General features: G+C 38.4%; 3 protein-coding genes across 3 annotated transcripts in view; 2 read left to right on the top strand and 1 right to left on the bottom strand.

The window, feature by feature from the left end:
- The window catches only part of LOC111644157 (uncharacterized), a 35883-nt gene extending 21025 nt beyond the window's left edge, over positions 1 to 14858 (top strand). Inside the window, exons 12-17 of the mRNA XM_023392912.2 lie at positions 3610 to 3762; positions 6235 to 6364; positions 6494 to 6526; positions 6905 to 7002; positions 8086 to 8169; positions 13436 to 14858. Of these exons, the coding sequence (XP_023248680.1) occupies positions 3610 to 3762; positions 6235 to 6364; positions 6494 to 6526; positions 6905 to 7002; positions 8086 to 8169; positions 13436 to 13537 (600 nt within the window). The 3' untranslated portion in view covers positions 13538 to 14858. The remainder of the gene's footprint in view (positions 1 to 3609; positions 3763 to 6234; positions 6365 to 6493; positions 6527 to 6904; positions 7003 to 8085; positions 8170 to 13435) is intronic.
- Positions 14859 to 24326: 9468 nt separating this feature from the next.
- Positions 24327 to 29789, top strand: cbln4 (cerebellin 4 precursor). Its single transcript, XM_023392941.2, has 3 exons — positions 24327 to 25010; positions 26295 to 26411; positions 27406 to 29789. The coding sequence occupies exons 1-3, from the start codon at positions 24744 to 24746 to the stop codon at positions 27601 to 27603; spliced, it is 582 nt and encodes a 193-aa protein (XP_023248709.1). The 5' UTR covers positions 24327 to 24743; the 3' UTR covers positions 27604 to 29789.
- Positions 29790 to 53817: 24028 nt separating this feature from the next.
- On the bottom strand, positions 53818 to 56948 carry LOC111644242 (N-acetyltransferase family 8 member 3). The gene is made up of 2 exons (XM_023393040.2): positions 56852 to 56948; positions 53818 to 56270 (listed from the first exon to the last, which is right to left on the bottom strand). Exons 1-2 carry the CDS (start codon positions 56868 to 56870, stop codon positions 55525 to 55527), a joined length of 765 nt encoding a protein of 254 aa, XP_023248808.1. The 5' UTR covers positions 56871 to 56948; the 3' UTR covers positions 53818 to 55524.
- Between the last annotated feature and the right edge of the window lie 15141 nt (positions 56949 to 72089).

The raw sequence follows: 72089 nt of genomic DNA, 5'->3' as shown, positions 1-72089 counted from the left end.
AGACTAATTGGTAACACTGTTATAGAGGATTGTTGTTTATGGGCATTGGGGACTGCAGGGTGTGAAGATATTGCAGTCAGACAAGAATACCTCTCAGCTCCTCTGTTGGTTTTTTGTTGTTGTTTTTTTTATTTGATTCTCTCAAGCTTCTGTTTCTTTCAGCATCAGTGCTTCAGTCCTAATCTCTTGTCTGCTGACTGTCTGTGAACGAGGAGAAACAATGGATAAGAATGATGGCACTGTAATCCATTGACAGCGACAGTAATTTTTCTTTGTCTAAAACACGGAGACAAACATATTGTGTGTCGGCGAGATGACTCGACAAGAAAGATTAGCAATTTCATTAAGTTTCAATTTACTCTCGGTTGTTTCTTCCTGATGTTGTTTCTCTTTCTACAGCCTCAGATTTATTAAAGAAAAAAAAAAAAGGTTATTTTTCGATCAAACTTTAGTATTTGTGTGCAAATGCTCACACAAAATGCATGCTGCGCTCTATAATCCACACTGTGGAGAGCCACTGTCTCACAGTGCATGTTCTTTGAGAGGTTAGGGTCCTCTCTGTCGCAGAATACTTATAAATCCTTTGATTCTCTGACATGACAGGCTTCTTAAAGCTCGAACATTAAGGAGGATTTACTCGCCACCTGACAGGCAGGGCTTGAGGAGAGAAAAAGTAGAAGTCACCACCTGGGGAATGTTTTTCACCTGCAGTGGTGCTTGTTGGTGCTAAGATTCACTGCCAGGATGACAGATTTCACCGTGACCTGGCTCCTTTCTTTCAGCTCTTTGCTTCGCTCTGTCTGCGCCCATTTCAAAAATATAAATAAGAGAATCAAAGACACAGAACCGAAGCCAGTGATGCAGTAGACAGGAAGAGCACTGCACAGGGAGGTATCCCCTGAAGCTGTAATGTACTGAATAGCAAAAGCAAATGAAGTTTGATTCAGCACTTTTGTTAATCGCACCTCCATTTTCCATTAAAAGTCATAGTGAAACAGAAGTTAGATCATCGTTAGCCTCTGAAATGTCACATATTTCTTTGTGACACGCAATCTGTGGTCCGGCTGTAAGCGATTAAAAGATTTAAACTAACACACCCAGTTTGACTGTTATCAAGCAATTGAATAGGTGTCATCATTACACATCTGTAGCTGTGTCCTGGCTGCATTTCGAAGGCTCCTTCAAAGTTGGCCTTCTTTTCTCGGGCAACAGGCTCCAACGGCTGGATCCTTCATGGCCCGACCTATCCCAATATTCATTGTGCTGGTAATTAAAATAATATGAGAGCGAACAACGCTGACAGAGAGCCTGACGGTTACACTTTTAAATGTATTAGGCTTCAGCTCAGCTGAAAAGCTAACGGTACAACTGTTAAAAAACCAAGTACCTTGAATCCTCAAGTTTTTGTGAAAAAAAGTTCTGTTGTCAAGGTTTCTAGGCGAAGGGAGCTGCGCTTTGGGACGCAACAGAAAAGGTGGGCACAGCTCATGCAAACCGAAAATCCTCCGTAATCTGGACCGTCTCATTTTGGTTCGGCCGTGATGGTCTACGACGAATACGAAGGTCCACACCTTCGTAGACTGCGTCTTCCAAAGGATGTGGCTGCTGAACTGGGACACAGCTTATATTTATACCATGTTTGCAACTGTTGTGTTTGTTTATGTTGTTAACATTTTGTTAGCTAAGTAACTAACAGCTAACGTTACTACCCTGCTGTCAGCCTGTTGCCCACGGTCATTTTCAGGTTACCACTGCTCACAGGTACATTTGTCGCTTACTAGTTGCTTGGCAACCAAAGTCCTGTGTCACAGCAAGGTCGCAATAATCTGACAGCCTTTTAATGTCAAAAGGGTTATATTTTCTATTATCTGTTTAATTGGGGCTTGAAGTGAGAGACACAAAGAGAGTGCCCACGCTCAGATTATGTAGTTTCGCATGTGCCAAATAATTTTTTTCAAATTTACACAAATACACATTTTTACTGAACATAAACATATGTTTTGTAGACATAAACATAGGCATACATATAAAAAAAAAAAACATCTTTGATTAGACATTCACAACTTTTAGTTTTTTGAAAATAATGTTTTGAAAAAACGACAACCAAAGCACATGCTTGATAACAGGCCTTCTGCGCCTACTAGGATCCACCTGCACTGGCTCGGGTGATAACAGCCTTGTGAACCTACTAGTAGGTTTAGTATGCCCTTACTAACTAACTAATATTTGAGACAGATGTGTAATGGTAACGCCTATTCAATAGCCTGATAACAGTCAAACCGGGTGACACAGATGTGTCATGGATCTGTGGTTTGGCTTCCATCTTCATTAGCCCTGTTTGGGACTGTGTCATGGATGGTTGCCATAGAAACACTCAGGGAAGAGGTTTTGTGCTCCTCTTTATCAAAGGTGGGGAAATTCATACTTCATTCATTTACATTTATTATACTGGACGTGATTTCAAACAATATTTAAAAGGAAAGACTTCAAAGATGAGGACTAACTGGTTGGTTTGGCAAATGCACGTCTCACTAACCTCCCCACCTCAAGTAAAGAGCAGTGTAGAGCCGCCCATCAGGGACTGTCTGCACGCAATGGATGAGACAAATGCAGTTAGTCTCCCCCCACACCTCTCTGAACCCGTACTGCTAGATCAAGAGTTGGAGAAAGAGTGAGATATTAAAAAATTAGAGCACAACCATGCTCTTTTGGAAATGTAATATTGCTTCTGCCAAATGAAATGTCAAACACACACCTCCTGCTATGATATTACTTCACTAGCTTAGACCATGCATTGCCATGACCAAAGAGCTAGCAGTCAAGTTTTGACATGTTCATCCACATCACATCACATTTGATTGGATGCATTTATGTGAGATTTTGATAGAAAAACCCTGAAAAAAGGTTACATGGGCTGCACTGTTTCAATTATCTTTTATACAAACTACAATAGTTTGGCATGATGCTGCAGATGCTCTTGTGCAAAGCCAGTTGATATAATGTGGCTGGATATCTACTTTCTCTTCTGTGTAATTGAGACTGTTGCACTGGAAGTTATTCTTAAAACAGGAGCATATGGTGGGGGTGTTGTAGCTGGCTGGCACACACCTTATTTGGAATAGCTAACTCTTTGTCAAGGACTACGATTCCCATAGCATCAAATCTTTTCTCCAACACACCACTGGCAAAACGAAAAATCCCATTTTCGTTTCTTTTCAGTTTTTCCAGTATGATTTCTATCCATATTCAACAGGATCTGTTCAGAGCTGGTTGAGCAGGGAAATTGTGTGATATTCTAGAGGGATACTTGTACTTGACACAATTGCATACCAAATAATAATCTTGCCAAACAACAAGGCCCTGATTATTCATTTCATGAGGTCAAATGAGGTGTTGTGAGAGGGCTGTTTATCTTTATAATGTAAAATACTAAAGCCTGGAGTTATTTTCGTCCACGCTGTCAGCACAGAGAACCCCAAAACAAGCTTCAGCCTCATTCCACTTAAATTTCATGAAGTTGTTGCGCGGAGAAATGAATGCAGGAGCCAGTATGCGGTTGGATTACAAAACAAAATGACTTTGCTCTGTGCCCCTGTGTTTGTCTTGCAGCTGATTAACCAGAAGATCAGAATGTGCATGCAGCTGTACAACTGCAGGTCATTTGTTTCCGTGCTGGAGTACCTCCTTGCCATTGGCAATTACCTCAACGAGAATGCCGGAAAGGAAAAGGCCAAGGGATTCCGCCTCTCCTCCTTAACTAAAGTACGACTCCACCACTGTTGCCTGACCTTTGATTGAGTTACAGCACTAGGCTGATAAGACTACTCATTGATATACACAGCAGGGCTTCTGTGCATCTTCTTTCAATTTTCTGCCTGTTCCCGTCACTCAGGTTCACTCAGGTCTATGACACTTTGACACAATCATTCGGACAGATGTGTGATCGTGTCACTGCCCGTCTTCACACGAGAAAACTTTGGCCAAAGTGTGGCCATAACTTTTAGAATCATTTCGAAGTGATCCATCATTAACTGCACAGTCAGCCAGTGATTCTCATTGAGCCATAAAGTCTTGTTTTCTGGTTTATTTAAAGGTGTAGTTGGACAATTTGGGAAATATGGTTTGGTGAGTTAGATGAGAAGATCAATACCACTCTCGTGTTTGTCCAGTAAATATACAGCTACAGCCAGTGCTAACCTTTAAGAACTTTCCTTGATGTAATACCGTAACTTGTTATTGTTATACATCAGTTTTTGAACAACCATAATATCTAAAAGTAAAAATCTTATCAGATGGGGGTCCATGATCTAATTTGTCAGTTTAAGGGTCTTTGATGTGAAAAAAATTGAGAAGCACTGAACTAGTGAGCTTTAGAAGTAGCGCTAAGCAGATTTTGTTTACCAGCACCTCCAAACCTCACAAATTAAAAAGTTAAATCTCATTTGATTAATCTGTAAAAAAAAAAATAAAAATCAAGGTATAAAGGAGATTATTTCTTGGCCAGGATCAGTCATTTCCTGAAGTCTCTGCTAGTTATTGAGTAACCTCACAGTGACAGGAAGTCACTGCGTCTGGCCAAGAAACATTATCACCAAAAAACCACATCATCTTGTTTTCACTCCCTCAAATTTTGTATGTAAGATTAGGTTTGGGGAAGGATTGTGGTTTTTTAAAGTAAGTATTTCATTATGGTTAGAGGACCTTTGTCGTTATGGTTACAATATTAAACACACCGTTAAGGTTATGGAGCAGTTGTGGTCCAAAGAAACGAAAATGAGAGCTATCGGTTTCAAATGGGAAATAAACAGAGGTCTCCCAACCTCAAGGTCCTATATTGTGTTGACTCATCCATCGACCTGACACAGACTCCTTTTTAAAACATCACCTGACTTCCTCCTTTGCGGCAGTCATAATCAATGCGGCCACGACAGGTTGCCTGACAATCAAACGTAATATGGCTGGTAACCATCGGGAAGTAGAGCCGGTCTTCCACTAATCGGAAGGTCGGTGTTTAGATTCCCGGCTCCCCCTGTCCACATTTCGTGGGCAGGATACTGAACCCCAATTTGCCCCGATGTGTCATTGCTGTGTGAATTGCGCATGCATGGTATTAAAGCGCTGTAGGAATGTGAATGGGTGAATAGGTGAATGTGGCTTATATTGTAAAGCACTTTGAGTGGTTGTTAAGATTAGAAAAGCACTACATACAGTACGTGCGGTGTATTTAATAAGCTGCTTGCACAGACGACCTGTGTGCTTGTTTTTTAGAGGACAGTCTCGTCCATCGGACAGAGTGGTATCGATTGACTCATCTAAATCTCAGCAATAAAGCAAATAAGTATGTTTCCCCAAATTATTCCTTTTTTTTCACTGTAGTCACGGGCTTGTGAGAGTATTTTCTTTCCTTCCTCTGAATGTAGTTTGAACCACTCTTTTGTGTGCAAGACTATCTACTGAAAAGCTTTAAGGGCCAGTGCTCTTGGCACAGAGGAAAAACGTCCTGTGCCCCATTTAATGAAGCTGAGGCCTCGTGACTCTCAGAGGTATTTCCAGGTCTAATTGAGAGGAGAGAACTTTTGCTGCTTGAGACAAACTCGTCAAATTAAAGGCTCACTGCTTCCAAGAAAAATGCATCGAGGTTAGCGCAGATATATTTGTTAGGGGTTCTTGTGTTTTTTTTTACTTGAGCATCAATACTTGGTGCGTGTCTTGTATATGTAGCCCTCAGAGGCTTTGCCTGAGCCTTAAATTGGTAAACAACATAACCCAGAAAAAGACTATGAGTGCCTATCACAGGATTAGAGAGGTCCCTGTTGCATTTCAATTATGTGGCACCATCAAGTGCAACAAGGCCAGAATTTTAGAGTCGTCATTACCATTTTATACAAATATAATATAATATGAAAGCAGTCACAGTTACTGCTGCTACACTTACTGCTGTCCACTGCCACTATGAGTAATAATAAAAATAGATAAATAAGAAAAACCTTCATGGAATTACAAGCTCCTTTACTATTAGTACAGAGTAAGTGTAACCACTGAATTGTCACCCTATTCTTTCCCCGACCTTCAGTGAAGAAGCTGCATTTTTTGCAACAGCACAAACAGGCATAGATGTAGAGTGCACATATGCCTTCTTTCCTTTGTGTTGTAAGTCCTTGTGCTGTGTGGCAGGGGAGTACAGGTTTGTATAGGCTGCACCCTTTTTTTCCACTGTGTTTTCTCCATCACCAGCTCGCCCAGCTCCGTGGGACAGACAGGAAGTTCACCTTGCTCCATGCCCTTGTGGAGCAGATCATGTTGCATGAACCGTGCTTGGCCACTTTCACCGAAGAGCTGGCAGAATTTGAAACTGTCCCTGGAGGTACTTGCTAATCAAAATTTGATCAAATCCGAAAAAAAAATCGGTGTGTTTCTTTTCAATCGAGATTTGTTGAGTGAAACGTGTATTTTCTGTGTGTGTATCTGTTCTTTTTCTCTCTGTTTTGGATAGCTTCCATCAAGGGCCTGACCGCAGAAGTAGATGGTGAGTAGATCACATTTTACTACTGAGTCCAAAGACTGTTGCTCTTAAATTTGCTGAGACCGGTGTAATACTGACCCTCCTTTTTTTGTGCTAACTCAAGTTATTTGTGAGGAAGTGTGATAGCAACATTTACTAGATCTTTCTGTAATTGTAGTTTCAGTATACTTTTTTGATTGTCCAGGGACTATTCAGGCTCAATCCAATATATTGTCTATGTGTTGACTTACAAACAGTTGCCACAAGCACAAATCCACAAACTTCACGGGATCACATAGGAGACAGCATCTGATTTAAAGCAGCTATTCTCTTCAGCGCTCAAATATGATGGATGGTAACCAATGTGTGTGTGTGTGTGTGTGTGTGTGCGTGTTGCTTCAGTCCTGAAGAATGAACTGCAGAAAGTCATTCAGTACAGAAAAACTTCCAAGAAGAGAAATGCTGGAGCTCATCACCCAAACTTCTCCAAAGACCTGAAGGTGAAGTAGCAAACACTTTAAAGGTCTCTTGTAAACAAACATGGCATGTTTCACACTCAACAAGCTGCTTACAACCCTATTCTTGCAGCTGCTAAAGGTGAGGCTAATTTAAACTACTTTATACACTGCTGGGTAGTTTAATCTATAATAATACACCATAATTTAATGGTTGATGATGTTTTGTACCAATAATCGAAATCTGCAAAGTAACTAGTTACTACAGCTGTCTGAGTAAGAATGCTGTAAATACATAAAGAAAAGTTAAAATAACATAAGTTAGAATAACCGTAGCTATTACCCAGTAAATTCAAACGAGAGATAGAGTAATAATTTTGTTCTCTACATTCAGTTGTTACATCCATTACATGAATTTGTGTTTTAATCCTCATCAAAACATTGCTCTATAGTGCTATACTGCTAGTGGTCAAAAGCTCTAATTTAATGATATAAATGTGGTGTACTATTGGGTCAGTTAGTTAGTTTTTCATTATATAGTTCGACCTTTTTGGATATACTCTTATTCTGTGAAGATTGATAGCACCCCCACATTAGCTGTTTCCTGCTGCCTCTGTGTTTCTCCTAAACTACGATAAGCTGAGGTAATCGACCCCTGTCCCTAGCTTAGTGGTAGCGATCTTCTCATCCAACTCTTGGCGGAAAAAAGCGAAGAGGCATATTTCCCAAAATGACAAAATACTGCTTCACATTATTGTGCTTTACAAAACATGACAAAGACGTATACTGTATAAATCATGCAAATCAAAATCTACTTGTTTTGATCGTTGGCAGCCCATTATGACTTTGTCACCATTTAAAAATCTTAAAAATCTAAAATTGAACACATTTCCAGACAAGTGATCTTCTATTTTTCTGACCTGACACCTTCTCTGCCTTCCTTCATGGTAAATAAAATATAAAGCACACAGCTATGTCCAGTCCAAAAATACATTGTGTACAGTAGGTCCCCTGTATTCTAAACCTTTGACTACCACAATCAGTTTGAGCTGTGATTGATTGATTGGATGAATGAATATATGAATGAATCTCACCAGGAGTTCCCTTTGCTCTTCTCTTACACCCCAGACAGCGATTGAGAAGTACAACACGGATCTCGCAGCACTGACAAAGACTTGTGAGGAGATGAAGAAACTCTACTCTGTCATACTGGTAATTCTTGAGTTATTATTTCAATATCTCTTTTGCACAGCCCCAGAGATGGATGGTCCTCTGTTCCGGTAGTGTCTAGATGGCCCTCCTCAATTATTTGTGATCTGATCTTCCCACCCTTCACTGGGAGAGTACATATATTTCAAAGGAAGAAGTCCCCAAGGTTACATCTTTTGCACCAGGTGTCCTTGAGGTATTACGTGGGGATTTAATGCATCCGTTAGAGGATGTATACCCATGTCCTACACATCATTTCACAGCAAGCACCGCTGATTTGCAGCTTTGAAATATGTTATGCTCAGTCCCTTGGATAATTTCCTCAGGATTAGTGAACAATCTCCACTGTTTCCTGTAGACAGAGAGTGTGAGAGACGAGTTCATCTTTACTCTTAATGTGCGATGTCACTTCCATGAATGGTCTACGAATGATTTAAGGCGAGAGACTGTAAGAACATCTGTGGTGGCTTTCTGATATGGTTTTAATAAAAGCAATGTATTAGAGCACAAGGACACATACGGCAAGTTTTTTTTTTTTCTTTTTTGGAGAAGTTACTCATTTTTTTTCCCATTTAGTGATATCTCATTGAAAGTAAATCTGTATCATGTTACAATGCATTAATTCATACTTGAATACTTATTTGATTTAAGTGCTCTCTAATGTTGGCTGGATTCTCTGAGACTAAACTTACTAACAGCCTTTACTGAGTTTTGTTGAGAACTAAGCATTAGTCTCAACATCAGATCTCTCAGACTGAAAACTCCTTTTGTTCCACATATCATCAGATTTAGTGGAGGCACTGGTCCCTGTTCTTTTATCACACTGTCTATGAAGGAGAACATTTTCTTTGCTCACTATCCTGGTTAGATTAGGTTTATAGAGCTGAGGCCTATTTTCTGACATCTTAACAGCTGCTATGTTTTTTTTATAGAGTCCCCACCAAAGACAATCAATACGAAAAGTGGTGCCTATTTTCTCACCTTTCCCATATCTCTATGGACAATCCATCATCATAGAGAGTCCACTTATCCTTCTTGCTGTGTTTGTGCACTGAGATATGATGGCATGAGATCTGAGCTTTAGGGCTGGTAAGGAATTGTGTTATAGCATGCCCACAATTAGATTTGTGTGCTCTGCAAAATTTTCCCCACAACTCGCACACAAGTAAGCAAAGGGATGAGGTTACTGAACACAGTCAATGTGCTATAAAGCACAAGTACAAAATAATAGGGATCGCCTTCTGGTACTCAGTTGCAGCCCAGTTGTCACAACCATCAATGTCATTGGTGTAGATTAAATAAGAGACACAAATAAGGGGTAATGTAGGGGATGTTAAGTCTATTGTCGAGGCTTTCACAAGCTAAAGGAATAGTTTGACATTATGGGAAATGCACTTATTTAAAGCTGTAACCAGAAGATGGTTAGCTTAGTTTAGAATGAGGAATGGAACTCCAATAAGACGTGTATTGGTTCTCACTGAACTCCCTTTAGAGTCCTCACATTTGTCTTTTAAAATAGCTTGCAGATGTGTACTTGGACAGCTGTGGACACCACGGAAAATGGTGTCCATGTATTCCGCGCATGTGCATTACGAATCTTATCAAAATGGCGACATCCATGCAAGAAGAACTACAACACATTCAATTGTCTTTGTATTCTTTTACAGATGAATTGTAGAGGTGAGGTTAGCGGCAGACACAGTCTCTTCAAACTCAGTGTCCAGAGCTTTGCACCCTCTGATGATGAAAACTCTAGCGGACCCTCGCTGACATGTGGATGATCAAAGTGTATTTGCCCACAAATATTACCTGTCGTGTTGACTAGTATTATTTCAAGCTGTTACGAGTCAGGAATGTTGTAGTAGATGCAGGTTAGCATTCAATTTGGGCAGGAAATCTGGGTCCCATGAGGGCGAGGCCTTGGAGTGGTATATCCTCATGGTGGATCTGTGTTCAGTCAGCCTAATGTATGAACGCATCTGTAAATAAAAAGGACTTGTTATTTAAATTTTCGAGGAAACGTGTCTAACATGCTGATGAGTGAACTTCCGTCCCTGGCTGTAGCATCTTATTTACTGCAGGAATAATATCCAATCTATCTCTTGGTAAGAAAGCAAACAATCATATATTTTCCAAAATGTCAAACTATACCTTTTAAGTAAAATATCTCCACAAGTTAAATTCCATATTATTCATTATTCTTAGCAGAAACCACTCCTCCAAGTATTATTAAAAGCAGACTTGGCTGTGGCCTTTTAAAGTTTAACAATTTGACCTTTAACTGTAGTGTCCCCTGCCCCTTCAGGCTAGGAGTTATATTTTTAATCACCAGGCAGTGGTGCCAAAGTTGGACCTATAGAATCATGATATATTTGATATATAGTTCAGCTGATTTCCTTTTTTTTTTTAATTTTTTATTCTAATTAATAATAAACTTACTTTTTGAATTGTAGCATCCCTACTGGGCCATTCTGGGTCTACATTAAATATCAGAGTGCCATCAAGCATCAGTCCTCAAAGTCTAGTCAAAATCTGACCACTGGCACATGAAGATGGAAATTCCCTTGCCCCCCTTTGATATCACTTTGTGGGGACCCTGTTCTAATATTGTGTGTGTGTGTGTGTGTGTGTGTGTGTGTGTGTGTGTGTCTGAAACCTTGTGAATATACAATAAACCCCCTTAAGCAACACTGGAGAAAGTGATTGAGACTGACTGGGCTGTTGTGTTTTGCGGGAGAGCAGCAGGTTGGGGAAAAGGCGTCATATTTAGTCACATCTTGTCACAGGGGAGAATTCATAATGATGTCCTTGACTAGCCAGCATGCAAATTTATGAAACATAGATGAGGCTCATGGAATTTTTGAGGGGTCGATTTTGGAGAGGTCTTTTTTGTAGTTGTTACTCTGGAGGCGTGATTTTAAAAACCACTCAAAGCATTAAATGAAAGGAGACATTTTATTTTACTACATTATAGTGTGTTATAAACCATTTATTAAATGTTCAATCTGTATAGTGCTTATAAATACTAATGGGGGGGGATTAAAGTGTAGCTTTAACTTTTATTTTTGCATATATGTTTGACTGTAGTTGTGAAAATATAATTGATTTAATTTAAATGTATTTTTAACACATTCTGCTAGTGACATTGGTGGATTCAGTATAGCAATTATGCATGTCTGATGCTTGGAGATAAAGGAGCGCCGAATAATCACAAACCTTTTTTTTTTTTTCTTTTTACTTTGTAGCTTAGCGTCTACCGCCACGGTACAATACACATGCAACCAGTGCAACCAGCAGTCAATCTAATTATCCTTCTTATCCTCACTCGTTAAAATGGAAACACATTGAGATGTACAACAGGCACATCCTTTATGTCTCCTACAGCCTTACTTGAAGTGTGATGGTAGATTTGATATTTTGGGAATATAATGCAATATGTGATATCTGATGTGAGAGCGTAATATACTGTAGAGAGGACAAAGTGTTAATAATCAACATCTGCCTCTTGCTGTCAAAACAGACGTTTTACACCTGTGTAAACCTTTCAGAAATGTCAGGAGTCACAGGAATAGAAACATACTCACTGTCAGCCATGGGCGTAGGTTTGGTTTGAACACTGGGGAAAGGGGCACATTAAGCGAGGGGTCTGGGCGTCCTCCCCCAGGAAATTTGGAGCATCTGACACTTCTGCATTCTGCTGAATTTTTATGCACCAATTTGTGCCTTTTCCTGCATCACTTTATGGTGGAAATGCCTCATAAAATGGAATATAATGCAATAAAGCTTTCAAATTCAAATGTCCAAACAAATCACATGTTGCCATCTCTTGTTTGCATAAACCATGGGAACTGAACATCTACAGCAAACAGTTATACGGCTAGATTTGGCAGCAAGAGGCTCTGCTGTTTGAGGGAGCTCTCACAAAGTCAGAGTAATGGAGAAGATTAACAATGGGAAGTGTCAGGTTATAATAGTAGCAATGTACACCTGCATGTATATTATTGTTTCTGACTAGTCTGCTGATAGCCAATGATTGTGAAGCATGAATGAATCAGCTAATGCAAGATCAGCGTCAGTGCTCTGCCTGATTAAACTCTGTGCTTCATCAGATCAGTCCCAAAGACTAAAACTACCACGTGCGCAAATTCCAGACTTGACTGCAAAAAGTCCAAAACCGTTGCCGATACCAAGCTACTGCGGCAAACTGGCTGATTTGCCAGAATCTCTTTCTAATGGGCTTTGATCCTTTGAAACCTTGACCGCTGGTGTTGATCCTGGCCTCAAGAAAAACTCAATCTGTCCAAAACTAACTGCTATGACGATGAATACTTAATCTTAAAGGAACAGTTTGACATCTTGCGAAACATACTCATTTAGTGAGTTGCTGAGAGTTAGACGAGAGGGTCCGTGCAGTTAATATGAAGCTACAATCAGCAGTTGGTTAGCTTAGCTTAGCTTAGCTTAGCACAAACACCAGAAACGGGGAAACAGCCAGCCTGGCCTGTTCAAAGGTTAATAAAAACTGCTAACGTGCAACTCTAAACCTCCCTAATGAGCATGTTATGTCTTGTTTGTTTAATCTGTATAGTTTTAGCAAACAGACCTGAGAGTTGTACGGTTTTTTCTCTTTAAACTCTTGGCAAGAAAGTGAATAAGTGCATTTCCCAAAATGTCAAACTATTCCTTTAAGGCTGTAAAATATCATCACCTTGGCGATTGCACCATACTGTAAACTTTATAGTACATGCTTACTTATCAGCAATCATATCCACATATTAAGAAAATGTAGTATGTGATGGCATTTTTAAATTTGTAAAACATAATAAGGAGTAAAGAAACTGAGGAGCGAGCGGCAGCAGCAGCTTGAGCTTGAGCTTCAGGCTGCACAGTTGACGGCATACAACAAGCCAATTAGTTCACTTAGCCATCGCGACCCTTTCTGATAAAGTCTGACTTGAGAATTGCTAACATTTTTATGCTGGCGACCCTTAACCACGAGGTGTAAGTGTTAATTCAGCAGTACACGTATACCTCATGGTATGAGTGGACTCGATGAATGGATTGCATGCTGAGGCAGTACATGAGGTAATTATATCTAAAGACCATTGTTAAGAAGAATATGCACGGCCCAGGCGCTGGTTCACTGATGAAAGTGACTTCAGTTGTTAATTGTAAAAATAATTTTTATAAGTTCAAAGGTGTTGGGAGGTGTAATTGATATCAGACTAAAGTTTTTAACTTCCAATCATTCTTTTTTCCTCTCGTCCAGGTTAAATTTGGAGAACCAGCGAATCAAGACTCTCAGGATCTCTTTGGGTTGATCTGTCAATTCGTCCTCGACTTCAAGAGGGCACATGCTGAAACTATATGAGTTACACAGTATGAAGTAAATATTAGTGACCACTGGGACTACAGTGAAGCTTACTGAGCAAACAAAGTTATAGTCACTACTCCAAAATAAGAATATTACTTGATATTAGAAATAATTAATGATGAGCTGGGTTGGATTGGATTTAGAGTATATTTTCTATATTTTTCCCCTGTTTTGTTGCACAGATATTTCATCTTACAATGTGCCCTGGATGTGATTAATTGTATAGACATAAGAAGTGCACAGTGATGCTCATGCACCTGAACAACAGATGCTGAAATCAATTTTGTGAATATAAAACTGATCAATGCTGAGTTATTTCATGTCAGAGATGGGCTTGATTTGAGTTGACTTCATATTTACTTTGAGACAAATCAGTTATGACAGATGTGAAACTCCTATACATAGGAGTTATGACAGGAGTTAACATAGACAACACTTGAGATATTCTGAATATGTAATCTTGCTGTGGTCAGGGACATTTGCTCTCCCAGCGCTGCAGAAGGAGCTCCAAGGCCACCTCTGATTCAGGACCACATCTGCACTGTGGAAAAGTTGCACATTTTCTCATGCAAAAGCCAGAAGAAACCACCAATTTTAATTAAAACTTTGGTGATTTTTTTTTGAGCAGGAAGCACTCAAAACTATTTCATTAAATTAAATAAATGATTTCCCTCACAGAGCTTTATCTTATTTTTATTTTTTTTTTATTCCAATTTGTCAGAGTTGTAGCTGGATGGATCATTAAGGCTTATTTATTTATATATTTCTAGACATTACGTCTTTGTTGCCGCTTTTGAAATTAAAAACAGATAAGTAGCTTAACCTTGAGCATGTACACAAAATCAACGCTAAAAGTCACTTCAAATCTTACAGATCTCCATGTTCTCTTAGTTTGGAATTAATTTCATTTTTGAAGAGAATCACAGACACATAAATGCAATCATTGCCCCTTTGTTATAGGTGACAATCAGTATTGCAGCCATTCTGTTTCTCAAGCATTTTGTTGCAGGAGGGTTAAACCTCTGTTTGTATGGACTCGACACTGCCTTTTACTTTCGATTCTCCAAGTCATCAACTAGTTTGTATAAAAACAAGGTATCATATCTGATTTTTTCCCTGCACATGTACAAGTTTGTTTAAATGACAGGATATTTTTATTCCATTTGATATGCATTGTAAAAGCTAAATTACTTTTCCCTTTTTAAAGCTTCCATATTATGTAATATGAGATTCATGTATTTTCTATGCCTCCACACGGGCGACCGCCATGAATGACGTTTGGAAATCTATCGATACACCTTAAATGTCATTACTATAACTTTCATCATTTCATTTGTTTTTATTACCTCTCTTGCATGACGGACATCCCATTCTTGTGAACGGCATATCTCAGTAACGCATTGAATCAGTAATTCTAGTCTTATTATAAAGCATAGTCTAAGTTCTATATTAATACTGTGAAAGTATCAAAGCCTCAGTCCACAGAGAAATGCACACAGCCTGTATTCAGAAACTTAGCCTTAAAACGAGCTACCAAGACTTCTGTAACTTTGTGATGTCATAACAAAGCAGTCACCACTCTCAGCCATTCCCCACGCCCCGCCCACCGGCACACACCATTCCAACCTTGCAGGATTTGGTTTCTCTCAGTGTTTACCTGAAATCAGCTTTATTTTTATTTGATCACTGAGAAAACAGTCGGCCAATCAGAAGAGAGGTTCAAAGTCTCTCTTCTGATTGGTTGACTGACCTACTGTTGCTAGAGCTCCAGAGAGAAGCCTGAGAGAGGAGATGTAAAACTACATTGAGATGACTATTGATTCTTAAAACCACAAATATATTTTCTTATGGATATCAACACTCACAATAAAACACTGGTGGAAAAGTGGAAAATATGGGACCTTTAATACACAATCAGGATGTGTAAACAACATCAGTGGATTGAATTCCTCATCTTTGAGCAAGCCACTTGTGACTATTGTGTTCCAGTGGAGAAAGTTCATTAGCCAGCAGCTGGAAATGGAGGCTGCTGGTGTGAAGGTGTTTGCGTTCATTATTACAATTCCGACTGTGAGAGAAAAATTTGGCCGCGGAAAAACATTCACACATAACCGCCTCTAATGGTTTGTGAATGTGTGTAACTGATCTAAAATATGTCTCACATCTGCTTGGAACCATCTGTTCATCTCATCTCCAGCTTTTGTTCATGCCTTCATGCTTTCATTGCACGCCGACCTCTCCAACCAGCCTTTTGCTTCTTCTTCTCTTTTATTTTCTAAATCGTCATTTTCAATCAGCTTACGATACAGTTGTGTCAGCAGCCAGAGGCCTCTCTCACAGCAGGCAGTCATAGAAGCACAGATGTTACTAAGACCAACAATTGTGGCTCTGTTCTATCTGTCCCACTAAGCCACAACAGTGAGCCAGCATGTACAATACCTGGACCCTGCATCCGAAGCAGCTAAATTATTTTTATCAATGCAGCTTAATTGCATTAATGTTGTACTTCTCCTACTGTGAGTCCACTGAATTGTAAACCAACTTTATATAGTTTCTTAAGAACAAACAGACACATACTGAATGCAAAACTGTTTGTGCTGCCATGTTTGAATTCATTTCTATTTTGGGGAATGTTTGTCCTGAGTATTCTGCTTCTTAATTGGCATCTGACGGAATAAAACATATTCACACTGAACAAAAGTAAACTTGTTCATGGTCACATTTCAACAGCTTTAGCCAACCTGACTATTACTTTAAAGCTGCTCTAATCAATATTTTATATATTGATAATGAATCAAATGATTATATGTAATGTGAAATGTGTCACTTATAGTAATGAACCCAGTGAGAACTATCACCTCAGCTCTATGGAGCGTTTAGTGTGTTCGGCTTCCTCGGGCAAAACTTTACTGTTTTACTGCACTACACTGGGAACACACTACCTGCGGCTCGCTCCATGGAGTTTGGCTTGAATAATGGGCATCAGCAGGCTACTCGAATGTTGGATTTCTATTCATTATAAATTCATTTCTGATTTATTTTTGACAGAAAATGCCAATAAAATATCACTGAAACATTCAGATTTAACTGAGACATTGAAACTGAATTTTTTTATGTAATGTTGCTCATATGATGTCAGTAATACTAACCAACAGGTATTTTCCCTGTCTATTTTTGCTTGGAACCACACGCATCACACATGAAAAGTAGGTGAGACGCCGAACCTCTAGATCGAGACGCCCGTCTCACGCAGGCAGTATCAACTATAACGTTAACATGGGCACTGCATTAAAAACCAAGATGTTCCACAGCCGCCACCTTCCTGTTCTTACTGCTCTCATTAATATAGTTTCCACTTCCAGGTTGCTATTTTCAAAAATAAAAAGCTCTGATAAATCCAACAGTACCAAATAAAGTTAGCAACTGGCTGGTGAACATAGTGGAGAGTTTAGCAGCTAAGAGTTAATATCTCAATGTTATATTTACAGCATGTCCCCCAAAAATCACCAAAAAAAAAAATCATTTATTTGATTAAGGAATCAGCAGTAAAAGTGTGTTTTGCTCAATGGATGATGAAAGACTCTTTGATGTGCACAAACCTGAGCAAACGTCTGCTTCAGTTCACCGAGGTTGTGTACAAGGACTGCGACAGAGACTGTAAATTTCACCATATTTTGGTGGAAATACATATAATGAGCGCACAGATAGCCAGCAGAGGAGATTATGATGGAGAGCGGTTTGGGGGATGTTTTTATAAATTTCTCTCTGCTTTAAAAAGTTTTGTTCTGCTGTAACTGCTGTGAATCCTGGCTGATCACAGCCTGCAATCTTCACAAGGAAGCAATCTGCCAACATTTTGCTGCTACCATTTAGGTCTTCAAGGCTTAAGACTCAAATGTAAATTGAATAGAGTCTGGGTGATATTGATTGGGACACTTCTAAATTGTTGAGCCAATCTCTGAAAATCTGCACTGCTGAAATGTTAAAATTTCCCTGTCAAGGATGCCAGGTGCCTCAGTCAGTGATTGACAGTTTGTGTCTCTGATTTCATTTTTACCTATTGCTTATTTTATGACTTTGAAAAGCGGTTCATGCATTACTTCAGATTTAAGTTTAATTAGTTGTAAAAGTCTATACAATGACAGCATTAAAATGAGCCCGCGCCTTTTTGAAGATTACCAAAGCCGCTCATTATGTGCGACAGAGCTGTCCGACATGGTCAGTGTGTTATATGAAGAGTGCATTTTCTCCTTTTGACTACTAATTAAATTCTTTAGAGACTTGTTCTTTTTATCAAGACCCAGTGGTGGGTCTTCATGTTTTGTACTTTACAGATGATAAAATGATCCAACTCTCCAAGTCAGAATGCATTTTAAGAGGGACTAATTACTGGAGGCATCGGGTAAAATATTAATGTGATTTATTTCCTATCAGATAAGAAGAAAAAATATTTTTCAGAGACATCGTTTCACCTGGAGGGTAGGTTTAGTAGCAACATAGATCGCTGTACACACACACACACACACACACACACACACACACAGACACACGATCTGATGAAAGGATTTCTCCTTTGACTGCATTTCTAATCATTGAATTTCTGAACTTCAGCTCAGCCTGACACTGTGACACATGATTGTGCTTGAGATGATGTCATGTGTGTTCCTTGGTTTTCAGCACAGGGACCCCGAGCAGCATTGCCGGTACTACCACCGAGGATAATGGGGTCACGTTTGAGGTATTTTTATAACAGCAGGTGCATTTTACGCAAAGAAGATGCTGACAAAAAGACAACGAATGCTGCAACATTTTCTAAAATTTGAAATTTTGCACAGCATTTAAACTCTAAAATGAGATTTCAATAAAAATCACAAGTTACAGTGAATGTGAATGAAAAAGGCATACGCCTCTTTACCTTAAGGTCCTGGTTATGCTGCTGCCGTTGCCCTTGAACGTTTTAGTGGGTGTCCGGCAAAATAAGCAAGCATTTATATTCTCACAAACAATTTAGGAATCATCTCTGTCAGACAGTGAATGACAGTAATCACAGGGTTTACTCCTGCCAAAATAATTTTGTATTGCACGGATAGATCTGTGATTCAGACAGTGACAGACATTTCCAATATGGATCCTTTTAAAAAAAAAAAAGAAGCAGACTAGACTTTGTCTGTTTGAAAATGTTCAAGAACTTTTTCCATGTAAGACACAGAACAGATTTAATTTGTACAGTGGTAGAAGAAGTATAAATTTTAGTAAAAGTAGCAAAACCAAAAGATAACAAAATACTCAGTTTACTTGTGGGAATAGTTCAGCATTTTGGGGAGTCGGTCAAGAATTGTGCTGCATTCATGTGTTGTCAGAATAATCCAAAAAATAACTTCCCAGCTCCTGCTCCTTTAAATTGGATGCAGAAATATTGCGGACGAAAGAAAATGTTTGGTTGACGATAAGAAACCGTTGATTAATGGTGCAAATTCATTTACTGCATAACAATTTTTTGCTAACATTTAATTTGTAATATGGTATTAGGTTGTACATGTTAGTTGCTGTCCATGAAGGTTGACCTACATTAGTTAGTAGACAAAATTATTTATTAGCAGTAACCTTAACAATATTCTAGTCGTTTCGGTGAATGCACTGGTGTATAAATAGCTCCATAAAAGAGAAATGGTTTGCAGACAGTTTTGAGACAACACTAAATATATGTATTTTGAATAAACTGTGAACTTATTGTTCCAAATAATCTAACAGACTTGCCAGCTGAAACTTAGAGAGCATTACAAGACTGCTCGAAGAGCTTTTTTCTTTCTTCTAATAAAATATTTAATGTAAATTATTTTTTTTAATAAAACTCTTGATTTAATGACATGATGAACAATCCTGATAACAAAATGCCAGGAAGGAGAGCAAAACACAACACAGAGAAAATAGGAAGAAGCTCAGAGAACCGCTGAGTGAGTAGCACTATCATGTTCCCGGCTAGTTAGCTTGTTTAAGGTCCGTGCTACGAGGCTAGCCTCTACCTCTGTGTACTACACGTGTTACGGGGTTTCCTACAAGTGCAGTACACAGAGACAGAGGCTAGGAGTTGGAACCAGGGATGATTCATTAACAAACTGATGTTATTTGTTGAGAAGGGGCAGCAGAGTCTTTGTGGCCAGAGGACAGCAGAGGCTGGGGGAGGTTGAGGCTGGGACAGGAGCAGGGGAGCTGAGCAGGGCAAGGCAGGGGAATTGGGAGAGGGAAGCCAGGCAGAGAGAGTCCAGAGAGCTGAGCTGATCCAGTGCGGTTTCCAGGCAGAGCAGGAGGAAAGAAGTCTGACTGAGGAATGCTGCAGGCAGTCAGAAACAAAAAAGCGCAAAAGCTAAAAAAACAAAAAGGGTAGGCCGACACTAACTAAATATGATATGGCAGTGCGGTGGAGTTGAAGCCCAGTATTTAAAGTAGAGAAGATTGGAGATGATTAGTAGCTTGCCATGTGACACCTGTGCACCTGATCCCACTTCTGTAATCAGAGCACAACACAGACGGAGAGAGGGAGAGAAGCTCCTAGCAAGGAGAGGGGGCAGAGGGTGTGACAGTCTGGCCGCCAGATAAAGCAGTTCATTGCTACTGCTACAAATATGTCGCTGCTTTCCCCCAATTCCAGTCTTTATGCTAAGATACTGCCTGCTGGATCTACAGTAGCTTTATATGTTTACTTTACATGAGCGCTGTATTGATCTTCTCATGTAACTCTCAGCAAGAAAGTGAATACGCATATTTCCCAGAATGTATAACTATTCCTTTAAATAATGTACTGGTAAGTATTGGCAACAAAAAATTAGTGACCCACATCCGGCCCCATAACAATACGGAGGCTAAATAATACGTTCTCAGAACACATTTAGTTTTTGTGATAATGATTGAACATTCAGGACTGAACTGAGTAACTAAGTAGGGAACTCTCTTTCTTTTAAATTCTTCCTTTCGCTAACAAGCTTATCCATTTTGATTCTCAATTTCCATCCCGAAATTTTAGCACACAATCAGATTAAGATAGGAAATAAGTATAAGAAGTGGTCCGGCCGGCAACAACAACTTCCTATCATTGGCTTACCACAGTGATAGGCAATACAAGAAAAAGAGTTTTTCAACTTTTTTAGTGTTTTTAAAGATCATATCATTTTAAAAATGTTAAAACATTATATATATATATATATATATATATATATATATATATATATATATATACATATATTGAAATGAAAAGTGACAATTAACTATAGCTGTCAGATGATATTTCATTCTGAAATCTGGTGCAATAGAAGCAGAAAGTAGCATGAAATGGAAATACTGTTTGCACTGAAGTACATTGTTGACATAATATATACTTGAGCAAATGTTCTCGTCCACCACTGACTTTGTATTGAAGCTTGACCATACACAGCACATTCACCCTCTCTTTGTTGACACTTTTTATCTGTGACAACAAGAAAAGGTTTTCAAGTGACACATTGAAAATTGAGGAAAACCACACAATTGCTTTCTTCACAAGATGACACACAGGGTTTGTATTTCCAGGATCTTTTTTTCTTTTATCTCTTTAAATTAATCTGTAAGTGTTAAATTTCCACGGAGGTGTGTTTTTGGCACATGGCATGCCATCACCTCTCAGCTCTGAAAACTCTTATTGCCATGGAAACATATTGACATGCACGACATTAGGCACCAAACTGTTTGTTAGAGCTGGGCGATGACACAAATCTCACAAAATGGCTGCTATTCAGGTTGGTGTGATGATATCCTCAGATTGTCTTCTGTTTACAGATGGATTGATCCCCAACAACAACAACAACATGGTGTCTGACAAGCGAAGTCAGAATTTTACTGCTGTGTTCGAGAATTGGCAGATAGATAGATAGATAGATAGATAGATAGATATCTTTCTTTTGTATTTTAAAATCCTGTTGAACTGTGCAAAATGTAATCAGCTCAGGTTTTTTTTTCCTGACACACACATATTGGCAGTCACTCTGACTACAAAAAATGGCACTGACATAACTAATATCCAGTTTTTTTTTTTCCATGCACACAACACCACCTGAAATCTGTTGTTGACAAGCTGTACTCAATAGCCTGCTCTCAGTATGTCCTTTTTTTTTTAAACATTCATATGTGAAGCACTTCGGAGCACATTGTGTATTGGCACAGGTCAGTTTGTGTGTGGTTGAGGTCCATTTGGTCACTGGCTGTTTCACATTGTTTTTTAGCACTTAACACGATGTAATCTAATGATTTGTTGTTGTTCGGCCACAAAGATCAAAAAGCTGCAGTCATGAGCACAGATTTAATGAGAAAAGAAAATGAAACCCGAACAACAAATGTGCTGGATTCAGGATTCAGGCTTATTTTAGTTTAACGGCACAGACCACACTTTACAAAGTCTATCTATGTATCCATCTATCCATCTGCCCATTCAGCACTTATAAGCACCATGCATATTTTTGCATTGTATATTCGCTGTAACACTTTCGAGTGTATACCACTTCATTGTACAGTTTTCCTTAAAGGTCCCATTTTGTAGAGGGTGATATTTCCATGTAGATTCTATATTAATACTGTGAAAGTATCAAAGCCTCAGTCCACAGAGAAATGCACACAGCCTGTATTCAGAAACTGAGCCTTAAAACCAGCCGTCAGGACTTCCTGTAACTTTGTGATGTCACAACAAAGCAGCCACCTCCGTCAGCCATTCCCCAGGCCCCGCCCGCCTGGACCCACCATCCAACCTTGCAGAATTTGGTTTCTCTGAAATCTGCTATATTTTTATGCTATCACTCAGAAAACAGTCAGCCAATCAGAAGAAAGGATCAGAGCCTCTCTTCTGATCATCGGCTCACCGACCTGTTGTTGCTAGAGCTCCACAGACAAGCCTGCGAGAGGAGATGTAAAACTACACTGAGATGGTTTTTTGGTTCTTAAAACCACAAATATATCTCCTTATCGATATCAACACTTCAAATAAAACACTGGAGAAGTGTAAAATATGGGACCTTTAAAATTGCTTGACATTTAACTTGTTTTTCTCACTATTCTTTTAGCAAAGCTGTAAAAGCATGTCAGATAAGCTTTCTCTAAACCTTCTGCATGATTACATGACAAATAAACCTTTGAATCCTTTAATTAATAGTTTTCTCACACACTAATATAAGATTGTTAAGTGTTCAGTCATGTATATGTCAACTATTATAACTCATCCTACGATTTATGAATTATTTATCTATTTATACATATTTCACTCTCCATGACAGCTGAGCAAAGTCCTTTTGCTGATGCAGATATGAGATTTGACTGATGGTCTGAGAAGAAATATTATGCACAAGCTAGTCTTCTTTTTTTTTTCAAACCATTTGTGAGATCATGAACGAATCTTCAAGCTCAATGAGTTTTGATCACATTAAGAAAGAGTCTAGAAACCACCTGCGAATAACTTCTACATAAACAACTGATTAATGCTTTATAATGCGTCTAACATCTGTGTGTATTGTGTATGTGTGTTATTGGGAGGCTTTGTAGCTAATGACATAGTTCTTTCAAAGGTTTGTTATTTCCTAATATTTTTGTAACAGTTTATTCAAAACAGTTTGTGGCATCAGTTGTGAGAAAAATAGTTGTAGTTCATTTCATTTTATTCTTTTTCATTTTAATTACATTGATTCAATGAGTTATGCAATTACGGGTCTGTTTGAACTTAAGTAAATCCATCAATGGTTGATTGATGGATTGACTGTAGACAAACCTATCCATCCATCCATCCATCCATTAAACTGGGTTAAAAGCTGATGGAGCCAGACAATGTATGAGTCTGTAAGTCAGAGAAAGGACATAAAAATTGATCTGCAGTTTTATGGGAGCCTGTAGTGACACAAGGCCAGAGGTGATGTGCTCACATCTCTAATCTCTTGTCAATATTCTTGTAGGACACTTTGGGCGACGTGTTGAAAGGATAGACCAGTGAATCTTACAGTGGTTGATGAATTCATGAACCCATCATCCAATTATGACAATAACAGAGTGAAACTGCCACATTGGGGAATTTAAAGCTGAGATTAATGAACCTGATGTGAAGGTCGCTTCAACTAGGTGAGAAAAGTCTACACCATCTGGTTTTAATGAGACAAGCTGCAGACACATGAAGTTTTACTTCAGGTAAAGTGAAGACAGAAACGCAGAGACGTCACCAAGACAAGCATTTATAGAGTAGAGGTCCCCATCACTGACTTCTGTGGAACACCACTGCGCCGTGGAACTGCAAGTCAAACCTGGAGGATTTTTCAGCCCACCTGTGCACTGAGATTATGATGAGTCACTGCATCACTGCGAAACCTACAGCCACAGTGGACACAGGGAGCTCTTACAAAAAAAAAAAAGAGTCAAACTCTTGCTTGAGGGCAGATTCAGTTCTGTACTTAAAGATTACAGAATCACTCAAAACCGGAAATGAATAGAAATGTGTTTGGGGATAATTATTTCGTGGATTTGCTCCTGAATCTCAGAGATGGAAAGTCAGAGCCATCAGATTATATCCGGTGTGTCCTCTGATAGTCATATAATTACGACCAATTAATGAATGTACACTTTGGTTGGAGGCTATTTTATAGAGAATTAGAGGAATATAATCTTTAAGCAAATTACAAGGGGACAGTTAATTATAACTTTTGCCACGTGCGTGCGTAAAGTGGATGGCTGGGCGCGCACACATGCAGCACATCACTGCGGAGAACATCTGCTGTCAGACGCGTTTTTCGGAGTGGGAGTGAGGGCTATGGACGATTCATCGACTGATTCGCCTCTCAGATTGGACCAGTCTCCCCTAAAACATTTCACATGGTGTACTTTTGTCTCATCCTCGAGCTTTAAAATAAAGTCTGCCTGAAAATGAGACGCATAGACAACAGTCAGTGATCTCTCTCACTCCGTGGACTTCAAAATAAGGTTTATACTTAATAAGGATTCGTTAGTTTTTTTTTTGTTAATGTCTAACTCGGATATGGCACATCTAAGGATCCAATAAGAGAATCCAACAGCGTCAGACACGTCTGCGGCGGGAGAGACCAGTGGAGGGGACTCGGAAACTTGTGTGGTGCAGGAGACGGTCTCTCTTTTTCGAATCGGCGCTGGCACAGCTGTCAGAGCGAGAGAGAGAGAGAGAGAGAGCGCCATGGTGAACTCCCTCATACTGATGCTCGGCTGGACTGTGATCTTTGAGATGGCGAGTGGTCAGAATGACACGGAACCGATCGTCCTGGAGGGTAAATGCCTCGTGGTGTGCGACTCGAACCCGACCACGGACTGGAAGGCTTCGTCCTCTCCGCTAGGCATCTCAGTGCGCGCCGCCAACTCCAAGGTGGCTTTCTCTGCAGTCCGGAGCAACAACCATGAGCCCTCGGAGATGAGCAACAAAACAAGAATAATCTACTTCGATCAGGTTAAGATCATTTTATTGAACAGTACAAATGTTAAAAAGTGGTTAAGTTTGCCTTTTATAACACTTTTTCTGTATTTCCCTGTCTGTCAAAACCTTATACTTTGTCTTGGTCAATTTCAGTCCTTTGATTTCTAATAAATCTTCCACCTTTAGCTCAGTTCTGAGATGTAATGCAAAACATTAAAGTGTCATGGCAGTTTTAAGAGTTTAGTTTGAGTCTGGCAGCAGTTGGCATGAGGATACTATAGCCTACAAGTGCACATAATCACATGCAGGCAGGTTGGAAAGTGACTGGATTATGTCTGAGGGCAGGCTTCCCGCAGAGCCTGCACGAACCTATCAGTTGTGCCTCAAAGCTATACCCCCACCATGCGCACGCGCACGTACACGCGCACACTCAATCACCATAACATAATACACCCGAACAAATCAAGCAACAGCACAAACAACAAGGATTTGATTAGTCACCCAGCGGTGGGCCGCGCGTAAAGGTGTTTGTAACAATATCACTCAACTGATCCTCTGCCCTCTCATTTAAATTACATAACGTGATGTTTTTGGTGTCATAACGCACTGCAAGTAATCTGATTGGTGTGGATCATGTGCATGCTGTTGCTATGAAAGCAACATTTGTCAAAGGTTCTGGCTGAGCCTGCAGGGGTGTCTTGAACAGGTGGGACTGGTGTGTTTGAGACTCTGCAGGTACTGACAGCAGCTTCTCCTGCCTCCATCAATCATGACCAAAAGGAGTTCATTTTCTGTATCAGTGTAAATACTGTAGGCCTCATGAGACAGCGTTAAGTACTACGCTGTATATTCTGACTTACATACAGAGTGCATCATTTAAGTAACAGTAAGAATATGTGCTTTTTTAAAAGTCTATGATATGCATTAGGTTACTCCGCATGTGCCACTTAAAGAAGCAGGATGAATAAAGCTTCTGATTTTTTCAAGCTTGATTCTTTTCAGGGTAAAGTCTGGGAAAATCCCTCTTTTGTCTATAAAATCTAACAACAAGATTCATTTCTCATCAAATTTCTTTGATCAAACATCATATTGTTTTCTCGTGAAGTAGAATAGTTAAATGTTGTGTTTTAATCCATTCAGACAAAAGGTTGAATTAAATGTCTTTTGAATTGTGTCGCATTCAGTTTGTGTCTGAACAAGGGGGAAGCCTGGTAGTCACTACAGTCAATCCTGTGCGACTTTAAATTAAAACCTTTGTTGAGGTGCTGACTATATAAACACCTTTGTCACAGTGTCTTTTTTGTCTTCCTCTCATAGGTTCTTGTGAATATAGGAAACTACTTCACATTTGAATCAGTATTTTTGTCCCCGAGAAAAGGAATCTACAGTTTTAACTTCCATGTCATTAAAGTGTACCAGAGTCAAACCATACAGGTATCATTTCTGTTTACTTCACACAGCTACAGTACAATGGATTGAGTTGGAAAAATGTTTCATTGTTGGGACTGGGGGCGGGGGGGGCGACTATCTCTCTAAGCAAATCATTGTTTTATCTGGACCCTCCCTTTAAGTTTAGTATTATTAGTATTGACACCATTAATAACTAAAAGAGATAAAGCATAGACAATGTAAAATTGAACCATGATTTGTAAATGTAATACTAATTATAATAAGGTTTTTTGTTTTTTATTTTTGTATTTGATCATTTTGTTAAAGTTATTTGCAAATTAAAAAAAAGTTAGTGACATATTCTCACTTTGCACATACTTTTCAAAACCTCTTAAAAAGAATGTAAAAAATTGCTAATCGCAAAATTTTTTAATTGGTTTATTCATTTTTATGTATAATTTTTTTCATCTTATTTTCTTGTATTTTGGGGTATTGGCTATTTTGTTCTATTTCATACTTTTATTTGCTGTATTTCATTTAAATGTAGTGCTGAAGTGCTTTAATTTTGTTACAATTTAATTTAGTTTTTTTGCACAATTAACAAGGCACTCACACAAAAACATTATAATGCATTATAGAAAAAATGATTATGCTATTGAGATTTATAAAAACCCCAAAGGGCTCATAAAGACAGCTCACCAAAAGAAAAACCAATCACATCTAAAACTGAACTGAAATTTATCAGCAGCACAACACAGAAAAAAAACAATATTTCGAAAAATCAATATATGTGCCAGCAATAACAAAAACACAAATTACACCAAATAATTTCTAAACTTTAATTCAAAGTTTGTATTAGCATATTGTAAAAGTATTTTAAACGACTATCCTTATTATTATTATCATTTTCATTATTATTAATATGTTTATTTTTGTACGTATTTGCTGTTGTTGTTAAGTAAACTATGCATAAGCAGATCTTCTATTACTATTCCTTTTCCATTACGGTTGCTTATTGTTAATTTTTTGGATTGTCCAGGTGAACCTGATGTTGAATGGGAAACCAGTGATCTCTGCCTTTGCGGGTGACAAAGATGTGACTCGCGAGGCGGCCACCAATGGAGTTCTGCTTTATCTAGAAAAGGAGGACAAAGTCTATCTAAAGCTGGAGAAGGGAAACCTAGTCGGTGGATGGCAGTACTCAACGTTTTCTGGCTTTCTCGTGTTCCCTCTGTAAGAAAAGAAGATTGTAAGCTTACTGACTTCTTCATAATGTGTTGTCACTGTATAATCAAAACATTACTGCTGCATCGGTCGGATCTTGACAAATGGTTGAATTATGATAAATGGAAATGGATAACATCAGAGAGAGGAAATAAGACTTTGGGAAATCGTTTGCATTCTCTGAAGTGCTGAGTCCCTGTCCAGATGAAAGAGACTTGAAATGTTCCTTATCCCGCTCTATGTTCCTGTCACTCAAGCAGCCTCAGAGAGGAACACTAAAACATCCCAAAAGTACTCTTCAAACTTTGACCTGTTGGAATATGTTTAGCATACTGATTTTTTTCATGACAACTGTTGCATTCTAGTACATCTGCCTCTTGGGTGTAAATTCTATATGCCTGTGTTATTTGTGTGACTTGTCATCACCAAAGTTTTAACATTGCTTAGTATTGGGGGGTATTTCTTTTTCTTTGGAGCTACTTGTCCCAAGTCAAACAAGAGGGATGATGGGTCACTGATAACCTAGATCCATGTTTATGGAGGATGACTTGATTTAACTAATTAATTTGAATTTGAGGGGGATTCATGACAAGAATCAATGACAAGAGTGATTAATGACAAGAGGCACTGATGGATTACTGAATGGGCCCATGAGGCACAGGCCCAGGGCCCCAACAGATCAGGGGGCCCCCTAGGCTTCACCTCCAAAATGTTGCTGAAAGAGATGCAAAATTACCACAAAGAGAAAGAGAATGACCACAAATAAAAACAACTACAAATAGATGCAAGACAACTACCATGAGACATCAAATAACTACAGCTGCAAAACAACTACAAATAGACACCAAACAATTAAAAATAGATGCAGGACAGCTGCAAAGAGACACATAATGACCACAAAAAGAGACACCAAACAATCACAAAGAGACATCAAATAACTACGAAACTGCAAAAGAACTAAAATGATACATAAAATAACTATAAAATAATGCCAAACAACCACAAAGAGACACTAAATGACTATAAACAAATGCAAAACAACTAAAAAGAGACATAAACTGACTAACAGAAGAATAATGCCAAATAACCACAAAGATATAAGATGACACACAAAATAACCTCAAGGAGCTGCTAAATAACTACAGAGAGACACCAAGACGCCAAACAACCACAGAGAGACACAAAATTTGACCTTGTTGCCATTTTGAGTTTCTTTCAATATGGGGGACTTGCTCCTATTTAGGGACTTGTGGGGCCTTTAACATGTCCATGCCCAGGGGCCCATAGTGTCTCACCGTGTCTGATCATTTAGACTCACTACTGATACTAGTGTTATGCTTTTGATGAATTCTAGTGGTCAGTTTATCTTACCTGTCCACCTTGTCTCTTTGATGTTACATTTATATTCCACCATTTTGTTTTGCCACATGCATATTAAGGGAAATGTAATTCTTTCTTTGCTCGTAGTGATGAACCCACAGCTATGCAGTTTCACTTTTTTTTTATGGCCTGCTACTGTCACCGTCACTGCTCTCATCAGCACCAAACAGCACAATGTTACTGACGAGCTGGTGAACATAGTGGAGCAAGAGTTGGTGGAGACCAAAAACAGCGCTATAAAAGAAGAGTGAATAATACATTTAACATCCATCAGGTGGCCAGAAGCAAAAATCCAAATGAATGCTGATGCTGCTCCGTACCTGCTGGGTGTGTAAATAGGCAACTGTTTGCTAACAAGTTCACCACGTCATCTTAAAAGGTGAAAATATATGTTAGTGTTGTGTTTACAGCGCGTTTCTGCTGCCTCCAAGTGACCAGAAAAAAAATCAGTGATTCCAGGTATGAGGTTAGGGAAAGATCATCATCATTTTTGGTTACATGTTAATAAAGTAAATAATTTTTCAAGTCACTGTTGCCTTTTTCAATATTCAACAAATACCATAATCTTTCCCTGACATTGTGCCTATAAATACAACTATAAAAATGTTAATAATGCTTGACCTGCTACAGTACAAGTGGATATTTTATTGCAAGAGTGGATATTATGGGGAAAACAAATAAAATATGTTGTTATTGAACAATTTACAGTTTGTTCAGGCGCCATTACATTTCTCTTAAAACGTTATCTTCTGCTGAAAATGTGTGGTATATAAATGTAATTTCAACCTGTGTATTTATAATAAATCTTGCACAAGTCAACTCATGGTTTATGGATCTTAATAAAGTTTAATGGCCATCAGAGAATGTTAACTGGTTAAGAGGCTGATAATAAACCTATTCCTGTCACAGTTGGTGAGCATATATAGCTTTCACTGGGCAGCCTGGGATAAATGATGAATGAATAAATTGTTTAATTGTTGCTCTTGAGCTCGGTGTGCGCTCTTACAGTATGTGATGGCTGTCCCCTTCATGTCTACAGCAGAGTTACTGCTGGCCTTACTGCAGTATGTGCTGCTGGTGCAGTGTGCAGCTACACTTTTTAAAAATCAACCCAGAAGCTTGCAGAGGCTTGTTTCTTTTGGAGCTTATTTTAAATGATCATTTCAACCTGAAATAATAATACGCACCCCTATCACGTTCCTCTCTGATGTGTTTTGGGTGTTCACTTTAACTGGTCAGATTTATGTTGCTAAGTGTTGTTTGCTGTCTGCTTAGATTTTTTATTTATTTATTTATTTTTTGGTCAGTGATTGATAAGTTGCCCTTGGCATCACTGTCAATTTTCATGACCATGAAAGCCTCTGAGAGAAGTGATTTTTCAGCTTTTGGATGTGAATAAAGACGTAAAGGTAGAAATGAAATCACTGTGCAGCTCAATCAGCCTCCTGAATGTTTACAGCTATGGATGTGTCACACTTCATACCAACAGCTGCACAAGGAAACAAGGTTGAAAACTGAACACTGATGTTAATATTGCAGCTCTGTTAAAACAAGACTGACGGTCTTTATTAAATCAACAATTTAATGCAATTTTTTATGACACTATGTGCATTTCTTTTGCTAAACTGAAATAGTCATAATAGTGAAATAGTGTTTGTTTTTTGGGTCTACATTACCTTACATTTGTCTCTGCTCACATTAGTAGTTAATGATAGGTCTATTATTATTTAATTTAGTATTTAAATGATGCAAATGGTAATCTATGGGTTTAAAATGTTTTAATGTGAACATTAAATGTCCCAATTAATTAATGTATTGGAGAATTCTGACTTAAATAAAATATAAAAATTTTAATTTTTGAAAAGGGTATTTCAGTTGTCATTGGCTAGTCAGCAAAATTCCCTTTTCAGTTGGCCAATCAGAGGTCCTGTTTTTTCTTTTAGATGGACTTATTTCGTTTTTAGGATAGCACACAAGCTAACTGAATTTCTTTCATTTACAAAACACAAAAGAATATGACAAGAACACCCGTTAGTAAATAAAGCAACAGAAATTATTGTAAATTATTTTCAATATGAATTAACGTATTCATCATTCATTAATGACCATTTAAAAAAACTTTTTCCATAAGTGGTTGGTTAAGTCAATAAATTGTTATTCTAATACACTAATAAACAGTGAAATAACTTTCCTTTATATCACACTCCAGCCCCCAAGTGCTGGTATGTGATATATAAACATGATGTTTAAAATAATTTCATTTTTTTGAAGCTGGCCATATGGTATGTGCAGTATATACTTTATAACATGTATTTATTGTAGCACACAACATATAGGGAATTCTGCATTGTGAATAAATATGTGTCAAACCCATATTTTCGGCAGTATCAAGTCAGTTTAGTTTTCAGTTTTAAAGTTAAAACAGAGTCAGTATCGTCAGTCATATTTGCTGCTATTTCGAAAAGAGTTTCTTCTGGTCATATGAAGTTTCAGAACTGTAATGTGTTGGTCTGTCTTGTATGCTTCTTTTTTGAATGCTGCTATTCACATTGGCACATGCTATTTATAGTTTGACCAAGGTCGATTGTTTTGCCCTGTTTTCTCTCTGTATTGTTCAGTCCCAGTTTACTGCAAATAGGACACTGACTAACCTTTTCTCAGCTTCCTGTAGAAATATGTCACATAAAAAAACAAGTGCCAGGAGGTGATGGAATGTATTTTCTTTGACTGAAATGATTATAAACAAAAAACAGAGTTTTAAATCATCTTATGAACATGCTTCAAAAGTTCCAAATTATTACTTCTATTATTTTTAGAGTTACATCTTGACTTAAACTTATAATATGATTTAATTTAATTGGAATATTTTCAATTTTGGATGTTAAAGTAATGATGAATAATAATAAATAGAAAAGAAACTGTAAAACCATAAAAACCCGGATTTTTCAGTCAAATCTACCTGGCACCTGGTACCTTTCACTTGATTATTGTGATTATTGATTATTGAAACATGTCAAATGGCTCCCAAAGTATCAAGAATTACACTTTATTCAAGTCTTAAAACAAGTTTGTTTATATTTGCATATCTGTCTAAGATTTTCATTAGCATTTATTGTCTCATATGTTCAAAAAAATTTTAAAAATTTACACATTTTTTGCAGGAACTACTTTTCAGCCTTTGTATACATCTATATCTAAATATCATATAATCTTTCTTTTTTGATTTTGGTTCTTTGATTTCTGTCTCTTTGCAAATCAACCACTGCTCAGTAGAGGTGGGGCTAAAGTGGGTACTCAAGCTCATCCACTGTGGAAACTGTTGTGGAAACTCTAACTATGTACTTTCATTATATTCTCACCAGAGAGACCTGATTTTATCATCAGGCCTTTAATATGAGCCTAAAGTTGTTGGTTTTTTTCCTTGGGCAGTTTTTCCTTATTTATTTTTGGGAGAGATGCTCAGAGTAGTATTTCAAATGCACAGAATGGTGTAAATATAAAATGAACACTATATGTTTACAATTGTATGTTGTGATTGCCACATGATGCGGATGTTGACCCATTTGACTTACTTGAAAGTACGATGAGTATGGCGATAACTTTCAAAGGAAATCATCAAAAGCAGACTTTGGGCATTGATGACGCACAAAAAAAAAAAAAACACAAGATCAGAACCCATGAGGGAAGTTCTAAGGAAGCAAGCTGAACTGATGGTGTATAACACAGCTGGTTGCATTCATTCAATTGTATCACTACAATTTGGAAATCATATTATCATATCATATATCAATCACTACTTACAAAATAAAATAAATCTATAATTATACAATAACATGGCTCTAGCTCAGTGTTTTGGCATGTATCTGCCTTAAAATACTTGCCCACCACTCATGGATATGTGCAGGATATACTGTGATGCTACAATTCCATGAATACCAAACATTTGGAATAAAAAAAAAAATGTGACTGTGTCATTATTAATTACCAATAATCAATGAACACAGGTTTCAAAATGCCTTTTTTTTTCTACCATGTTGCATTTCTTTGGAATTAAAGCAGCAGTAAATGGGTTGAAACTGGTTTTGTGAAGTCATATTATGTCTTGAAAAAGCAATAATACCCTTTGTTAATGAATCTGATCCTAAAATCATTTGCGGGGGGGGGGGGCTATCTGCCACTGCAGCTTGATTTGTTTCGGGGTGTGTTTAGGCTGTCAGACAGACTGTTTACGAGATAAGAACCATCCTGCAAGAAAGTCATTTTAAGTAAACTGCATATCTCTCAAATTTATATGAACTTCATTAGACGGCAAACAGAAGGTTATCGGGGGAACTTTTACACTCTGTGATTTTTGGGTCATGTAGCTGTGGGACAAAACTCTACTGCAGAAAAGGAGGATTTAAGCTACATGAGTTCCCATTGTCCTCAAAGCTATATGATGGCAGGTGCGCTGGGTGGAATTTCAAACTTAATTCTGACCTTTCTGCTGGCATTTCAGAGGACAACAGCGAATTGTGATTGAATATATTGTCTCTAAACAGTGTAGCACTTCACGCAGATTGTTGCCAGCACTTGGTTTGAGATATGCAGAGCACCGTTCACTTTGATTGCATCCAGTGGGACACATAACCCCCTGAACTGAATTATAACTCAGTAATCCAAGTAAAACAAAACACCAGCCTTCTCTAAACAGAACAAAACATTCATCCCAGACGTGGTGAAAGGTATTCACAAGACCCATACTTAAAAAAAAAAACACATTATTTTGCATGTGCTGTGTTACATTATGGATTTGCACTGCTTTTTCAACAATCTTGCCAAGTGGATACTGCATACTGTATTAGTACCATGCAACTCTGCTCTCATAGCTACACAACACCAAAAAAATCATGTAAATCTAAAACATTCAGTCAGCTGCAGGGAAATATATGTATTTAAACAGCAACTAAGTAAAAGGTGCAGACATTTCAAAGCTCTTTTTGTACTTTACATTTCATTACATGTTTTTCTTTACACGAAAATAACAATCATGAGCTGAAATTGTTCAATCTAAGCACCTAGGTGCAAATAGGATGTTTGGGTAGCTTACTTACTACCTACAGGAGCTGAGCATCACCTCCACAAGCAAGCAGCTTGCCATTAGCTAACGGCATTATTTTGAGGGCTTACAGGTTATATAGAGGACTGGAACATCCACCCTGTGGAAGTAAAGATACTTTTATTTCAGAGTTTGTAACAACACGGACACTGTTGTGCACTTTATTTAGTTTGGGAAAGTTTACACTCCAGCAACTCCAGCCACACTTGTGTTAGTCTGCTTGTATGCTTCTGTAAGGTGGTCAAATAGCTTTGGAAACCCCTCAATCCCACACCTTTCAATGTCAGAACTGGGGGGAGAGACTGTGTCTGACAATCTCTGTAACTGTCCGAAACTGAAAATCCAATATTCACATGCTTCACTCCAGCTATGTGGAAGTGAGAAAGAAGTTTCTCTCTCCAACTCTCTTTTAGTGTCTATACACAACTATTTCTGGTACAACCATTCACGTGTACGTCCCCATATTTAACAATTAACATTAAAAACTGGGAGTTGGAGAATGACAGCGTTAGTTTACACTAGCTGGGGTTTTCAAGATGGCAGCTTGAAGGACGGTCTTGTTCAGGAGAGCTGGTGTGCCAATTTACTGATTCATACATTTTACCCAACACTCTACAAACTTTCATAACTTCATAGCCTACAATGAGCCTTAACAACTACTTTTTGAGGCAGGCTGACAACATGCCATGCAGGAAACACCCACTCTCCAAAGTCTCGGACGAGCCGAGCCAACAAACCTCTGGAGTTAACACCGGAGCTAGTGCCGTTAGCTCACTTGAACCAGTAGTTTGTGAGGCAATTCATGAAATTACAGCTAACATCTCTAAAGTTATTGAGGACAAGCTGGGCGCACTATCACAGCTTGTGCACCCTGAACAACTCAACAGTGGGAGAAGGAAAAACATTTGCATTATCGTACTCCCTGAGGGCATTGAAGGCAATGATCCAACGCTGCTTTTTGAGACCTGGCTCCCAAAAACTGCCGCCTGAATTTGGAGGGAGCACACCGCTCGCTGGCCCCAGAGTCCACCTTCACCCGGAGACCACGATCTGTGCTGGTGAGATTCTATAACTACCAGCATAAACAGCATGTGATGAATGCTCAAAAGCTCAAAATGCATTGTTTCAAAAATAACTGCCAGTTCAGACTAGTAAATCTGCCACTGTTATGACTGTAACCTGTAAACTGTGCTGTACTGGAAAGCTTGACAGGCGTATGAAATGTAACGGCCGCGGTGTTAAGCAATTAGTCAATTAGCATATTCTTGATGCCACAGAAATTCTAACACCTTTATTAAAAATGACCCCAACTGACCGTCATCCTTTTTTTCCCCCACTTTCATAAGACACACATTTCTTTTTGGCTTCACACTGCGTGAGACAGTAGCCTTGACATGTGTTTATTGTTCCTATGTGAACATCGTGGCAGTTGTTCTCGCTTCAGGTTACATCTTCAAACACAGCGACTGAATCCAAAAATGACAATGACAGTGGTGTTTTTTTAAAAAAGTGTTAATTCCTCATAATCCTCTCCTTTGTATGACTGGAGGCAGCAGTCAGGTGTTGAATAAGTAAACAACTCTGCAGATAAGACGTGCTACGTGCTTCAGGTAGCAACAGATGAAGATGACAGTCGAGTTGGGTCTAAATTTTTCCATTCACTCCGTTTTTTGTTGCTACACAGGGGGGGGCGGACACTTAAGCAATATATTTTACAGTAGAGGACAACAGCAACAATGCCTGTACAGTTGAATATAAAAGCTCTGCCATAAACAACTACTTCTGTGAAGCTTATAATGCTTTTTGTTGACACTGCGCAAGAGAGAAGTTGATCCAGCTTTATTGTGTACACAATAACAGCTCTGCTCTCAGAATTACTCACCTATCTGTCTGGCTAACTGCTTGTCTTAAAGAAAAACATTTTGAACACACCCAGACAAGAAATGGCCTGTTTTCAAATAAATAACTGACAGCCAGTCCTTCAAGCATTCATTGATAGAGAAGGTCCCAGGCTAATTATGAGATCTGAAGCCCTTGATTCCCTCCTCAGTGGAGTAAAGAAGTTCTGCTACGCAGCCGTTGTTATGGCATCAACCTGTACGACACCTGACTCGAGAGTGGATGCTTCGTTACTCAAGAGACATAAAACACAACGTGACACAAAAGGACGAAACAGCAGAGGATAATCACAGTTTTCACCTCAGTAACTCTTGACCTTCAATGCTGCACCAAAGTGCTCCCAAGATGTTTTCCTTTAATAGCAGTGTAGCTGTAGTGATAATGATGCATTTAAAGAACATTTATTATAACAACATTTTAATTTAAATAGTTTGTCCTCCTGAGTAAGAGTATTGAAGATGGGTCAGATTTAAAAGCTATCATAAATATTTTTACACTAGAAAATTGCAGTTTTTGAGTAAATTGCAGTGGGACACCTGGCCTGTGCATTGTCTACTGACACTTGTACTGTTGAACCTAAAGAAAATGATTACCCGACTCTGCGTGTCCCCACAGCTTTATGGAACATTTCAACATCTTTCAGCTTATTGTTTCGGTTTGACAATCTGCAGCTGTATTGATTCACTCTTGCTGCTCTCATCAGCACCGTTTCCAGCATCAGCAGGAAGTTGTTTTCAATGAAATGGTCAAAAAACCCACTGTACTTTGCCAGACGGCAGACAGACAGTTATCAATTTGCTGGCGAACATGGTGGAACATTTAGAAGCTAAAGAGCCAGATATTTTCCCTCAGAGTTGAGGGCAAAACTAGAGCAAAAACGAGAGTTAACATTGGACTTAATTTGAAAGGTGGTTGGAAACACAACTCGCCAAATCTCCTATTTGTGTAAATAGGCAACTGTTTGCAAACAAGCCCTGTGACAGTGTCAAAAACATTGACACCGTGTAGTAGGGGTGGGCGATTTGAATTTATATGGTGGACGACCTTACTTTAATTTTCAACGTTCAATCGCTGCTAACCAGACCATTGTTAATTGTTTAACAGCTAGCCCGCTAACTGCAGCTGGCGCCGGCAGTCCTTGTTGTGCTCTGCGGCCTTCGAGTTTGATGTAGTGGCACATGTACCAGTTCTCCGCTGGAGCAGAACAAGAACTACCGTCACCAAATGCAGTCCAAGTTGATGGAGTTACAGTACGTCCATGGGACGAGGACGAAGTGGGACAAGCCGGGGCTAGCTGGTTAGCAGCGACTGAACTTTCTAATTAAAACACCTACATAATATATGTATAATAATAATATAATAATTCTGTTATAAATAAGTAACAGCACTGTCCAAATGAGTACTCCATATGAATTAAGCAAGAAGTGTGATTGGTTGCGATACAATTCGTAAACAGAAGACAGCATTGAGGGCGGGCAGACAAACATCCAAAAGAACCGCCAAAGTGACAGAATCACAAATCACAACCTCCAGTAGGACTTTCAGGAATGCAGGGGTTCGTGAGTTGGGCCTTGAGTTTAAGTGACGGTGGCTTTATGTCCCGGCAACTATATGCACAACTAATCACATGAGTTCAAGTGAATCTGTGGGGATACTCATGATTTCCACAATAAACACACTATAAACTGGAACTTCAGTGGTAGTAAAAAAGTGAATTTTCTGTTAAGCACACAATGTCCATGTCCAACGAACATATATTCTTATTCAATCTTTGATCAGGTTGAAAGCACATTTCACTTGCATCTCCACAGCTGCTGAGTAGGTAGAGTAATCTTAAAGTCTTCTCACAACAGACTTTTTAACTGAATTATTTGTTCAAACTACAAACAACATCATATTTCAAGCTGTCACCCATTTTATTTGGCATCTTCTTTGGTCCCTGCTATCTTCAAATCTGGTATTTTCTGTCAAAACCTGAATTTAATGTTCAATGTTTCATTTTCCAGACAACTCTAATCAGCTCTGCTAAACTTGGTCTTTAATACTGCTGCATTATATATCAGCCAGATCAAAGTGTTGGTCATTAAATAATAACATGTTTTTCTTCACAGGAATCCAGAAAAGATTTTCATGAAAGCATGTATCTTCACTTCAACTAAGTTCCAAACAATTTCATCAGCATCAAACAGGACTGCAATGAAATTTGTACTTTCACGCCGTGCACATAGGCAGAATATGTGAGTACTGTATGCAAATAAGCTTGGAACAGAATTGCTGATTTGTTGGGCTTAAGGAATGCAAAACCACGTTTGCATGCAGTGCAGTTCTTCGGAGCACCTCTGTGCCTGCAACATGCCTCATTCTGATTTCTGAATAGTAAATGAAAAGCTCATTTGGTGAGGCTCAGAGGCTGGGTTTAGGGTCAGGGGGGCTGCTCTGGGTAACTCAAAGTCACTCTATATGATGAGATTTCAGTTGGTTCATTACTCACATTGCTACCTTTGTAATTCAGGCAGCTGTCAGTATCCAGAGGGACTGGAGTGCTGCAGAGAGGAAGCTAGATATTTTTGGCAAAGCATTTCTCAGGAAGAGAAAAGCAAGAATAGAAGAGGTAAATCAAAATATGTCCATCAATCCCCAGTGGCGTTTATAGAATGGTATTATTTGTGTCTGCAGAAGTGTGGATGTAAATAGTACAATTTACCTGGTCAGTGATCACAGCATATGCAGAACATACAGTATATTGGATTGCCCTCCAGTGTTTTATTGTGTTTCAGAGAGGTGTACAAATATATAATTTACACAGGAGACATGCTGCATGTGTCTCAGATCCACTACATCAAAAATGGAAAGAAAAAACAAACAAAAAAACAAATAGAAAAGCATTAAACATTAAAACTCATACACCTACATCTATTGATTGGAAATTTTATACTTTAAATTAATCTAAATTCAAGGCTGTATACTACGCTGGCACACAGTTAGGCATATGAAAATAGTGTGGGAGTGGAGCAGTCACAGAGGCTTTTCCCCAAAGAATAAATCCATATTCTATGTTGAATTATTACATTTCACACCTGAGAAATAAACCTATAGGTTATTTTGACATTCCATTTCTAAAACCTCTTTTGTGATGTGATTTAATAGATAGAGCAGGTAATTTCATATTAAAAACATGAGGAGAATTTGCAGGAAAAACTAGCCCAATCATCTTCCTCTCCACTCTTCCTCAATGTCTTGATGATATTAACCACAAATGACATGCCCACCTCTCAGGATATTGTACTTTTCCCCTGAATGCATTTGTGAGTGAGACGAGCTGCATAATGTAAGGAAAAAGAGCAGCACGTTAATGGCAATTCGGAACGGGTTGATGAAGATGAATTGCCATTGTCTTGTCATCTGCTGTGAAACTCAGAAGCAAGGAAGAGCGAGATGGGTTGAGGTGGGGCGGGGTGGTTGTGGTGGTGGAGGGGGTACTTACTGGCATGGCAGCTCAAGAATGACTCAAATCAAAAGTGCATTAGTGGTTTTGATGGACAATAAGCATGTAAGCTGTGAAGAGAAATGAACATATAAAGCATCTCCCAGTCAGAGAAGACTGACGAATATGCGCACAGTCTGAAGATGGAAATATGAGCAAATAGCAATACCATCGACCAATCAGCCAGTGACCTTTCAGACTTTCCTGAAACTAGGATGCAGCCGAGTAGAAGCAGAGTTTGATGTGTATTCTCAAATAGCTTGTAATAACTTTATAAACACATACAGCCAGATGGAAGTCTAACAACTGATTCCTGCTTTTCTTCTTGTACATATGGTAAACAGACTGCAGTAAGGCTATATAACGTTTCACTAGTCTTATCGACCACTCAAAAGGCTTTACCATAGAAGCTTCATACACCCATTCACAAACAGCGCTTTTTTACAGTGGCCCTGAGAGCTCTACTCACTTCAACCCCAAATTGCCTCCGATGTGTCATCCGGTGTGTTAATGTGCATGCATGGTAGAAAAGTGCTATATGTGTAGGAAAAATTACAATGGCCCTGAGAGCTCAATGCACTGCAACTTAAGAAAACATGCAAGTCAACAAAACACAAGCAAATTCAGAAAACGTCTTAATCAATTTGACAACACATGTGCTGCAAATATTCACAACACAACTTAAGCGTTTCCAGGGGGGACACTAAAAAGTGATGAACCCAGCTGGGACTTCTTGTTCAGTATCTTGTGACTTTTGAAGTTAAAAGCACTGAACAAGACTGGACACGCTTTCGTTCAGTATCTTGCCCAAGGACACTTGCGGACTGAGGGAGCCGGGGGATCAAACCACTGACGTTCTGATTAGCGGACATCCCGCTCATCATAGCTGACAAGCAATAATTAGACATATTTAAAGTTAAAAAGCTTTTATTCAATGTGAATGGCAGTGCAGAAATCAGTGATGAAGGGAGGTGCAAAGAAACAGTGTGGAAGATGTCAGACTGATGGGTGGAATGGCCAAGAGGAGACAGGATTTCACCTCTGGTAACACACCTGCAATTATCACTTGTGTTTAACAGTAACCATTATATTTCCTGACCTTAACCAAGTGTCTTTGTTACATCTCCCTAACCTACTTTCAGATATTGTAGATAATGAGTATTTAAAAAAGCTTGGAATTGTATGTAAAAAAAAAAAAAAAATGTCGTCATCCAAATAAATAAAAAATGGACACTTTCCCATTTATTTGAATTGGAAAGTGTGTCCAAACTTTTGATTGGTACTGTATTTCATGTGCTCAGGGTAGAAAGCTTATTTTCTTTATTTCTTTATTACATTGTAAACTCCGGCATTGCGTGTCAGTGATTTGTTTGTTGTTAAACGTAATCTGTGGTTTTGCAGAATTGTTCAGTACTGATGTTCTTGTCTGGCAATATGTATGATGATATTGTAGTTTCAATGGTTTGATTTAATTACACTTTCTTTTTATGTCTTAATGTGGTAATAATTTACTTAATACCACTCCACAACATTTGAAATCAATCAATCAACTTTTTAGTCTTACATGGGCATGAAAACACACCATCCAGACTTCTAACTGTGACTCATTTATTTAGCTGATGTTGCTATGGAACTTGACAGACATCAAAGTCATCTGTACCAAATTCACCGATTCCTTTACAGGCTGAATAATCATCTTTGCCTTGAAGAGATCACTCACAAAACAGAGAGCTCTTTAAGTCTACCTCATTTACATGTAGCTGCAGCCAAATGGGTTTCACTTATTTTAGTGATGTTACACAGCACCTGTGTGAGAGTCAGATAGGTCAGCGTGATTTGTGATGTTTTTAATTATATGATTTTAGAATATTAAAACAATATCTGAAATCTTTGCTTCAATGTGCAAAAGTCTAAATTAAGGGATGGTATTCTTTGGACCTGCATAACACTACTCCTCTCATGTGCTTTGCAATTACTAATGCTTGTGTGCGAGGGCTCAAAGTGCCTCTTAATCACTCTGAAAACTAGAGAAAAATGTTTCAAAAGCAGTCATATGTGGATTGCTGTAACATTTCTCAAATCCAACAATTAATTATTTTTCCCCATGAAGAATTCAATCAAGAAAAGGAACTGAAGTTTTGTTCATGTGATTTGATATTTACCAAGAGAACAGAGCTTTTGTTTGTCAAACCATCTGATTCGCCTCATCATGTGCATTCATATCTACTTTGAATAGAGAAATCACGTTGTTTTGTAGCTTTAGTTGTTAATGTTGACTTATTTGTCAGTCTAAATCTCAATGCCTCATTAACGAGAATCGTGTTCAGTTTGAAAGACGCTCAGTGTCCCGTCGAAACAGCTCTGCTTCGTAAAGCTTTATTTGAAGTCCAGTGTTGATGCGCACACAGATCACAGAGTGTCTCTTGAGTGTTTTCTGAACTCTACACACACTGAGCCAATTTTAAACCTAAATCTAGGTGCAATATTAAAGTTGAACTGAAATGTGAATTATCATTTTTATGGAAAGAAAAATAAACTACTGCTGGGATTTTACATATTTTTTCATTTCTCAAACCAGGACTAAATAATTTTAGGATGCATTTGTAGAAATAGCATTTAAGCAGACAGACATCTGAGAGCCAGCGTCACTGTGCAAGATGTTAACTTCTGTTAATAATGTCATAGTCCTACAAACGTTTCCCCTTTTTCAACAATCTCACCTAGTGTTGGTCATGTCCTCTTTAAGCTGTTTGGGAGAACTGTCATTGTGCTAAGTTTGTATTCAATTGTAAAGTGGAGGCTAGCAAGCTATGCTAATTAACTTCCATTCTGTTCCTAAACCTATCCAAGTGGATGCTAGTTAGCCCTGCTTGCTTGCTTGCTCATAAATAACAGACTTACCTGGCTTAACATGGAAATGTGATGTGAAATTTATGAGAAATGCAATTCTAAATGTCAATGTTGTGCACAAGCTAAATGTTCGCCGTTCATTGAACAGAGAACTGATCATCAGCTACATCTGCAACAAATTTAACAACGACACATGGAGCTGAAGCATCCGACCAGGCTTTCGAAATATCTGCGAGTGAATGGTGATCACAAGAAATCATTAAGAAAGGGTAAGACTATGAGTGAACAGCCAAAAAGTTCCTCCACCTAAGTCTAAATCACACCATATACACATAAAACAAATACTCATTGGTTTTTCTTGGCTTTTAATATGAATCTCTGTCTGGGATTATATAGTCGTATACAGTAATGTAGCAATGATTGGGGGCTGGGGATGGGTGGGCAGGAGGAGGTTCTATTGAAAAGGAATAGCTCAGAGCAGCTCTAGACGTAGAAATGAATGTGAACTAGTTTAGTTTTTAATCTGTGTGAACTGAACTTTGAGCCAGCTCTTATGGACAAAACTGAAAAAGAGGGCTTCAAATTTAAATGGGATACTGTATAAGCCACTTAATAAATTCATTGTTAAAAGAACATGATTATAATGATGAGACCGTTGTACAATGGTCTCCAGTGAAGTTGAATAAATCAGAGTCCATGCCTTTTGATCACCTTTATGCCGGGGGTCATTAATCTTTATGGTAAGTAAAGAATCACTTCACCACAGGCGACCACTTACAGCACACATTTTCCCATTGGTGCTCATTCTCAATTAGTCAGAAACATCTGCCTCCAAAGGACTTTTTTTCCTGTGGTGCTCACCGCTCATATTTTCTAATGGGAGCTAAAAAATCAGTCCCTAGCACAGTAACATTCAGCCTAATTATACTGCACCTCCTGTTGAGTTAAAACGTATCAGAATCTGCATTTACGTTTCACCATATCTCACTATACTGTGGATTTTTCTTGCTAAGTGTTCAACAAAAGATAAATGTAAATGAGAATGTGAATAATTACAAGAACAGACTTCCTTTTTATTTAGCTGTTTCTGTAAACCCTTATTGAGATGGGCATGTCACAACTATTTAATCCCTGAACCGGGAGTATTAATTCATCATGCCGAAGGCTTTCCCTCATGAATACCTCCTTTCATTCATGACAGCGTCTCAATCTGAAACACCCTTGGGATGACTATCTTAAGTTGTCGCCTGGGCAACTCTTAAAATAGGTTGATGTCCATTTGGAATTTGGTAAAGGAGTTTGCACTGTCTTTCTCTCACCTGCTTAGGGTTAGAGCAACCTTGCTGCTGGCGCACCATGCACTGAATTACAAGCGCTAGTAAACAGATTCTGTGTTTAATCGAGAATTAAATTTAATGGTCCACAGCACCTTATCTCTCACAGTGCAGGGAAACAGCACAAGAAAACATAGCACCCACTATCTTTCTATCTGCACACCAAGAGCAGCAGGTTAGCTTAGCAAGAAGGGAGCACTATCATCTTGGAAATCTGGGTTCAGACTCCATTATTAACAATCATCCTTCCCTGCTGAAGTGTCCTTCAGCAGCACGCTGCATCCTTAACTCCTTCCCTGTAGAGTGGGCAACCAAAAAGAGAACCTCTCTGCTGGGACCAATAACATATTGTCAGATCATTATTATTATAAACTGCAATCCAATTGGGATTTGACTTGTACAATACAAAATATAATGTCAGAAACACTTGGATAGCTTCAGTCTAAAGGCTAGTGGCTCTGCTTTCACTGACAAAGCTGCAGCATTTCATTATTATCAATAGATAATAAAAGAAGCCTTTAGGGTTGTTTCCATATGTATGGGACTGGGATTGTGTGTAGCTAATATTCAATAATTGTGCTCTTGGAAAGATATCTTAAATTTTGCAATAAAAGAGAAACATTGGCTTATATAAATAAAAGAATAAAGCATGATATACCAAGATAACAAAAAGGTTGGAAACTGACAGAAGAAACTCCTCAAGGTCTGGCTCACTGGTGAGAGCAGAGCACTGTGCATGCAGGTCGGGTATGACACTGAACGCTGTTATTTACTGTGCTGCTGAGAGTTCATTTCCCTGTGTCGCTCCACAGAGATATTTATGAGACTAGATAAAAGCGTGTGTCGGTTTCACTCTGTGCCACAATGATTCTTCATGTATTTCCATTGTCACTGCATAACTGAAACACTGATCGAGATCAATTCAAACAGCTGGAATGCCTCAGTTCTTTTATCCAGCTGAATGAGATTGTGATGGCGTATGTCCTAAATTTCTTTTTACCCCAACATGGACATTCAAAGCCTTTTCACAGCAATAAAGTTTCTCTGATTGAGATTCCATGGTGACATGAGAAACCTAAAGATGTGAAATATCTCAACATCTGCTGGATGTTACAGCTGTGAAATTTTGTACAGACATCCATCTGGCATATAACCTGCAAAACAGGTGATGAAGTCAAATGAACTCAGCTGAACTTTGTGTTTATCACTAAATGTTAGCATGCTAACATAATACGCTGAACATGGTAAACATTATACATGCTACGTCAGTAATAGTTTGGGTTATTTGATGGGGTTGCATGAGGTACTTCTAGATTTGGATTAGCGCCCTTGCAGTTTGGAGAAGTAACCACGAGCACAGTCACAGAAGCAGAGTGATGTGCTGCTGTGGGCGGGGCCAGCTGCAAAAACATATTTTAGCCAGTTTTAAAAAATGCCTCTCAACCATTGATTGTATTCCTCTGCACAAGTGCACCTACAGCGCACTGTATTACGCCGCATATCAGCTGTTTGAGTTGGACAGAGGTAAGCATAGGTGCACTTGCTCTCAAACTTTATCACATCAAGGACCCCTAAACTGACATAACTTAGACCATAGACCCCCCATCAGATTTTTGCTTTTAGATGTTTTATTACAGAAAGTGTTTCAAACCCATGACAAAAATACTCATTCATTCTGTCAGTATGTTACTTATAGATGCAAGTGAAAATAAATTACTCCCTTTTTTGCTGCGAACCCCCAGGAACCCCCTCAAGGACCTCACTTTGAGAACCACTGCTCTAAACCACCCCACCTCAAATAACCCAAACTACCACTTAAAGTACAGCCTCACCGAGCTGCAGGCCTTAATTCTTGTTAATAGTTGACAAATAGTTTGAGGCTTTTATGCAGCAAAGCTTTAGTGACATGGTGAACTCTTGAGATTATACTTGAGATATATTTCTATTATGTTCTTACTAAATCATTAAAAGCTAAACATTCTGATCAGCCTAATCCTGATCAAAATACTACAGAAGAACAAGATATGAAATACAATGCAGTTCAGCAAAGTTTTGCCAGTTCATGATCTGTAGTACAGAACATCAGCCAGACACGCAGATTGGGGCAAATTTAAGATGCAAGCATGGTCAGGACATCGTGGTTTGCGTGCTTGACCCTGAGGAGGTAATGTGACTGATGATGCCCCTCAGACGCTGGTTATTTTGGTCTCATCAGCTTTTTCCATAGTCATGAATCAGATGATGTGATGAGAATAAGAGCACAGGGACCCTGCCGTGTGGGGGTTACAAAAAGCTGCAAGAGTGGGGAAACTTTCCGGCAACTTGGCAGGAATCACAAACAATGTCCAGCAACAATTAAGTCTCCTGAGGAGGGAGCAGGAAGATGTGCTTATTCAGAGGGTCTCAGCTAGGACTCTGCTGCCAGACCCGGAGAGATCCGAAGCAGACTGCTCAGTCTCTGTGCAGCACACAGAATTAGTAAATATCCATCTGTCTATCCTACTCTGTAGCTGGTGTCTAAGCTGCCGGGATACAGTGTGTTGTCTTTGAGTAATAATCATGTGTTTTCACTTCGCAGCGTTGGTGGAGACAGCCTCGAGGTGTAACTTGGTCAAATTTAGTGATATTGGTGTGGCGGTTCGGCTGTACAGTGGGGAAGTGCCACTAAATGAAGGATGAAGGTTTGTCTAGAAGTCTGTGTGTGTGTGTGTGAGATACAGTGGTGACAGTGAGCCTGTGCGTGGGTGGACGGATGGGTGGGCTTTCACAGAGTTGAAGAGGAAGACTTATTGCTGCGATTTGAAGACACTGTCTCCACCATCCAGGACTGCTTCACTTGCAGACTCCAGTGTTACATTCCTAAATATCATCGTATTTATTTGTCTGTGTGTGTTCGTTCGTTGTGTGAGTTTACAGCCTAGTTACTAAAAACACCTTTTTGTTATTGTCATTCAACAATTATGGTGCAGCAGGAAACATCCAGCTGAGTGCTTCAAACTACAAAATAACTACAAAGCAAAGAGGGTATCAATGAAACATGAACGAGTGTGATTCATATGCTAATGCCTGACAAGAATAATAATTAAGACCTTGGTGTGATTGTGTCATTTCATTGTCTTACAAGTATTTTTATTTGCTTATAGCCCTCTAAGTGGGGTTGGTAATCTCCGATGGCCTTGATAGAGAACAATCTGTCTCTTCATAGGCATATTCAAGTCTCCCAAGATCTGTCACTGTCTATTGTTATTATTAGTTTTGGCATAAAAAACTAATTTAGAAATCAGAGTCGGATAATTAAAAATCCAACTAAATCTATTCCCTCAGGAGAGAGTGCATCGGATGGCTGAGGCTGCTGCCAGCTCAGCCACAGAGATGCGAGTCTGCACACAGGATGCATTTCATTTTCTCTGATACTCACCTTGTGAAGCTATCCATATCCGTCTATCTGTTCGGTTGATTACAGTTAACTACATTTAGCAGTAGCTTGGTGGTAGATCAACTACATTCATATGTGCATTGTGATTCAAGTAGTTAAATTACTTTTGTTGGTCATTTTTTTGTGCGGTTAACCACTGAAACTACGAACAATTTTGGGCCATAAAAGGAAAGGAACGTTTTTTATTCTCATTTTACCATTGCTTTTCTACTAAAATGAACCCCCTGTCACTGACTGCTGTGAAGGCATGCCCAGGCAATGCATTCGTCAGGCAGCCACCACCACATACCTGACTTTTGTGTAGTTCATGTGCAGAAGCCAAGGGTGGTGGTATTGCTCAGTGTTCACACAGCGACACCGTCATCATCACCACCATATGTCCCGATCGGGAAACACCACAGACGTATTTAAGTAGTAATTGTATACTAAACCAAAGCTGACATTATTTGCACTTTCTCATGAATATTGGATGACCTGTGTACAAGGCAATATGCTGCAATAAGCTGGTGTGTGACTTTTTTTATATTATATTTTGTTAAAATTGTTAATTTGATCATTTTTTACAAAGTAGTTTGAACTATGTTTTCGAAGTAGCTTTAGTTAACCAAACTAGGTTTCTCCTATAGCATAGGTTTGCTGTAGTTCCACTTCTTCCAGTGCAGTTATTGGTAACTTGCAAAGCAATGTTTACGAAGCAGCTTCCCCAATACTCCGTACAAATACACTTATAAAGTAATTAGTTACATTACTCATCCCAGCTCTATCAAAGCTGATGAAGACGGACCTTTGTACAAAACACACATGGAAATAGAAAACGAGACATTATATGGTTTCACATGCAGCTAGCCAGCTAGCTTAATATTAGCCCCAGTCAAGGCACAAAGCAACACTCCTCAAGTCTCATCCTCATTAAGATGTCAAGCCCTGAAAACTGTGAAGAAAACCCAGATGACACCTGAACAAAGGCCTTACAGAGGAAATGTTTGGAAGCTAGCTAAGAAGACACAACATGCAATTAAGAAACATTTAGGGGGCACATTTCTCCTCTTTTTTAAGGCTAACTGCCTATCACACCCAAATCTTGCCTTCTAGAAATGAAGAATATAATGCTATTTTGTTTTAGCAACTATGTCTAGTAGGGAAACATAACTGCTGCCTGGGTTGTGTTCTGTGTTATCAGGTACACTCATGTACCTCATGCTAGCTGTTAGGAGGTCACTGAGGTGGATGGTAGGTATACAAAATGCAGCACTTTGACATCAGAGACCAGGGTTTACATCCTGAGTACATCATGTCTTTAAGGCAACAAATGACATGTGAAAGCCTCTTAAAAGTTGGTTTCAAATCTTAAGAATTTCTCTATAGATTAAATGTCCACAATTAAACAAGCAACAATCAGATTTAACAAACAACATATACTCAAAACTCAGCTAGGAGACAGGGTTACCACATCTTATCACTGAATGCAGACACGCCAAACTGATGTCAACCCTCCATCAAACCCCCAGTAAGACAGCAAAACAACTTACCCCCAAAATAAATTGAAAAAAATTATATACAGTATTTATATATGTATTTTAGGCATCCATCCTCCACTTTCTGCACTGTGCATTAACTGTGTCTTGTCTTTTCTTATTTGACTGAGTAAGGAGAATTATACTGAACCTGTAATCTACCATTGCGGGCTCCCTATGATAAACTGTTCAAAGGTATTTACCCAAAGAGTTGCGTTTTGAAGGCACTGCACTGTAGATCCTATTTTCTTCGAGCAGGTGTGTCTGTGTTTCATTTTGAGAGAAATCCATTTCGGCCCTCTGCTCGAGATGTAAGAATCCAACCTAAAATGATCCTCAGAGACACCTGACTCGCAGCGTCCACAACAGATGGTTTATAAATATCGTGTAGGCTTGTCAGCTTGTCCAAACACTAATACCCCTGAGAAATTGCATCATGAAAAATGTAAGTTGTTTCTCTGTCTGGGCCTATTAAATCTCCTATTAGGTTCCAAAGGCAGCCAATACCCAGCGTCTTAACCATTTGATTCACTCCAGAGATCACATCTCATCTCACCTTGCACATTCTCCAGTCACACTGTTTTGTCTTGTTGCTCACTGCAGACTGTGACACTCGGCTGAGGAAAACACAAAGCTCACCAACAGATTTATACGCATCCCACTGTGCTCTTTTCTGGCCAATAATTTACAAAATGTCAGAATCCCAGACAATAATAGCTTCAATTTGACACTTAAATAGTCTTTTTGAAATATGCAGCAGGGGTAAGTATTGTTCATACATGTAAATGGACCAAAATGAGAACAGGAAGTAGGGTTGAAGCCTTGAAGACATCACAGCAAGGTTATACTGAGGTATCTGGTTTTGTAGCATCTAATTCAAGTAGCAGCATTGTTAACGAATGTGTAATCTGTCTTGATATGGCAGCTGGCATGTATGGAGTTACACAACAGATGGCGGCGAGTGCTGCAAAACCGGGTGACGGCCGTGTATCCTTGCAGCCGTTTCCTCCAGGAGAAATCGAAGTCCACAACAGGTCTATTTCTCTTTCTTGAAGCACAAATCACATCACCCCAGACTGAGACATTATCCTTTCCTCACTCCAGTACTGTGACACGTGCCAGATATCCTCACTGCAGCACAACTTAATCCATGACTCATTGAATGTGCGTGATAAAGTACCGTCTTCCAGCTTCCTTGTCAAATAACTTCAGAAGTCTTTAGTTAATATAGAGATCAATCAAAGCTGGATTTTAATGGTTTCTGCTGGCCATTTGTGATGGGGATTATTTTCCTTACTTCCTTCAATACGTCTGGAAACTGAGAGACATGATGAAGTTATTCTGTATGTCATCAGAAAGTAATGATTTCTTAAATATATTGGATCATGACTTACACTTGTCAAATATTGTTAATTAAGGACTGTATGAAAAAGTATTTGAGGGTGGAGGTGAGTAGGGGGTAGATTAAAATTTTATTTCAGCCTGTACTTAGAAGATTTATGGTAAAAAAAAAAAAAAAGTATCAAATAGTAAAATTGTGTTATTATTAAACACAACTCTTTAATTTAACACAATAAACACAGGTAACAAAGGTGTATTTGGCCCTATCCAGAGGTTTCTGTGTCTGTATAAGGCCGTCTCATCAAGATCAGCTATAGGAACCAATATGTCGGTTCTGTGAAAGAGAATACATGTGGGTCTTTATAGTTATTAATGGTTGAATAGTATCTCTCAGTACAGTGCATAATTTTTCACTTGCCTACAGTTGCTCCCACTTTTATTTCTATCTGCATCATAAGCGAAAGAATGAGTACAGTAAAGCATCATATAACATTAACCCATGCAACACATATCCCAAATCAAATGACAAAATACATAGCTTGTCCGTGCCCTTTAAAAGAAAGACATTTTCTGATCTGGCACCCCCATCAAAAGGACATCATTAATCTTTTTTTTTACAAACCACTGTTGGAAAAAGTAAACCCATTTTACAATATGAGAACACTATGGTTACGGTTTGTCTAGGCTTAGGAAAACACTGCGGTTTGAGTTAGAATGACTGCTTGACGTTAGGGGACCTTTGTCATCATAGTAACAATAATAAACACATGTAAGGTTATGAAAGGGTAATATAAAGATGGATGTAGCTCTGTGACGTCACGCAAAGGTTTCTGAATAGCAGTGTTGAAGCTCAGACCGGGCTGCTCCACTGTTGCCATCTTGGCAGTGCCTGACTCTGCCTTTTACTGGCAGAGTGAGTAACCTATAGCTTGCTCAACGGTTAACTCAAGGCTAATTCCTTTGCTGGCTAACTAGCTAGTTAACAAGCCAAGTATGGTGAGCGAGCACCACAAGCTGCTAATTACTGCTAACATATAAATAAAGTATTTTAACATGGAAGTCTATGGCAAGCCAGCCTCAAGTGGCCATTCAAGGAACTGCAGTCTTATATATAGATATATATATATAGATATAGATATATATATATATATAGATATATATAGATACATACACACACACACGCACACACATAAAATGAAAGATAAGATCCAGCCCTCTCCTAAACCAAATATTTTTATAGTCCCCTTTGATTGAGTCTCTTGTTTCATTAAACAAAAATATTACACAATCAGTTTAAGTATACCATAAGAGGATCACACTATAACCATTACCCCCTTGTATATTGTATATTGGAATGCAGTTACTGTGGGTAACTCAGCTTCAAGCCTGAAATGTGAAAAAATTGATTGTACCATATTCCTCCTAATTACAACAGCTGTGATCAATTTTTCGGTTGTTGTTGTGTCCAATTACTTCCTTGACTGAGTCCCCACAGCCCTCTTGCACTGGAGCTGGAGCTCAGCAAACGAGCCACTGTCTAATACTGTCTGGAACATTTATCCACGATGTTTAGGTTCACTGTGGTGTAAACACATTCAATACCAACTCATTAGCTACATCTAATTCCATATTTATCCCATAATTTGATTTCCAATCTTGAATGATAATGAGACTCTAATTATGTGTCTGTATATGTTCCAGTGTTGTACTGTAAGCTATAACTTAAAAGGATCCAGTTAGCACATCTCCCCTGTTTCTCATACTTTACCTGTTAGTGTCTCAGAGTGTGCAGTATGGTCTAATACTCTGCTCTTATGAGAAAACATATTTATCATTCTCGAACCATGCAGCGAATAATTGACCAATTATTCAGTATAAGGAAGTGCAGAGTCTGCATAATGTCATGTTCCTAAAATACAGCAAATTGACAGTGCAGGATAAGCTATCTGTTTGTGTAAGTGCTTGCCATGCCTTTGTTACTTGTGATTTAATACCCAGAGTAATTGGCCAGGTGTTGTCTTCTGCAATGAAGTTCAGCGGCACGGCCAAAAAATAACTTCCTGTGGTGCAAGAAAGATGAAAAGTGATTATGCAAGCCAGTGGTGAGCAGCATATGATGATGTATGATCCAAACAAATCTACCTCTGGCTCTCAGACAACAGCACATAGGCAACTGGTATCCTGATGCAATTAATCTCCACAATCTTTGCCCATTCAATAAGAGCGCTAATGCAGAAACAGAAACAGACCCGTTTACACACAGGCGCCGCCTGTAATGTTGATTACTTGCTTTGTTATTGCTTTGGAAGTGGCACCAAAGTTTGCCTTAAGATATATTAACTCTTTTCCCATGATAAGCTTGATGGCTTCAGTCTTGATACAAGGCTTGATTAATACAATATCACAAGAAATACCTTATGGTGAGAATCAATGCACACAGGAATGCTCCAGATAATCCCTGCTCACAAATAAACAAGTACACACACACACACACACCGACACACTCACACTAACACACACTCACTGCCCCACCCTAAAAGTAGTGGACAAAGAAATGTTTTCCAATTGGATTTCTTGAGCTCATCCTTTGATGAGAGTCTGCCTATTTCATTGATCTCATATGTTATCTTAACCTCTGGTCCAATAATGACAGACGGATTAAAAGTCCCTGGTTATGTATAAACCACAATCTAAAAGAAAAGAAGACACAAACAGATAAGAAAAAGGATTTTGAAGTTGGACTACAAACCTCTATGAAGTCTGCTCTCTCATTACGTATGCTAATAAATCCAATGATCTCTCAACTGCTGCATGCATGCATCCATCAAAAATGAAATTTCACACCATAGTTCACCTCACTTGAAAGTTGTTATGTTGTATTGTTTTACAACATTGAATAAAAGCAGATTTAATGCTTTTTTTTTTTTTTTACACTGATCAACATTAAAAAAAAAACTATTTGAAACATCATTGCGAGATGATCTAAATAAATTACAAATATGAAATATAAAATGCATGTTTACTTTCTGGTGAGGAAATATTTCCAAGTTAAGTATTTACTTTCTTTAATAGGACACAGTTGAATAATCACTGCCAACTGGTTTTAGAAGTCACAAATTAAGTTGAAGGTCCCATATTTTACTCTTTTCTGGTGTTTTAAGTTTTGATATTCATAAGAAGATAATCAAAAAAAGACATGGAAATCTCACTTTATACAATATGGGACTTTTAAATGGAGATCACCTGTGAAGGTTTGAGGGGTTTCAGTTGATTGTATCTGGAAGGTGAAACTTTTAAAGCCAAAGTTACACAGTAATCGCTTAAAACAATAATGTTCATTTCAGGAGTTCAGAGCTCAGTCCATTTGTGGCTGCATTTAAAAAAGTCTGTTCGCTCATAATCCCAATGCAACCTGACAGAGTTTGAGCTAACCCTAAATATATACTAAATATATAATACTGCATACACATCATGTGTGAGTGAAAGATTTCAGTGTTTTTGACTTGTGAGTGCTCAGTTTATCTGACAATTCAAGATGGCAGCTGTCAGTCTGCAAAATATCTGCAGAATTTTTGCAGAATAAGGAAAACATTTCCTTGGTGGAGTGAACTGAGCGGTTTGATGCAGTTTCTCAGTCAGCCATGTTTTTGTAATTCTAAAAAAAAGTCTTACATTCCCAATCAAGCCTTGTGCAATGGTGAATGTAGACGTCTATTAGTTTGATTTAAGCCGTAGTCTTTGACTGCTGACCAACACCAGATGCACGAAGATGATAGATATCTATCAACACAGGCCCAGAAGTACATATACAATTTTAAATACTGACTTTGAGAAGATGAAGGAAGAATCTTATTTTCTATTTTACTTTGAAAAGGCTTTTATTTTGTGGAATAGTGTTAAAAAGCCATATTAAATCTACTTTGATTCAATGTTGTAAGAAAATAAAACATGACAACTTCTAAGACAGTGATTACATTTTATTGAAACTGTGGCTTCATCTATTCTGACTTGTGCAAGAGTGTTTGCAAAGGTTTTCCATCTAACACACCTTCAAATCGGCAGCTGGCTCGTTCGTGCAGCATGTGTATGAGAGGAATTACAATCAAGCTGTCATTACCTTGAGGCCAATTGTACTGGTAATTGTGAGAGGATGACAACAGGTTGGCCAGCATTAAGGCTCATCTTCCTCTGGCTAGTTCAGCACCTGCCTGCTGGCCACCAGCCTAATTTTTTTCCGACAGCCTCAGCAGGAATGATTGATGCCTGAAGGCCTCTGATGGTGTGTGTGCGTGTGTGTGTGCGTGCGTGCGTGTGTGTGTGTGTGTGTGTGTGTCTCGGTGCCAAGCTGCTCCATCCATACAGTACTCCCTCTTGAAACTCATTCAGGCCACACCTGTCACCGCGCACATTGGCTGCTTGATGTTTTCCCTTATAGGCTCACTGTCAGCGGGCACACACTCTTTCAAGATAAGCTGCTACTGTGCAGTGCAGATAATATTTTGGAAGTTGTAATCACCTCAGGGGGATTTCTAAGGCAATGTAGGTTAAAAAAAAATCTGTAAATCTACATTGTTTAGCTGATGCTGCACAATGCTAGATTTATTAAAGGAAGTATATACTGCTTTCACAAATACTAGCCAACTATCACAGTTTCAGTGTTGTAAAGATCAATTCCCATGGTACGCTCACCCCTATTTTGTCAAGTCCCTCCTCACATATGTCATAAGACCACCAATGTGGAAACACTTAAGCTTTTTCTCTATTGTTTGGTGTCGATAATCTCAGTATTTGCCTTGTGTATGATGACCTTCGAGCGTTGCGGTATACTGAACTCTTTATCCTCTTTTTATGGCGCACACGTACACACATGCACACACACAGCTCTTTTAGCTCCAAAGAATTTTAAACCTCCCAATGTCCTGATACTATTGCATTTTTCATTGGTATTTTAAGCAAAGAGTTGTGAGGTCTTAGAAGTCAGCTGGCATTAATTCCTCTGAGGCAGAGGGATTCAACTTCTCCCTGGAAAGAGGCTTAAAAGAAAGTTCTTCTGCCTCCGAATGACTACATTTCTCCTCTCATATATAAATATATATATATATATATATATATATATTTATATATATATATATTATGTTCCTTGGTGGACAGGAGAACAATAGATAATTGAATGTGAATGCAGTTTGTTCTGTTTAATGCGCAATAATTAATTTAATAAAAAGAAAGAAAGAAATTAAGATTAGTTTTTCTTCCATATGCAAATTATAAATAAACAGAGAAGTTGACTAATCTCATTGTTCTCTGTGGTTGTGGGCATTGGTCTGTCAGGGGTGCAGGTGTATACATAATACATCAAGGCGAGAAGAAATACAAGGAAACTCGGATCATTAATGCTGCTTTGTGGAAAAAACATGAAATTTAATGTATTTTCTTCAAACTAGCATGATAGCAGGCTGGAGACACGAGTGACCAGATCTCACTCAGCAGAGAGGGTTTTTTGCGTTAAACGAGACAAGAAGCATAAATTAACTGAAATATTCTAAATGTGCTGTACAGTTGAGGTTGTATTAGGCGCTCAGGTATAAAGTCCACTTAGGGTTAAATGAACTTCTCCATTCGTATCACATTTATTCTAGCCAGTTTGGAGAACCAGCGATTAGCGTGCGTGTTACTGTGGGATCCAGTTTGAACGAAGCCAAATTTTTGGTACAGGGAAATGGCCGCTGTCTGCGGTGAGCTGATGTCCAGAACGAGGCGGGTGTAGCCGTGCTCTTTGCAGTAGTCCAACGCCTTCTGCATCAGCTGTGAACCCAGGTTTCGGCGACGCCACGGAAACGCCACCACCATGTGGGACATCTCACCGTAACTCCTGTCTTCAGCATCTTGGGCAGACTCTGGGCTTCCTCCGTTCCAGTTATCAAACCTCTCACCTCCTTCCTCCTCCTCCCCCTTCTTCCCCATCACTGCCACCATCCCCACCACCTTGGACTGGCCGTTAACATCTGCCTCTGCCACCCAGAAACCATTATCTGGTTTTTCCAGGTAATTGGTTTGAATGTTGGCCATGTCTGTGCTCAGCCGCCTCATCATGTAGCCTTCGTAGATATCGTGGCAGAAGTAATAAATGAGGCCGGCCCATGCGCTGCCAAAGAGCAATGCTTGGAAGTAGGAGCTGCCTCCTAGCACATAGCCGGCCATGGAAATACTCAGAGCAATGCCAACGTGGTCTGGATTGCTTATGGCATTGAAGAAGGCTGGGTACACATGTTCGAGTATCCCATCACGGAAGAGTGACATGACCACATGCTGATCTGAAGCTCTGTATTCCCTGATGGAGAACTGAACTGCATGTTAGAGGGGGAGAGAAAGAAAGAGGGAGGGAGGGAGGGAGAGAATGAGAGCTCAGTGAGACTAATCTGCCTGTTGTTGCAATGAGAAATTCCTGCTGGATTTAACAACAGGCTCAATACACTCACGTAACTTGTTGAAAAAAAAAAAACAAGAAAAAAGAAAAATGAATCAATACACCTTTTACAGAATCATACCTTTCTCGGTTTTAATTTAACTCTATTCCACATGAATACATAAAACCTGCCATTTGGTTATGACAACCCGAGGTGAAAGTCGCAATTAAAATTATTATAGCATTGTTTTCTCTTTAAGATTTCAAGCATGAGAGTCATTCCCCGATGCAATACAATTAGGTCTCAAACGTGATAATGATTAGAATCAAGGTGAGAATCCTGAGGCAACAAACAAAAGGCCTTTAAGTCTTAGTGAAATGTGCAATGTGTCATCCAGGCATATTAGCGTTGCTATTCATTCACACCCTTAGCTGTCTTGTTAGTGCTCTTGTTTGTAATCAACTCGACTACTTGAAGAGAAGAAGGTAGAAAAGATTAACTTAATCAGAACATGAACTTACAGTTATTTTTCTGGGCCATGCCGACACACACTCTCTCCCCCTCGTCTCTCGCTCACTCTGAAGTGCTTTAACTCTGCTGCTGCTGCTGCCCCTGAACTTAAACTACAGACTGTGATAATCAGCCATTCACAAAAGGGATTGAAATTAGTCTGAGCATGCTCACCTATAAGTACACACACACACACACACACACAGCACACACACGCAGCAAGAACTTGTAGACCTTAAATGACTTTAAGTGCTCACTGTATAAAATAGCAGGGTTCATATAAGAATTTTTAGTTAGATTGCTATAACTGTGCTTTAAGTTTAGTTGAAATTAATCACAAGGTTGCTGTGATTATGAAACGCAGAGTATTTTCTTAAAAAAAAAAAAACTTAATTAGCTTAGTCAACAGAGTAAAGAACTATATCATTGGATTTCTCAAGGAGGATGAGCACAGATCCTGAATATATTAAGTCAGAAAACTGAGCAGAATGTGAATTCAGCGCTCGTCCTGGCCCTTATATCTCCAAGAATGAAATGTTATTAACCTCTTTTTAGGTGTTTCAGTTTCAGTGGTGCTCTCTCAGAAATCTGCTGTGGATCTCCACACCGGTTCTTTCCCTGCAATATAAAGGTGAAAGTAAAATGAATATTGTCTGGCCCTCCTGACATAAAAGTGTCCTGTGGTGTCGGTGACGGTGTCTTGTGCAATAACCTGCCGGCCCTCTGACATGATTCAATTTCCTCGGCAGGTGAAGGGCCCTTACACCTGTTTAAATCAATAGTGCTGCCTCATGAATCTGTGAGTGCTGGAAGGTCAAGCAACTCGGGAACTTTTTTCAGCCCGTTTCCCAACCACCAGGTGAATTCTGAATTTTACACCCGATAAAATGAAACCTCCCCAGACCACTGCAACCACATATTATGAAATTTCTCTCCGATTACGTTGTAGTGGCAAAGGTAACTGGCAATTCTTTTTTCTTTGAATGAATGAAGCACTTAATTTACAAAGTGCATGACTATTACACCAGAGCCCACCAGTTGCCTATAAATCTAACCCGGCAACAAAAGCATTATGGTTGAGGTTAGGGAAAGATAGAGGTTTTGGTTAAACGCACAAATAAAAAAATGTAGAAAACCCCCATAGAAAAGTTCAATAGTGCTGCAGTCACTACAAGTGGATATTGTACTGAGATCGGACATACGTCGTCAGTAAACATCTGAGTGATACGTTCAATATTAACATTTTTGCAACTTCCCAAATGCGTGAATTAACAGCATTTCCTCATCATGTCAATAGAAAATGTAATCCTGTCAGCATTCTTTCAAAATGTATTTGCTGTTGCAAATTAGTTGAGTGAAGAAATGTAATTTAGAGGAGACAGTATTGCTGTATGATAAAAGCCATAAGCCCCTTTCAGACATGCACCTCACTGCGGTACGTAGACGGTGGTTTATTCTAGAAAGCAAGTGGTTTGTACAATGTGTTGTGCGACCACGTCCAAAACAGTGTTTATAGTTGCTTCAAACGGCCACAATTGAAGTTGGAGTAAAAGATGAGCGTCACAGAGAGACAGTCTTTCCTGAACGACATTTGTAGTGTTGAACTCAGTTGTTCACATAAAAAAAAAAATGTCAGAAAGTTCTGTAGCAAATGAAAAATTTAAACCCAGTTCACTCTCTCACATTTGTACATTTGGCCAATCACAGTGGATGTAAATGTAGGATTGTTAGTTTCAGAAAGTTACAGAAATTGTCTGTAAGGAGGAGGTTTGTGAAGCTATTCAACCAGCTGGCAGCCAGTTCTGATGAATGTATACTGGTGCCTTAAATATTGGTGTCATTTCTGAATGACACTTGTGTATAAAAGTCACAGTGGAGATCTCGTCAAACTTAATAACATTTTTGTAAAATTTTCAGTATGGCACAAATCTGAATTGAATGATTAATGTTTCCAATGAGGTAAGAGAAAGAAAAAAGAAACCTTTAGAGCTCCAATAATAATCAGATCAGCTTATAAAGTTAAGGTTTCATTCAAACAAATGACCAGCCTGAAGGAATATCCATCAAAACACTTTAGTACAGCATGTAGGCAGATAGCAATTAAATGACTTAAAAACCAACTTGACTTCTTGCTTCTATTTGTTTGGACTGTCACTTTATAAAGAAGGCATCAGAATTCTTTGTCTAATAACTGATGAAACTCATGAGGAAATTTATTAGGAGAGTGGGCATCATTAATTAAGAATTTTATCCATTTAATCCATCACTAATGCAGCCTGTGCGAAAACAGAGAACCTCTTTGTCTTCCTTCAAATCTTTTCTTGGCTCTTTCCTGCCCCGTCATGTTTGAATAAAGCCAAAAGGAACATTTATGCAAAAGTCACCCACGTCTTACTTGGTTTTGTTGCATGATAGGTTGAGCCGGCAGCAGTAGTCAGCTGGTAACTGACTACTGCTGATCACTTTGAAATAAGCTGATTGTTTGTTACTGGAGGGAAAAGAAGTCTAATGTCAGAGACGTTACTGCGGATGTATGATTTCACTAGAAGTCAAGTAAGTAAGGAAGTAAGTTCTAAAAACCAAACTAAAAGTCAAAAGCTTTACTTGTAAACTCAAAGTAAAGTACAGGCTGTAACATTAATCAAGTTGTATTTGAGCACCATGAATGAGTCCTAGTATGAATTGCTTCAGTGCATTATACCTAATCATCACAGGCTATATTAATTTCACTTGATAAAATTAGCCAAGTGTGCTTCACAGTTGATTGCAAATTGTCTTGAACAAAAAGTCACAAGAAAACAGGTTAAAGCTGCCCTGGAAACTAACCACGGTAGGCTAACTACATGCTCCACTTAATGGGCCCATGAGAACCCAGTGAGCAGCATTTTTATTCATGGACATGTACTCACACAAGGATTGTAAGGGGACAGAGCCTGTTCAGTATGCTTGTCATCGAGCTAAGACATTAAGGGATTAAACCATTACATTATTGAGTTTTTCCCCCTCATATGGTGGCAAACCATCATTGGAACACACCTCAGACAACTTCATTTCCAAACTACTGCCTCCCCAGAAACTCTGATTTGAATCTGTCTTACTTTGTGGCTTCCAGTGCCTCAAGATTTCATATATACAGAGCTAAAACACTCCACAGAGATTTCCATTTAGTTCCAGCCATCTTTCATTATTATAGTAATGCATTTGCTCTTGCATAGAATAAATGTTTGGAAATGCCTCAGCATTTACGATGTGGTCATTCCTGAAAGCACCCAAAAGTAAAACATGGATATTGAGTCACACTGGTGATTTTCAGCTATGTAGTTCTGTTAAGTAATGGCACCTCCTCCCTGCAGGACATAGGCTATCTGTATATCTGGCAAAAACAAAAGAAACTCTCTGCTATACAACAATATTTGCTGCAATGAAGAATCTTGATGGTGTTTGTGATTCACTATGAAATTCTATGTTGGGAGTCAATGGGAGAACACAGTACATTTATTTTTACACCATGTCTCACTCCCACTGTACAAAACCATCAAGTAAGACATTATTTTTGTACAGATGAATCTGGCTCCAAACTCCATAATGACATCAAACGGAGATATAAAACATTAATATTTGAAATCAGATTGAAATCCTCTGTGATCCATGGGAAGAGGAAGGCCTGCATTCAAAATGTTGTGTTTCGGTCCAGTCTTCTAGAAATCACATTTATATTTGAAAGGAACATGATGATTAATTAACGACTTAGCAGTTAATTATCCTATCTGTGATCACCAAAATGTACAGTGTCAATATGTACGATTTATTTTTCTACAACATATTAAACATTTTAATGGTTATATTTAGTCATTCACAACTATTGGTTAAAGGAAAAGTTCAACATTTTGGCAGTTATGTTTATTCGCATTCATGCCGAGAGTTAAATGAGAGGATTGATACCATTCTCATGTCTGTGCTCTAAGTATGAAACTATCGTTAACTAACTTAGCATAAAGACTGGGGGAAACAGCTAACCTGGTTGTGTCCATAGGTAATAAAATCCTATGGTGGCCCTGAGAGATCAATGCACTGCAACTTAAGAAAACACATGCTAATAGACAAAACACAAGCAAATTCAGAAAACATCTCCATCAATTTGACAACTCACAACACAACCAAATACACAAACGCTCTACAAATACTCATAACGGCTGTGTTTCTAGTGTCACAGAAAAGTGATGAACCTGGCTTGGACTTGCATGGATGTATAATAATACATATAATGTATTATTTGTATTATAATACATCAATGCACACTTGTTTTTCAATGCTTTTAACCTCAAAAGTCCCAAAGCATTGAACAACAAGTGCATCCCAGCTGGGTTCATCACTTTTTAATGTCCCCTGAAAACACTTCCATTGTGCTGTGATTATTTGCAGTGCATGACACGTTGTCAAATTGATGAAGATGTTTTCTGAATTTGCATGTGTTTTCTTAAGTTGCAGTGCGTTAAGCTTTTAGGGCAATCGTAAAATCCACCTAAACCCAAAGCTCATGTATCTTGTTTTTACAGAGGATTATGTATTGAACTATTCCTTCTCTGGGAGCAGTAGCTTTCTGATATCTCTGCTGGCTGCTTTTGGACAAAGCCATAACTGTTTCCTTGTTTCCAGTCTTTATGCTAAGTTAGCCGGCAGCTGTTTTCATACTGTATTTACCGTACAAACATGAGAGTTGTATTTATCTTCTCATCTAACTCTAGCGAATAAATGTATTAAAACTACTCCTTTAAGGTTATGTATAGAAGACACAACATGTTTACGAACAACATCCAGACTGTGAGGCCTTGAGTCCAGCACTTTTTCTTTTCCACCCAGACTACCTCCCTGCAAACTCCCTTCACTCGAAAACACTTTGACATTGGGAATAAACCAGGCAGTACAAATACCAATGAGTAGTATAGAAAAGTAATTTGTAGGAGACAAGGTTGGTTTATCTGTACATTATGGGCTGCAACCTCCAAGTTTCGGCACAAAAACAAATCAGAGGGAAAGAATTGGGATGTTTACATCTCAGTTTTATTTTACCTGAATGCAGATTCCCACAGTTTGTGTAGTGGTTGTAGTGAGAAACCAGGGAGCCTGTTATGTTTTGGTTGTCTCATAACACTGTTTTTAGATTAAGAGATATCACACTCATTAGGAAAGTCTGAAGTCACAGAAGAGCCAAGAGCAGCGCAAGGCTGTCTCCTCTCAAATCTTGTTTTATGATAATATGACTTAATCGCAATCCAAGTCATGCCTGCTTCTTTGTGACTGGTAAGACACTTCACCCAGTGCATGCAGACAAAAGTGATTGTCTCACCTCAAAGTGAGAATCCTAGGTAATTTTCACGCTGAAAATAAAAGGATTTCAGACAGACACCAAACTCCCTCAAGATGTTACAGTCTCCACTATTTTAAATTCCACTGCATAATAACATAAATACGTCTAGACATATGATGGTATAGTGATGATGGGGTCACCTGTTAACAATGTGCGAATGGCAGATCGTCACTGAATATTACCAGGCTTCTTTCTCTCTAAAGCTTGCAACAGCCCCATGAGGTTGTTTTCTCTATACACACCAGAGAGTTGGATGGTTAAACAATGTAGGTAAATGTTTGTTATTCTTAGCCAACTATGAGGTAAAAGAAGTGTGACCTCAGGGTGGTGAGAGAGAATAACAACAGGATCATATCAGTTCCTCTATTGCAAGTGGAGCTGATGACTGAGTGTGTTTCAGAAGGCAACCAAAATCACAGTTCATTGCTTCAGGGAACATTGGCTCAGCATATACTGTTGCTGTCGGCTCTAAAATATTATGTGTAACATTATGCATCCTCTGGGGAGCACGACTGCCTTCAGCAAATGTCAGTTGAGGGAATAGGATCATTTAGGGATGTTTTATTGTAAATAAGCTAGCCGAGTTAAAAATTCTGACTTTTGGTGGCACCAAGGAATCTCTAAAATCACTAGGATTCATCCCCTCAGGACCCTGAATATCTCTACCAAATATCATAGTATCTAATAATAATAATAATGATATCACTTTTATGCCTCTGCGCCACTGACAAGCAGGGCCGGAACCACTCTTGTGAACATGATATTTCCATAACTTAAATTTAGTACAAATGTTCACCTGGACTCAAGAACGAACTGATTAAATTGTGGTGGTCAAGGACAATGAAGCTATGTGATGGCATCAATTTGTTTTGTATATTTTACGCTACATATTCTGAGGTACGGTATGTAACAAAAATAGAGAAGATTCTGATACATTCGTTTGCAGTTTCTAGTTATTGTTCTTGGTCTGGATGCTTTTTTGATATATACAGCTGTCTATTCATTGTTGTAAATGAAATGTTAGTTTAGATTTACATAATAAACCACATGATGGACTATTGTTCTGATTTGAGTTAGTGTGTGTCAGCCAAAATCAACCTTATTAGAGAAATTTATTTTACTTAGGTGTTTTTGTATCTTTTTACAGTGCAAGAGCAACACAGGATATGTATAGCTAAAGGATCTACATGACATTGATATTTTTTAGTTGTCTCTTCCTTGTAAGACTACTGTTAATGGAATTTAAATACAAATGAATAAACTCCACAATCCGAAAATAATAATAATTAAAAAAATCATTGAGTAAAGGTGGTTTGTGTGCTCTTAGCCTGAATACAGATTGAATGACAACAAAAGGCTTTTCAGCAGAACTATATTGTGGCTCTGGCTCATCCTGGGCTCTCTGGGGACGGCTGGGTCAGAGAAGGAAGCTGCAACAGCAGCAGCCTGAAACTAAACTCCATCTATCACACTTAAAAAGCTGCCCACCTCTACCTAGCCACAATAAGCCAGGAGATGTTGGGGGGGGGGATTATATAGGGATTTTGTAGCAAGATAAAGCTGTGAAGAACCATTGGCTTGTTTTTCATTAGGAGAAGATGTTATTGTTTAAGCTTAATTACTGACTTGGGGACATGGCTCAGAAGAATACAAGTCCCTGCATGGCTGTGGGCAATATTAAACAACTGATTTGTCTCAGACATGGCACATTTTGAAGAGGAAACCCTGATAATACACAGGATGCAGTACTGAGGACGAAATAAATCCAAATATGCCGGTGAAGAGAGAAACACATAATATTTAATTCAAGTCAGTGTGATGTGGTAAAATGAAGACAGAATCAGGCACTACTCCTATACGACCTTGCTAACACCACGGTTCTAAATACTGGAATAACTTGAAAACCCTTGAAATGAATAACTGACCAAGGTAAAGCAGAAAGATTTGAAATCTCTTCAACATTTCTTCTATTATCCTTTCTCTCTTATTTTTTGGACACAGTTTCTGAGAAATCAACACAGATGTGCTTCTGCATACCAGAATTAACGATGCATGTATTCTTGTAGATGAGCAAGAGCAAGTTTACAACTAAACATCTTATCAAAGAAGCAAGACTCCAGCTGCACACATATTTGAATTTACAGATGTTTTTACATAATTTGACTGCAGTGTGTTGATGTGTGCTGCTCAGCTTTATTTAACCTGAACCACCTGAACAACTTAACAAGAACTTAACCTTTCTGACTTCAGTTCTACGCTCAGCTCTCGATTCTCCACAGAAATCCTGTTGGTGAAAGTTTCGGCTGTTTTAACGTCATTATTATTCACGTGTTCTTTCTACCCATAAAGTTAAATATTGTCTTTTTCATTTCACCTCCATTTCTGATGTTAATGCACAACAATCTGATGGAACGCCCTGTGTAATGTAGGTCTTAATTTTACACAGCCGTGCCGACAGAGAAGTAGAGTCAGTTATTGGCACTTTCAGATTATTTATTTTTCCATTACCTGGTGGTGTTCATCTGAAAGTAAACAGCATGCTGTTTGACTGAGAGGATTTTTTTTAATGGACTCTACCAAACTGTATCCCCTAAAATTGGATTAGATGTAGAAAGGATTCAAGTGTAAAATGTTTCTATGCATCAAATCATTTTATCTGATAAAGCATATTACAAATGCAGATCCCATAATGCACTATGCATAAAAGCGCAACTCTTTTCTCTTTCGAAAGGGCGAAAGCAATATTTGAGAATGCAAATAGAACTCTGGGACTGAAATAAGAATAAAAAAACAATTTACTCTATTAATTTATTGTATTTTTTTTAGAATATTATTAATCATTGCTGTTTTGGTAAGGCTCTAATAACAGGGCGATGTTTTAAAAAGTAAACAAAGCTAAATAAGACAGTATCACACTGGCATCCTGCTGCTCATCGCTGTTGTACAGTAAAAGTTCTACAAGTGACCTCTGCTCCAGCCAGTTTCAACACTGAACCTCCACCTCTGAGTGGAATTATAATGAGACAGAAGCAACAGCAACCGCTGCAGCAGTTTGTCAGATGGTGTGGGTCACTGGGGTCATGTAGTCATTGTTATTTTCATGTAGGGAAATTAAATTAAGATTGTACCAGAAAACGAATTTGTTGTGCTGCTTGAATTTTATCCCCACAGTTATAGTGAACTACACATCTCAGAGAGTATTCTGCACCGACATTATCAGGTTTATCTGCTGCTAATGGTAATTCCGAAATCGTAATCAGGGCAATTGCTGAAGTGCTTTCAGTGGGCAGTAATCATTGACTTCATGTGGCCAGTGTTGGGGAGTTAAAGATTCAGACCCTTTACTGCTGCAGTATCTGGGTTTCCATAGCAGTTTAGTGTAACATAGAAGCCATTTTTTTTTTTAGACAAGTTGACAAAACACAAATGTGAATGGTCTGTGTTTCCATTGAGTGATATTGTGTGAATAAAGCTGGGTTTTCTCCTCTCGACGACGACAGATTTCCAGCCGTCTGCCTCTCGGTTGGAACTGGCTCCCTCGGTCATGATACGACAGGCACCACGACTTGAATGTGAAAAAAGTGCTTCCATTTCAATTTTGTAAAATATTGCTTTGATGAATAGAGAGAAAAACCACCTCATTCGAGAATGTAAATTTTTTTGCGACATTTTAGAGCTTTTTCTAAATTCCATTACTCGTTTTTAAAGTTTGGAAAAAAATTGCAAAATTACACATTAAGCAGGTTAATGGTAAGGCACCTTTAGTGTAAAATATAATCAGAGGCCAGAGGCCAATCAGAAGAGAGGCTCTGAGGCTCTTCTGATTGGCTCACCAGCCTGTTTTTACTAGAGCTCCAGAGAGAAGTTTAGAGAGGAGATGTAAAACTACACTGAGATGGTTTTTGGTTCTTAAAACCAAAAATATATCTTTGTATGGATAGCAACACATCAATTAAAACACTGGAAAAGTGTAAAATATGGAAGCTTTAATAGAGGCTTTTAGTTCTTTTCCCACCATTGCATTTTGCTTAAGCCAGATTTGTGCAAACTTCCCATGGGCACCAAACACTGACTGTTTATGCATCACTCCACTTCATGAAAGTATTCACATCACATTCAACATAATGGCTGAACTACTACAACAGAAAGACTCCACTGAGGGACAGAAGAGCCGTGCTAATTCAATGTCATCCGTGAACGGTAGAAAGTCTCCCTCTGGAATAGCTACAAGCAAATGTGTGACAAGTGACTCAGTAATTTAACAGTGGACTCTTCATTCCATTCAATACTGCAATCAATTATTAATTTAAAAAAAAGCCCTTTTCATTCTTGAATTTCATCAGTAATTGACTTCGATTCATTTAGGAATATCCAGCAACCATCTAATATAACTTTGGGCAAGAACTTGAATTAGCTGATTTCCCAAAATGACCATTCCTTTAATTAATAATGCATTAAGTTGATATTGTACTTAAGTGGTGTAAATTAACAATTGATCAAATAACCAAAAGCCAAGTGTTCGTATGGGGACAAACAACCATTTAGTCTTCTCAAATATGTCGTCTTCACTCACCTACATCAACATGATTTTTCTCTATATTGTTGGCAATATAAAGCGGTGCTTGCAGCACCTGTTCAAATCTCTTATCCAGAAAGTCCAGAGAAAAAAAACTGGGTTGTCTTTCTTCAAAGACTTTGAAGACATCACACTTAAAAACACTCAGACGGAGATAGGCTCAATGAAAGCAAATGAGGTTAGCAGTCTCTCCCCTCCCTGGCAATGAGTACTGATTTGGAAAAAAACGGTTTTGATGCACAAATATGTTGAAGTATCAGACACAAGTTTGTGTGTCTTTAAGCATGTTGTCTCTCCTGTCCACATAATTGGACAGCTGAGACTTGTTTTGACATCCTCAAACCCCTGATTATATATTTTTTTTAAAAAAAGGGAATTCCTGTTTCCAAGAACAATTGTTTCATTTTTCTCCAAACATGTAAAAACTTGGTAAAATATTCATTGGTTTATTCATTACAATGTATAACTATTCTTTTCATGCAACATCCACTCTTCCCAAGAGAGATGTTCACATCGGCCACAGTGCCACTTCAAAAGATACGCACAGATAGATCACACGGTCTGGTTTACAATCGCACGACTGAAAGATAAAGATATATGTCAGGATGAAGGAGGGTGGAGTTCCCATGATCATTTCTAATCCTTTATAGAGCTTTCTGGAGGGAGGAAACGCTCTAACCCATATCTTCAAATGAGGTCAGTCTGTTAATATTGTGAGTATTGCAAAACACTAACAATACCTTTAGATTTCAGGCTGAGGATACAAGGCAAAATTAGCTAATTAAACAGATGTGATGATCAGTTGTGGAACACTGTTTTCTCTTTGTTGGATAGGTGTCAAAATATGTGAAGGTGCTCATTCAAGTCTTTACAGTTAACTTCAGTTCAAATTAAATTTTCAAATGACTTTTATTATAGCCTGCATCTAATCATACACAATAACATCCATGTAGCGGCATTGTAAGTGACAATAAGTCTCTGCATACTGCTGCTTTAATACTTTCATTAAAGATGAGCATTATGAAGCTACAGCAATGTCTGAACAGGCCTTCAGATCAGTTGACAACATATACATTTTTTGTGTTGTAAATTACGAGCGTTTCTCTAATAGGGTTGTTGCAATACTACAATTTCAATCTCGATATCGATACCCAGGAAAATACTCAATACTCTGTACCATTTTCGATACCACGGCGAGAAAAAAATGACAAAAAAATGAAGATTAGAGATTAAGATTATAAAGATTAGAACAATACAAACAATAACATCAATGACAACACTACTTTTAGGTTTTCTGAGGTAGTGCAAAAAAAACATAACACTTTTCAGACACAAATAACTGTGTTTTCCTGTTAAATTAACACTTTCTATTCATATTACAGATGGGCAGGACTGATGATGTTTGCTGCCTCGCTCCCACATTAACGTTAGTCGTTTTATTATTAGCCATAGCGACTAGCCGCTTTCTTAATGATAATTTGGCAGATGTCTAATGTGGCTACCGGCTAATTGCTAATAGTTAAACGGCTCACGTTAACGTGTGCTGCCGGCCAGGTAAAATAATAATGCAAAATAATTCCAAAGGGCACTTTTACTTTTTGCATTTTCAACAAAAACAGTTTTTAGTTTTGTGCTGGCAACGCCAGCTCAGTGTTGTGGTACAAAATGTAGTATCTATTAGTATCTGAGTATCGATTTTTTTTTTTTGACAAGCCTGTTCTCTACTATAAATGAATTATCTATACATCTATGTATCTGACCAGTATATTTGACCTCGTGTGGAATTCAAGAAATACTACAATTCCATTTCCTCTTTTGACCATTGACCAACAGCAATGATACAATCATGGCTTAGCAACCAGGCACACAAGGTTCGTCAAAAGTTGGATTTCTATACATGCTAAAGCGATGGGCTCTAGTCAGAAAAATACATGCTCAACTGTGTGTTGCTTGTCGAAGTATGTTTTTATATGGTAAGTATCCAAACACGGTTATTTTACAATGAAATACATTTTACTTACTTGCATAAGTAAAAGAGTAAAATAAAATAACAATATACCAGTGGTCGGCAACTGGCGGCCCACCGGCACAAAATTGTGGCCAAACAAATTATTATTATGATAATTAGATACTTTTTTATATATATATATATAAATTAGATCTCCGCCGTCATGGCAAGAGTTACCCACAGAATCACTTCCTCTTTAGCAATTCTGCCTACAAAATAAAAGCAAAAGAAACTTCTTTTTTGCAGCAATGCTTTATTTTGAGCTAATTGAGAGCTCTTATTCTGAAAAGTTCTGACCGAAGTTCAAAAGATTCTGTTGCTCACTTGACAGACCTCTGAAATGCCCAAGACGTGATGTGTGGTATTTTTATGAATCAATTTCTTAAACTAGCCTTTGATTATGTTCTGGCCCACCATCTAATGGATTAGAAAACTTGCAGACCCCTGCAAAATAGCTACTATAATACAAGGGCTAACTGGCTGTCAGAAATACAGGAACAAATCTGCTCCTTATTTATATGTTTTCTACAGCATTAGCTGGTGAGAATACTGAGTTTATACAAGCAGCTTTAGTCTCATTCTCTCTATCAAGTATATAGCCATCATGTGCACATTTGAGACCTCCTGACATTGTTCTCACTTCAAAACGAGTCAGCTAAAAACTTTTTGTTTTTTTATTTCAACACAGCTCACAGTGTTACTGTGAGTTGCTAAATACAGCTGAAAAAGATCTGCTGGCAACAGTCATCATTTCCAGTAGTAAATCTGTCACTATTAGAATTATTGAATACACTATTTGAATACAAATGGTAAAATAATTAATTTTGAGATTACCAAAAACAACCTGTTTTAGAGCAATTCAACGGCCTGGACAAGTAATCTACAAACAATCTGCCTCACCCCCATGACTGACATAAAATAATACAGGAGCACAGATTATGAACTAGAAAAAGGCAGTAAAACAAGTGGACTTTGTTTTAAAAAAAAAAACAATACATTTTTAGATATTTAATGTGATGTGACCAACTCCACATTCCTTAAAACTATGACTGTCATTGAAGCTATGACAAGAATAGCTTTAGACACTTCATTAGTCCCACTATCAGGCCCTCACTGAAATCAGCACCTTCAGTTCTGACTCTTTCCAAAGTTTTAGTTTGAAATGCTTTTCTTGCAAGAAATTCTGCCCTCACAGTGCTCTCTCAGTTCATTTAATGAAGTTGAGATCATATTCAAATCTTGCACTGGCTCATTTTTTTTTTTCTTTAAGCCCACCACAGCGCCTCTTGCTAAAATTTTCCAGCCTCAACCCACAGCATAAAGGCCTCTTGTGTTGTTCATTCCATCCAAAATTAATATTACATACTTTATTTTTATATTTATAAACTGATTCACCTGCTAGAGAATTCACAGTGGTGTCATAGATACAGTCCTCGTAGTGGTTCTTTTGCATTTTTACATCTCTACAGAAAGTATAGCATCTCCAAGAAAGTCTATGCTGTTCAAAAGTAGCTCAGTTTTCCTGGTATGGTGGAAACTGCTGATCAGATAATGCAGGTCAGGTCTAAACATTTACAATCGCAGCAGCAGGGAGATGGCTTGTAATTGTAATCCTGCAACAAAAGCCTGTGCAACTGATATACAGATACAGTGATACACAACAAGTTCAGGTCCTCACTTTGTAGAAACTTTTCTGTATGCAAAATTTTACTGGATAGGTTAGCAATATGGTGCTAACCATCTTGATTTATATAGTTATATTTTATTATTATTTTATTATATATATATATAATTATTATTATATTCATTTATACTTTTTGACTGTCACAGTATTTGTCCTTTTTTTGCTATTTCCTGTTTATATGTTTATTGTATACTGCACCAAACACCAAGCCAAATATCTTGTAAGTAAAAACATACCTGGAAATACACCTCACTTCCTGATTCTGCCTTTGTGATGATATCATCATCCCTTCCTCATACTGCTGTAGCCTGACACCCATGTGTCATACAGTATCCCCTTGCCTTCATACTTTTATAGATAAATAAAAGCATACTGTTTGTATTACTAGTACTCATAATTTGTTTCAATTTTTCAAGGATTTTAACTATCAACAATAAATGCACATATTAATAATAAACTATAACGAACATGGGGAAAACAACAACATGATTAACTGGACAGGGGCGAAGAGGTGAAATGCTGCCCCCTATGGAGGTGGAGCAAGTAGTGCAATCTTACACATTACACCTTTAAGGTTAGAGACCTTTAGGGACCATCATGGTTAGAGGGAACAACGACGATTGGTTTTAAACTGGAAATGACTGAATGAACTGGTCCTCAGTGAGAAAGTCCGGTGTTTTGTTGTCGACCTGACTTCCTCCTTTCCTCCCATCATAATTACCACAGCCCCTATAGGTCACCCAACAATAAAACGCAACTATGGCTTGTAATAAGCTGAAGGACAGACGCACAGTGCATGTTACATTGGCTTGCCAGATAGACAAAACAAGGGGAAGATAGTTCCATTTAACATCCAGACCAACTGGACCAATCTGGAAAAACAATGACAGATTTCCTTGTAGATACAATCAAATAAGACACAGAAAATAACATAGTAAATACTATGTAAAACATTATATCCCAGAGCCATACAAAGGAAAAACACAGTAACTGCATATTGGTCAGAATTGAGTTACAACCTGTATCTGACTTTCTGACAGTAAAAAAAAAACATTATTCCAAATGTGTGATTTCCATAAAAACAGGTTTTTAAAACCAAGATTCAATATCTGCACTTTGTATTGCTGCCCAGGCTGCAGTAGTGCACTTTTGGTAATCAGTGTGGTGGAGGACTGAATGACAGTTAACTAGACAGCTAATGTAAAAAGGCTATATCATCTGAAATAGTTTTAGCCTTAGCTAAAACTAAAGTTAAGTTTGGTTATTGATGAACAAACATTATGGTTAGTCAGTTTGTTGTTGCACATAAATGCAGCTAAATCAATACATGATGGAGAAAGAAAAACTAAACTCTAGCTAAAGGTAGCTAACTAAGCAAATCTCTGTCGCTGTTATCTCACAACGCAATATTTGATAACGCAAATAATTGTAGGATATTGATTTCAAGATATATATTAATAGTACTCTGGTGGATAAAGGCCAAACACAGAAACACTTGATTCCTACAAGTTATGGATTGTATATTATCATTTTTTTTATACACATTGGATCAGAAAGCTGAGAACAAATGGTCTAAGCATCCTGTGAAGATTATTCAAAGGCAGAGTACAGTG

The sequence above is a fragment of the Seriola lalandi genome, unplaced genomic scaffold (genome assembly GCF_002814215.2).
Source record: "Seriola lalandi dorsalis isolate HSWRI2012SDOR001 ecotype SW California unplaced genomic scaffold, Sedor1 jcf7180002054927, whole genome shotgun sequence".
In the NCBI taxonomy this organism is placed as follows: domain Eukaryota; kingdom Metazoa; phylum Chordata; class Actinopteri; order Carangiformes; family Carangidae; genus Seriola; species Seriola lalandi.
This window is presented reverse-complemented; position numbering and strand designations above follow the sequence as displayed.

What these genes read in the sequence shown, in the direction of transcription:
- cbln4 (XM_023392941.2), top strand. Translation starts at nt 24,744, where the DNA reads ATGGTGAACTCCCTCATACTGATGCTCGGCTGGACTGTGATCTTTGAG. An exon ending in GAATAATCTACTTCGATCAG is followed by an intron (nt 25,011 to 26,294) that starts GTTAAGATCATT and finishes TTCCTCTCATAG; the next exon opens with GTTCTTGTGAATATAGGAAA. An exon ending in ACCAGAGTCAAACCATACAG is followed by an intron (nt 26,412 to 27,405) that starts GTATCATTTCTG and finishes TGGATTGTCCAG; the next exon opens with GTGAACCTGATGTTGAATGG.